The sequence below is a fragment of the Meriones unguiculatus genome, assembly GCF_030254825.1.
Source record: "Meriones unguiculatus strain TT.TT164.6M chromosome X unlocalized genomic scaffold, Bangor_MerUng_6.1 ChrX_unordered_Scaffold_30, whole genome shotgun sequence".
NCBI classification, from domain to species: Eukaryota; Metazoa; Chordata; class Mammalia; order Rodentia; family Muridae; genus Meriones; species Meriones unguiculatus.
This window is the reverse complement of record NW_026843706.1, coordinates 12,166,569-12,232,991: the sequence shown is the minus strand read 5'-3', so window position 1 is coordinate 12,232,991 and position 66,423 is coordinate 12,166,569. Positions and strand designations below refer to the sequence as shown.

The 66,423-nt window shown below is 42.7% G+C and overlaps 1 protein-coding gene and 2 pseudogenes across 1 annotated transcript; all 3 read right to left on the bottom strand.

Annotated features, from left to right (window-relative positions):
- Positions 1-13,167: 13,167 nt before the first annotated feature.
- Positions 13,168-32,651, bottom strand: LOC132651518 (paraneoplastic antigen Ma6E-like; annotated as a pseudogene).
- Positions 32,652-32,990: 339 nt separating this feature from the next.
- Positions 32,991-39,204, bottom strand: LOC132651516 (syntenin-1-like; annotated as a pseudogene).
- Positions 39,205-46,661: 7,457 nt separating this feature from the next.
- On the bottom strand, positions 46,662-60,674 carry LOC110541823 (X-linked lymphocyte-regulated protein 3A-like). Its single transcript, XM_021628518.2, has 8 exons — positions 60,530-60,674; positions 59,138-59,207; positions 58,432-58,466; positions 52,105-52,222; positions 51,620-51,719; positions 49,094-49,192; positions 46,806-46,901; positions 46,662-46,718 (listed from the first exon to the last, which is right to left on the bottom strand). Exons 1-8 carry the CDS (start codon positions 60,633-60,635, stop codon positions 46,662-46,664), a joined length of 681 nt encoding a protein of 226 aa, XP_021484193.2. The 5' UTR covers positions 60,636-60,674.
- Between the last annotated feature and the right edge of the window lie 5,749 nt (positions 60,675-66,423).

Here is a 66,423-nt window from a genome sequence, read left to right as displayed (position 1 = left end):
CATCTACAGCACCCTAACCCTGCTTGTTGCAACATCTTGCTCACCCCACAGGCTGCAGCAGTCCCACCCTATTGGGCAGAAGGGTATGCCTGAGCCAGCCACTTCTTCCTGGGATCTGGTAACTTCTCCTAAGGCAAGATGCTTCCTCATTTAATCCTGCACTGAAGTTCTCAGATTTCTCAGAGAGGAAGCTGGGTCAGACACCACTCCTTTCCAGGATCTCTTACCAGCTCCCTTGATCTCTCTAACCCTCTGGTTCATGCATCTTTCATGTCTTTCTATATGCTGGCTCTCAGCTCTGCTTGCCACCTCTCTCTGCAGTGCAGACTTGGGGTAGGGGTGCTGTGGCCCTGGGTCATGGACTCTCTGGGTCATAGCCTGGGAGACTACTGGGCCATTGGGGCATGATGATCACATGACAAGTCTATTGCCTAGGCCTTGGGCAACATGGGACCTCAGATGCCATCACCTGCTGCTGCCCATCCCCAATATACTCCAAGTCCTCCAGCACAGAGGACCTCACCCCAGTCCTCTGAGTCTGGGGTTTGTGGGTCAGTATCCAATGTCCCCCTCTCTTTGTCTGTCTGTAGGCGACATTTTCCTAAGCCCAGGCCAGTCCCTTTCTCCCTTGAGAATAGACTTCAGATCTCCTGAGTGCTCAGGGTCCCCACAGAAGGGCACTAGAAAACTGTGGTATCTCTCCAGCTCTTTCTCCTGATCAAGGCCAGGGAACAGGGGCTCTGAGGCTTCTTCCCACGGTGAATGTCCATCTAGACCTAGTCCAGCAACAGAGCTGGGCAAGCAACACCTGGACTAGGTAGATTCTGTGAAGTAGATAGATACCATGTGAGCTCATGTGAGCTCACACACCCCACCCTACCATGGAACATGCACCATCTTGGTGATGCCAGTCTCAGTGGAAGGGGCTGCAGGCAGGCTCACCACCATGGGACCTGCATTCTTTGCTGTCCTTGGTGCCAGTGGGCATCTCATAGGAGGGTGGTCTGGCATCAGGCATGCCTTTCCAGCTCTGCCTGCTGTATATCCAGGGTATTGAAAAGCTTCTCTTGATATTTGAAGCACAAATTATTGGATCTGCTTTTTATTCTGATATCTGTGCTTTTGTATTGGGTGGGGAGGGAATTCCAGGGAAGCAGTTGAATTCAAGGACGTTTAGCTACTTTTCAAGCAGAGTACCATACTGCCTTGGTGTCCTGTCAGCTCTATCTTAACCTCATGTTTCTCCTTAGCCACACAAAAGATGGGTTGATGCTTAGCTGGAGTTTACCCATCCAGCCTGGTATTAGAAACTACTCTGTATATGGGTATGGCACAGAATTCATTGGCCATCTTCTGCTTGTTAGTCTGCCTTTTGCCAGGGACCATACAGCAAAGATCACTATGGACTTTTCCTTGTTCCAACTAGATTCTTACTATTTCTTTATGGAACTCTTTTCATGTACCATCACCATCCCTGGGTGGTAAGCATTACTATCTTTACTTGATTCATTAGCCTCAAAGAAATTGCCATTGTACACAGTCACAAGCCCCGTTGGAGGTATTACAAGGTCCAGAGTCATCATTCCACCAGTCTTTAGGTAGAACTGGAACAAATTCTTTCATAGTGATTTTATCCTTCTCAGAATTTGTTTCCTATATTCTTTTTGTTGTTTGGTTGGTTGGTTTTTTGTTTTGTTTTGTTTTGTTTTGTTTGAGACTGGGTAGCCTTGGCTGTGCTGGAACTCGATCCATAGACCAGGCTATATTACTATCCACTTCTGGTACCTGGGAAGAACATTCCTCTTTACAGTTACCACTGAGACAGCTAGTTTATCTTTAGAAACATGCAGAAATGTGGCAAACCTGCTATCCTCTAGAACAGTGGTTCTCAACCTTCCTAATTCTGTGACCCTTTAATACAGTCCCTCATGTTGTGGTGATCCCCAACCATAAAATTATTTTCACTGCTACTTCATAACTGTAATTTTGAAATTGTTATGAATCTTAATATAAGTATCTGATATGCAGGATACCAGATATGTGACCCATGTGAAAGGGTCTTTTGAAAATCCCCCCCACAATCACTGATCTAGAAATAGTGAATCTCATTTCATGATTTATGGAATGGACCCTTGTCATGCATGCTTTGGAAATCAAGTATGTATTTATTATTCCTTAAATAACATGGAACAGGTTGTTCATAATCTCTCTCACAAAACAATTGCATATTTCTAAATTGAAGTAGAAAGGTTGCCTTCAGGCTACATACTGATCTCATCATTGCTGCTCTGAAGGTTCAACTTGCTCCAAACCACATCTTTACCTGCTCAACTTACTGTGCATAAATGCTAGCTTAGAGGCTGGAGAGCTGGCTAAGCAATCATAAGCATTGGCTAACTCTTGCAGAGGACTCAGGTTCCATTCCCAGCACCAACATGCTGGCTGACATGCATCTGTAACTCCAGTTTCAGGGGATCTAATGTCATTTCCTGGCCTCCATGAATACCAAGCATGTACAGACATACATACAGGCAAAACAATTACACACATAAAACAGTCTTGTTAAAGAGGAAAGGCATGTCAGAATTTTGTTTAGAAAGGAGTCCATTACCACAGATATTCTAAACGTTAGACATAGAGGACTGGGTAACAGAAACATCGAGTCAATAGGTTTGAATTTGTTCAAATTGAAAGTTTTTAAAAACACATTTGTAAAGTTAATCATTGGCCTTGAAGCCAGTAGAAATATTTTATTTGCTTTTGTGTCCCCATGATCTTATTTGATAACTACCACAAAGGCACTACAAATGGAAAAGTGGTGGGTAAATATTACTTATATGGTAGAAGCATTGTTGACTGTGTAGGAGGGAACTGCAGTTCATTTGAACTTGCCCTAGCCTAGAACATCAGTGAAGAACAGGGCCTCTCAGAGGCCTAATTCATAGACCTCCAACTATGCAACTCTAATATTCCGAATTTAAGACAGATAAGAAAAAAATTCACAAGAGATTTTGATAATTAAAATGTAACCCATTGTATTTGACATATTAAAAAGGCAAAAAGAAATGAAAAACACTACCTGAAAACCTAAAACACTGCCAGTCAGGCTTAACTCCCTTGTAGATTCCCTCCCCAATTATTTTACAGCCCTTTCCTAATACTGAAAAGCACTATTTTGCATCTGCATTTCCTGTGCTGCAGTCACTACAAATGAATGTGTCAATTCATTTTATTAGCTCATCAATGTACTTGTGAAAAAAAAAATCATCATTTTGCCACGTGTAAATTTGGTTAATGCAAGTATGTGTCTGTGCATTACATTCATGGTTAGTGCCTTCAGAAACCAGAAAAAGGACATAAGATCCCCTGGAACTAGACAGTTGTTATCTGGAATTCATACCCCAGTCCTCTGGAAAAAGCAGCCAGTGCTCTTATCTTCTGGGCCCAAACTCCTGATCTGATTAATCTATGTTTCAATTCAATTCAGTTCAGTTCAATTCAATTCAATTCAATGCAGTTCAATTCAATTCAATTCAATTCTGTGCAGTACTCTATGGTAGGTTTGTATATTTTAGCTATTTCTCCATTGACAGGCATTTACATACTTTCTGCCAAATTGGTTTCTGAGTTGATATACCAGTTTACACCTCTATCAGCATCCATATTGGCACCTATGTTTCATATTATGTAATTTAATGCTGCTAACTCTGAGGGATGGCAATTGTTATTTCTTGGTGCTTTTACTTAGGGTTCCCTTGATTATCAATGTAATGTGGTACAATAGCTTGGATAGGGGGAATTTCCAATTTCTCCTGTTTAAAATTTCTAGAAGTTCTCTTCCAATTCTCAATTGGGTTCTTTGCTGCTTTCTGTTATTTCACAGGATTGCATTACTTTTCTCCTATTTCTTCTCAATAAATTACTATTGTTGCATGACTAAATACCCAAAATGTGTTGGCATGAAACAACCATTTTATTTTGATTACAATTATGTCATGAGAAATCAGGTGGAAAGATGGCTGAGCACATCTCTCTTGGGATCTTTCAAGAGATTTTGCTAAGTATGGCACAAGCCTGTGAGTCTAACTACCAGAGAGACAACTAGAGGAAACTCTCAGAAGCTACATAGATGCAAATGCAAGAGGTTTATTTGGGTCAATGCGTGATGGGATCACTCTGCAACTCATCAAAGAGTGGTGGCCAGAGACAAAAGTCTTGGGTTTTCAAGGGAGGAGGCGCGAGGAAGCTCAGGGGTCGCAGTCCTGGCTACACATAATTGGATGAGGGGCTAAGGTAGTTGACTTTTAAAATAATTGGTTGTTTTTCAGGTCTGGTAAGTCCTGACCCAGACACCTGGGGAATGTGGCTGCAGTTAAAGGTGTGGGGGGCGGTGATTAGCTCATCCTGTGTCTTCTCTGAGGAGCAAGCCTGTGGATCTTTGGTCAAAGATCAGGGGCTGTTCAAGAGAAGAATTGAGGCCACCTGGGTTAATTGTTAGACAATACTATATCTCAAGCGTAGATCTGGTCATTCTTTGCTGAGTGGAGGTCTTTGCTTGCTTACTTCCTTATCTCTGCCTGTGCAGATGACCAGAGTCTGGGGTGGTTACATTCCTCTGTTCTCTGGAAAGGTACTGTGAGGCTTTAATTAACACAGGCCTGAAACTCGAAAATATAGGTTACAAAGTTAGTCTTTGAGCTGTCAGTCCAATGACCCAAAGGCTTTACTGAGCTGCACATCCAAGATGTTTTCTCACTTGGCTAGCATTGAGTCACAGTTTTTAGTACTCACAGACATGAGATTTTGTTTTTGTTTTTTGTTTTTGTTTTTGCAGTAGGATCTCATTGTATAGCCTTGGCTGGGACTTTCTTTATAAAGCAGATTGGCTTCCAACTCACAGAGATCTACCTGCCTCTACCTCCCAAGTGCTGGGATTTAAAGGCAGGCACCACCTTGCATGGGCCAAGAGCTCTTCTTGATTTTTTATATAATGTTTGATTTATTACAATTTATTCACTTTGTATTCCAGCTGTGGCCCCATCCTCATCCCTTCCCAATCCCACCCTCCCTCCCTCCCTCCTTCCCTCCCTCCCTCCTTCCCTCATCTCCTCCTATGTTCTTTCCCTGGTCCACTGATAGTAGAGGACCTCCTCCCCTTTCATCTCATAAGGACTGTCTTTCATAGTCTTCCTCTGTGGCCTGATAAGGCTGCTCCCCACTCAAGGTAAGGTGATCAAAGAGCCAGTCACTGAGTTCATTTCAGAGACAGGCCCAGTTCCCCTTACTAGGGAACCCACTTGGAGACTGAGCTGACATGGGCTATCTCTGTGCAGGGGTTCTAGGTTATCTCCATCAATGGACCTTGGTTAGAGTATCAGTCTCAGAAAAGATCCTTAGGCACACATTTTTTGGTTCTGTTGTTCTTGTGGAACTCCAGACCCTTTCAGGTCTTTCTATTTCCTTCTTCTTTCATAAGATTTCCTGCACTTTGCTCAAAGTTTCGCTATGAGTGTCAGCATCTGCTTTAATACACTGCTGGGTAGAGGCTTTCAGAGGCCCTCTGTGGTAGGCTCCTGTCTTGTTCCTTGTTTTCACTTTCTTCTGTTGTCTATTCTGTTTGCCTTTCTGAATGAAGATTGAGCATCTTACCCAGGGTCCTCCCTCTTGCTTAACTTCTTTAGGTGTACAGATTTTAGTATGATTATCCTATATTATATGTCTAGTATCCACTTATGAGTATATACCATATGTGTCTTTCTGCTTCTGGGATCTTCTTGATTTGTATAGATGTTAAATCTTACCAACTCACCATTGTTAAATCTGTGAAATTTTTAAATTAGACTTAATATTTTTTTCTTTTGCTGGGCATTGTGACATATATCTATAATTCTAGAACTCAGGACCCTGAGGCAGGAGCATCAAGAGTTTGAGGCCAACCTGGGGACATAGTGAGCTTGAAAGCAACCTGGACTACATAGCAAGATCTCAAAAGAAAAGAAAACATTTGTGGGAGTTAATACATAGATGAACATAAATTATTCCTAGTGTTTATTATTGTTATCAGTTGAATTGCATCCCCCAAAATTTATCTGATCAAAATTTATCACCCCTAGTACTTTAGAATGGGTCCTTTTTGCAAATGTTAAATATGTAGTGAGATATGTTAACAAGAATACTGTATTTGAGTGGCTTGCATTTTACATGAAGATGAAGGTGAAGATAGGTCTATAAGCCAAAGAATACCAAAGATTACCAGAAAAGGACCACGCAGTAAGAAAGAGATTTGGAACAGTTTTGGTTTTTGTTTTGTTTTGTTTTTTGTTTTTTGTTTTTGTTTGTTTGTTTGTTTTTTTAGCACCCTCAGAAGAAATCAACTCTTCCAGTATGTTGAGTTGAACTTTTGGCTTCCAGAACTGACAGACAATGTTTCCTTTGCTTTGGCAACTGTTTTAGTTACTGTTCTATTGCTGTGAGGAGACCAAGGCAACTTTTAAAGGAAGCATTATTTTAATGGGGGCTTTTTTTTTTTTTTTGGCAGTTTCGGGTGTCCATGAAAATCATGGCCAGGAGCTTGGTGGCCAGCAGGTCAGCATGGCTCTGGAGCAGTAGGCGGGAGCTAACATTTGATCCACATGTTGCACACAAAGAGGAGGGGAGACTACTATGGGCCTTTGAATCCTCAAATGCAACCTCAGTGTCATAGCACTCCAACAAGACTATGCCTTCTAATTCTTCCAAAATCGTTCCAGTAACTGGAGACCAAGCATTAAAACATATAAGAATACAGATACCATTCTCATTCAAACCACCACAGACACTTACTGTGGATCTAAATCAGCTCTTAAAATTTATGCAAAGGTTAAAAAACAAGTCTCCTAAGGGCACAGTGGTCAGAAATTTCAGAAATGGAGTAGGAAATAAATGGAAGTCTCTAACAGGATGCATGAGAACTAGAACAAAGGTAAAGAATGGTAGCAAAAATAGCTAATGTAAACGTGCTACTATTTTCTATTGAATATTCAGTGCCTCTTTAATTGTTGATGCTTTCTGCTTGTCATTAACAAAACCATTCTTGCATGTGTCCCAATGCCTCCATTTCAGAAATGTTTGTCTCCAATTATACAGTCTTTTTCTTTAGACGTATCGTCAGGGTCAGGACACTGGCCACTGCTCAGGAATCTGTATATTTTTATCTTGGGATACTTTTCTTTCCACACAAAATGAACAATTGGAGCTCTGCCCATTGTGACTCTCTTTCCTCCTACTGTTTTTCAGTGAGGTGGCTATCTGAAAGGTCGATGTCAATCAGGTACAGCTGCTATCAATTTGTAGTCCATGCCAAAACAAGTAAGTTTAAGCCATACTCAGGCCTAGTAAGTGTTTGTTTGTTTGTTTTTTTTGTTTGTTTGTTTGTTGTTTTTTTTTTTTTATTTCCTTAGTGGAGGGAATGAGATGAGAGTCGTGCCCAAGCTTTATGACTACACAGCTGGGCTTAGGCCAGAGCATTTCTATCTAACTATCCCTAGGCCTAGGCCTGGAAGCTTCTAGCCTCCATAAAATCTAATCTTCTGTAAGCCCAGACCATGAAGGCTTCAGATTCCAGCTTCCATCTGCTAACCTAGGCCTAGAATGTTTTCAGCCTCCGAGACTCACTGCTGAATAAGTTCACCCCAGACTCTGGCTGGCTGGTTCAATTCAGCTGTTCCAGCTCACACTCCTCTCCAAGCTGGCTGATTCTAACTGGTTTCTCTTGTATACTGACTGAATTGCTCTGCTTGGAAAAACTGCCTAAGAACTCCATGAACTGAACTGCTCGAACTCAACTGTACTCAGCTAAACTGCACTGCACTGTACTATACTCCTGAACTGTACTGTACTAGCTCCAAAAACTTTCTTCTCTCTGTTTCTTTCTGTCTTTGTTTCTCTCACTGTGCTGCACTTAAGTAGTTTCTCTTTCCTGTCCTTGTGAGAATTGGGCATATCCTATCTCTGACTCATTCTATCAAATCTTTGATTCCTAGCTTGGTATCTTTCAATTAGATGGCATTGTTTGGGATTAAAGGTATGTACTAAATTCCAGCCAGAGGGGTTAAAGCTGTGTATTCCAGCCAGAAGGAGTAAAGGTGTATACTAAGGGTGTGTCTGCATTCCAGGTAGACTACACAGATATAGGTCTTTGGATGTGATCCCTAGTAAAGCAGTCATGTTGCTGGATTAAAATTCCTCTATAAGACCTTTTCCTCTTTCTTCATCTAGGTATATGTGAGAACATATCCCAGGTTGTGAGCTGAGAGAAAGAAACTGATATTACAATGATAGATAACATCAGTGTCTGTTTACAGCCTATAGAACTTGTTCACGCTCTGTTTCTGCCAAGTTTGTATTTCAGATGCAACCATTTAATCCTACAATGAACTGCTTGTGGGCATCTGACTTTGACTTGGTGTGTTAGGTGTCAACCAACCTCCAGACACATATGTGCTTATCATCACATGAGTTTGTCATCACATGAGCTGTCATTATCTCTAACCAGATCTAAAAATGAACCAGAAGCTGCCTCTAGAAAGGCATATAATTGTCTAATAGATATTCCATGACTCATCTCCAAAAGCCCAGGATGCTGTACGGCAATCCTCTCATGAGGGGTAACCTTAAGTCATACACAAAGGCAACTCTGACATTACAGGGTCCATAACACTAGATGATCCAAGAACTGCTTGCATCATCATTTGACACTGCTGCAAATCTCTCTCCTACTCCAAGACCATTGATCTTTAGTATTGCATGATGTTTGGCCCAGAAAACTCATCCTGAGGTGACTATTTGAAGAAACCCAAAGAGTCCTACCAGGCCTCAAATTCCTTCTTGTGGTGGGGACCTAGAGATTCAGCCATTTGTCTCATACTTTCAGTAAGCCATCTTGGTATGACTTTGACCCCCAAACCTCTAAAAACCCATTGAGACAAGCAGTACATCTCCAGATCTTTTTAGGAGTTATCTCTCACCTTTCTTTAGTGACTGTTATATGTCTTGCCAAAGTTTCCACTCTGGAAACTGCCTTTTACAACTCATTTTTAATCAGTATGATGGTAACTGTAAACAGACTGAGGTGATGTTTTGTGGACTGACCAAGCAATCCATAATCCCTAAAACCACATGATGAGACAGGGTGGAGAATTAACCTTGTCCTGGGGAAAGGGGTAAATAAAGAGTTGTACCTGCCCATGTGATTGTGAAACACTTCTTTCCTAGATTGAAATGGAAAGGAATGAAGCCACATCAATGGACAATGCTATGTACCTCAGTCCTGCTTGAACAATGATATCATACCTGACATTCAAGACCTGCAAATAGTATTACCATTTGGTGAACTATGAGCTACTATATAGCAATTCTTCAGAAGTGGTCTGTTTTTATTGGTTACAAAAGAGCCAATTAAATAGGTATGTTAGTGACCACTATAGCTATATTTGTAGATCATTGGGAGTAGTCCTGATCTCTGAAATCCACCTGTATCATTGTTTTTATCTTAATCTCCTGCCAATGTGAGATAGAAAGCATTTCTACAGGTTTCTATTTGGTTTTACTCAGTGTGAAGGTCATCTGCAAAGAGAAGTAGGGCACTCAAAACGTTAAAAAGTACTGCTGATGGTGACACTGATGAGAACATACACACAAACACACATATATAACTAAGGTTGGGGTTGTGAAAGACGCCCTCAAATAGTTTCACAATAGCTTGGGGCACAAGAAAAGTAAAGTAATCGGGTTCTCTGTGGTTGATAGTGAAGCAAAGGTAGGACTTCCCATGTGACAACAACAATTTTGTTGGTTTGAATGTGCCTAGGATAACAAAGGGATCACTGAGGCTTTCTTATCACCTTGATGTGGCACGTGAATCAAGATGGAAGATAAAAAGCTAACTTCTAAAGGCTGAAACAAAGGCTTCTGTGATGTTTTTGCCCTGAGAAAGGAAGCCTCTTAGTACTTAAAAGATGAAGAAGCCTGCACTTTGCCTAACCTTAAACCATGAAGGATGTGGTAGTTTTAATGAGAATGTTCCCCATAGACTCATATGTTTGAATATTTGGTCCCCCTCTTTGGGAAGAACTGTTTGCAGAACTTCTTGGGAAGAATTAGAAAGTGTGGCCTTAGCCAGACATGGTGGCACATACCTTTAATCCCAGCACTTAGGGAGGCAGAGGTAGACAGATATCTGTGAGTTCAAGGCCAGCCTGGTCTACAAAGTGAGTTCAGGACAGCCGAGGATACACAAAGAAACCCTGTGTCTCAAAAAGCCAAGAAGACAAAAGAAAAAAGGAGAAAGAGGACTTGTTGGAGGAGGTTTACCACTGGGGGTGGGCTGTGACCTTTCAAACATTTCTGCCATTCCTAGTGCCCTCTCTGCCTCCTATGTGCTGATCAAAGTGTGAGCTCTCAACTGTTTCTGCTGTCATGCCTTTGCTTTACCATTACGGATTCTGACTCTCTGAAACCATAGGCCCCAAATTAAATGCTTTCATTTGTAAGATTACTTGGTCATGGTGTTTTAACACAGCAATAGAAAAGTAACTAAGACAGAGGGGTTTCACTGAAAGAAATTAAAATATTTACAAAAGGTAAACCTTCTGTAACAAGGAAGTTATGGCTCTCTCAACTGCTTGCTACTGAGAGAACCAGGCCTGACAACCCTAAAAGTCACCAGGAACTAGTGACCCCACCCAAATGTCACCAGAATCTAGGCCATAGGTCACCAATTCCAGAAACAAGGTCATAAAATTCCCTACCCAAGGAACAGCCTGATGATAACCACAAGAATGGGAAGGTATCTTATCTCAAGGTGAGGCATCTGTATGGGGCAGCCCACTGACCTTGTAGTAGAACATTTCATGACACAGAAAATACTTAACATCCCTGAGATCTATAGATAGCTCACTCAATGTTAGGTTAGTTAGCCAATCACTTTGTAACAAGCATGCCCTTGCTGAATGTCATCCAGGTTCTTGCTCAAACCCTAATAAAATCCCTGCTGTGCAGATGCTTGGTGCTCTCCTCTCTGATCCACTGAATTGGTGATGATGGAGAGACCAAGCTTAAGCCTGAATAAAGCTCTTTGCTCTTGTATACATGGTCTGGCTCCTGGTGGTCTTTGGGGACCTTAAGATCTGGGCATAACACTACCAGTAGCATCATAGAAACTGCTTAACTTATAGAAAGTAAACTAGTAAGGTACCAGAAGAGGGAGATAATGAAAGAGTGACAGCTGTGATCTCACTCCCAATGTGATAGTTAAGTTTAAAAGATACAGAGGTAGCCAAGCATGGTGTTTGAATGAGAATGCTTTTGAATGAGAATGCTTCTTATAAGTTCATATATTTGTACGCTTAGTCCTCAGCTGATGAACTGTTTGGAAAGGACTAAAACGCACTGTTGTTTGAGAAGGTATTTCATCGGAAGTGTGCTTTGAGGTTAAAAAGCCTATGCCAGAGGCAGAGACAGGCACATTTTCTATGAGTTTAAGGTTAGCCTGCAGTCTTCATAGCAGTTCCTAGGACAGCCAGTGCTACATAGACCCTGTCCCAAAAAATGAAAACAAAACAAAACAAACAAACAAACAAACAAACAAAACCAGAGTTCTGATCTAATATAAACTCATAATGTCAGATTTCCACATATGCTAAAAAGTGTTGGAATGCCATCTCAAATATCTGGAAGATGGGAAGTGGAACAAGAAATGAGACAATTTAGAGGGCATTTCCCAGATCAGAGTGCCAGCCTATCCAAACTTAACCTTTGGACAGACTGTTAGAGAAACACTCACAAGAGTAGCCAAAGCATTGGTTACAAAGAGCCAACCAGAAACTGGAAGACTCTGGGTAACAAAGAAACATGAAAATTTTCTTAGCAGCTTATTGTTACATGTTAATTAGGATGTAAGCTAGTGACCTAATTTCTACAGGGAATGAGGCTGAGAGAGGCTTTCTGAACTGCTTGTGGTCAGGGAAAGTATAAGTCATAGGACTTAAAAGATGAAGTAGTCCACATGCTGCCTAGCCCTTGAAGTCAAGGCCTCTGGACTATTCGTAGACATGCTCACTAAACGGCAGGTACACAGAGCTCAGGGTCGCTGCTCCGTTCTCATGGGCACAGGGGCATTCATTCTGTATCCATTACTCCTGTCTGAGGCAGTCTGACTAGACCTGTGGTCCACTCTTTCTCTCTCACATCTTGTAAGTGTGTTCCCAAAGAGATCATGACTGTAATGAAAGGAGCACATCTCAGAGATTTTAAAATCCTAGCTCTGTCCCAGGCTGAGAACCACACTAGTCTATCGACATAAGCAGGAATATCTGGAATCCAGTTTGGCATGTTCACTTAGGGTAACAGTGGCAATATGTTCCTCCTTTGGGCTCATGTCCTCCCCAGCTATGAGGTATTTTTTTTTTTCTAGAAGCATAATTGCCCTTTAATCAGAACAACTGAAGTGCACAGTTTCTCTAAGAGAGTGGAAACTGTGCATGTGGCACAGAGATGATGTGGTTTGTATAGACAAGAAAAGGAAACCTATTACATCTGCAGGTCAGTTTCCCTGAGGTCACAACATTGTAAACACCAGAGGAAGTTGGAACACTCTTACCAGAAGTTTCTCAGACCCAATAGTCCACAGGTATTGTCAGTCAAGTCAACATTCCTGTCTGGACTTTCTCAGCCCACCTGAGGATTTCAGGTCATTAACCCTTCATTCCAGACCCCAAGGGCAGATTAAAATAAATGGGTGACATTCTCTCCTTGTCTGCTTCCTGTGGAAGGGAGACAATGGAGGACAAGGCTAGGGTCTAGGAGAGCATGTTTACTTGACAGAGCAAAAGGAGAGTTTTAACTTGATCCACTGCAGTGGATCTTGCAATTGCCATCATGCTCTCCTGGAAGGTATAGGCTTTTGATCAGGTGTATAGGTGTGTGTCTCCAACACACAATACACTCATGGAATGGGCCTGAATTCCAATCATAGAGTGGTTGGTTATGCCCAAATAACTATTTCACTGTTGCATCGTTGGTCACATCTTGCCTGACTTGTCAGTGTTACAGCAGATGGTCTACAGCTGCATAAGATCCTTGGTGACTTTTCTCTACCAACAGCCTATCTAACACCATCCAGTAATATGATCAGTAGCGAGCAGTTGAGTGAGTTTCCAGCTCCCTTTTGAAGGACATGAAGGCTAAAACAAAGACACAAAGCCAGTCAAAGTGCTGAGAATAAGTGACAGATGCCAGCACAGTCTTAAAATTGTTAAACAGTTCAGACATCTGTATCAACTTCTCCCCTGTTCTCCAGGCCCAAGGAAAATAACAGAAAAGAGGCAAGAAGTTAAAAGCCAGAGGATGGGGGAGACTGTCATGAAATGGCTGCCATCCAGATATGACACTGCAGTCACAAGCAGACACACATAGCAGCTATGGATACCTGCATATGTTTGGGCCTTCCCACTTTTCACCATGGACAGGGGAGGCGCCCCTGTGGCCTCATTCTTTCCTCAGGAGCTATTGACTGTTAATGGTTGTTAGAAGAGGAAGTGTTTTTTTCTCCAATGGGGCAGGCACTGTTGGGACTAGAAGGGAAGAAAGAGTTCACAGGGAAGGGAACGGGAAAAGCAGAGTGTAATAGAGTGTTGACTAACAATGCAGTGTGTGTGTGTGTGTGTGTGTGTGTGTGTGTGTGTGTAAAATTGTCAAAAAATGAGTGGGCATCTCTGCAAGGACCAGGTGAGAAGGAGTTCACAGAGAGAATGGGGATAACAGAAGGGAGTGAATATAATCACAGTTAACAATACACTGCCTGTGTGTATATAACTGTAAAAAATAATAAAAAACAAACAATCAAACAAACAAAAACAGGTAAAAAAAAAATCTCTGGCTCTGCAATAGCAGAACACAGCAATCCTCTCCACTCATTCGCTTATTAAATGCGCAGGGATCTGAACTTCCACAGCAGAGTCCTGGCACTGCTGAGGTAGGCTCAGTTGTTAGGGTTGGGGATAACCAGTGTGTCTTAGAGATCACAACAGGAAATTGTCTCCTCAGCAGACTGCAGAGAGCAAGTCCCCAACCACAGCCAACAACGCCCTGAGACAGAGGAAATAATTGTGGGGAATGGGCAGCCTTCTGTGACAGCGGGGACTATCTGTGGTCATTTAGCGCCATCTCGTGGCCATCGCGGGCACTGCCTTAGAAAGCCAGGCAGATGCCAAAGTTGCATTATCAGCCATTTGCATTGTCCCATTCCCTAGGGCTCAAGGCTGCAGGAAAGGGCTGCTTGCGCAAGCGTGCTTTTCCCAGGCCCTGGCTTTGCTGGTGATGCCCCTTGGTGTATCCATATGCATGATCCCAAGTGCAGGCATGTGGCTCACTAAATTTTAGGCGTTCAAGGTTTGGTTATGCTGCTATTGAGTCAATACACAGCATACATTACAGGTGTGTGTGTGTGTGTGTGTGTGTGTGTGTGTGTGTGTGTATTGTTTCTCCTGTTCATGTCTATTTGAATGAAACATTGATCTTTCTCTCTCGCATCTTAAGTGCATGTGATTATGAACATTAATATTATAAAGTGCAAAAAAAAAACAAACAAACAAACTAGGAAGCTATGAAACCTATATGTATGGTGGAAGCTTATATGGGTGTTTTCTGCTTTTTTTCAATATCATTATTTTTTTTTCTGAAACCGGTGGTGTATGAAAAAAAGGATGCAAACAGACACTGCCATTGCCCACCAGTGCCTGGAAGTTGGCATCTGATGTTGGCAACAGCCTTTTCTATAACAACTTCTGGCTGAAACTGAGATGTTGTGGGGGGTGGGTAGGAAGGCTGGAATGATAGTAACTGGTGATCCAGACAGTTATTTTTTGATGCTCACTGCCCAGGTTCTGCAGAACCACCTGGGGCTAGTGAAGTGCAGGCCACTTTGGAGCAGTCTGTGTCGCACAGGCTCACGCTGGTCAGAAATTATGTCAGAGACACCTAGCGATGGCGTGTGTGGAACAGTTTGTAGTATTCAGTTGACTGGAAAACTGATGGGACAGATATAGATTAGGGACAGAAGGTAAACTTAAGGGAATTGGGGGAAGTTTCTTTATCTTGGGTATGCACTTTAACCTTACACTCCATGGTCCTGGTAGCTGGGGGAAGGTTGGAGTCCCAAGACAAAGGGAGTGAGAGAGACAGTTTCCACCCTCAGTAATAGATAGGTTGGGAAACTTGGCCTTTTGATTAACAGGAGTACTTATCGAGAGACAGTTTGACCTGTGAGAAGTGGATCCAAGTAGACTCCCTGAAGATTACATGGATCTTTTAAAGTCTACACTTAAAAAATAACCAAAGAAAATGTAAAATCTTGAGCGTGTGACTATGATGTCATCAGTGCCCTATCAGGGCTAGCTTATTAGAACTCCTTTGCTTAATGTTAAAACTCTGAACTTTTTGAAGTCTTAGTATAACAACAGTAAAGCTAAGGAAAGAATATTTTTTTTTATTCCTACATATCTTTTGTTGTTGTTGTTGTTTTTAGGGTTTTTTTTGGGGGGGGGTGAGGTCTTTTTTTTTTTTTTTTTCAAGACCGGTTTTTTTTTGTTTTTTTTGTTTTTTTTTCTTTTCTTCAAGACAGGGTTTCTCTGTGTAGCCTTGGCTGTCCTGGACTTGCTTTGTAGACCAGGCTGGCCTCAAACTCACAGAGATTCACCTTCCTCTGCCTCCCTGAGTGCTGGGACTACAGGTGTGCGCCAACACATTTCTATATACCAGCTATTTCTATATACCTTAAGTCACTTCCTTATAGCTTTATAATTTTCACATACACATCTTAAACCTTTTTTGACCATTACAGCTTAAGTTTTCACATCCTCAGATCTTTAAAGCTTGTATTTATATACCTTACAAAACCTTTTGAGACCCTCAGAACTTACATTAACTTTGTTTCTTTCTAGTCATCTCCCACTAGACATATGTGGTTGTTATCTATCAACATGAAGTCTGCCAATGAGATAAACTGTGTCTGTGTCTTTCTCAGCTGGAGAGTTAGTAGCTCTAGAAACATGTGAGGTTTTGTTTGTCCATATGAAGTGAACTGTGAAGGCAGCTAGAAGTCTATAGGGGCCAAGGAGTAGAATGTGATGTTCTGAATGAAAATGGTCCCCACAGACTTATTGGAATTGTGAACTTATTGGAGGAAGTGTGTCACTGAGAGTGGGCTTTGGGGTTTTAATTGCTCAAGCCAGGCCTAGTGTGTCACTTTCTTCCTGCTGTCTATGAATTCACATGTAGAACTCTTAACTGCCTCTCCAGCACCATGTCTGCCTTCATGATGCCATACTTCCTGTCATGTTGGTCATCTTAAGAGAATGAGCCATAAACTCAACATAGATTGATAATCACACAGTCCAAACATTATGGCTACCTGAATTATTCCAATAGCAACTTGAACTTTAAATAACTAAACAGAGCAGAAGGCTACATATATACACTTGAAAACATAGACTGTTGTGTTCTATTAGCATAGAGCTAAATAGTTTGACTGCAATAGAAACACTAGTAGTGGAATATTCTCTTAGTTACGAAAACCACACATTTCAAGATGGTCTTCAGCCTGCTCCGAAGACTAGAAACTGCCATCCTTTGGATCAATTTAGTCTTTAATGATTTATTGTCCTAAGGTACCCATCACTTTGGTGTTATTCTCTAACCACAGAACTCACACACTGCTTCTGCAGTTTAAGTAATAATGGAATAAACCTCTGAGCTGTAAGACAACCCCAATTAAATGTTTTCCTTTATAAGAGTTACCATGGTCATCTCTTCACAGAAATAAACCTTAACTAAGCCAGACAGTGGTGGTGCACACCTGTAATCTCAGCACTCAGGAGGCAAAGGCAGTCAGATCTCTGAGTTCAAGGCCAGCCTGGTCTACACATCAAGTTCAAGACAGCCAAGGCTACACACAGAAACCATGTCTCAAAAAGCAAGCAAACAAACAAAAAACAAAAACCCATAGCTAACATAACCTCCTAAGGCCAAACCCACCTATTCATCAAAACAACCTGAACAGATGAAGGACTCAGTCAGCTAGAACACATAAAATTTATTGAAACCATTGAAAGGGGAATGACAACACACATGAGTAAACCCCACAACCAATGAGGCAAAAGTTCTGAAAAGCCTCTCTTCTTCTACAGAGAGTACCTTATTCACACCCCCACCCCTATACTGGGGATCATCACTTACGTTTTATTTTTCCTAGGGCCCCAGAGAGACCTTCCACGACAATGGTCTCTGCAATGTCCTTGCTGTTTAGGAAACCATCTCAGGGAATAACACAGTGTGGGGTGGTGGCCCTGCCTTATTCTGGTACAAAATAGTCATAGGGCACTGGAAAGCATAGCAAGGAACACCCTACCCTAGCAACCAAGGAAACTGAGTCACAAGTGACAAGAGGAGAATATCACACAACAGGATCCTCAGGGCCCATCCATTACTGGTTCTGGTCTTCCTGCCCTTCTCAGGTCAAAGTCAGTAAAGATATGAGCATCAGTCCCACTCTCTTCATCTTCTGTCCTTCTCACTGGTTCCTAGTACTGTGTTTGAACTCTATGGTGAAGACCTACACAGGTCTTCACATACACATACAACAAGCACCTGGCCTAGGTTTATATCAAGAAAGTATACCTAGAGAAGATGCTACAGGACAGGAGGGGAGTAAGTAGAGCCTTGGCTGAGTGAGGCTCCCATTAGTTTCAGTAGGCCCTGCCTGGCCGGAGCCCAGTACATTCTCATCTCTCGGGATGGCAGGAAAGACCTGGGCCTCATCAGAGTCAGGGCCTGCCTTTGGGGCATCATCATCAGGAGCAGCCCCAGCAACTTGTTCAAGAGCAGCAGCAACATCCTGCCCAGGATCTTCACTGGCTGAGAAGGTCTCTCTAACAGCAGGAGCCTGCTCAGCAACCCCAACACTGACAGGGCAGCCTCGCCCACATCCAGCTCCCTGCCAAGCACTTTCCTTCCTCGCCCCTCTTGTACCATCATATTTTCAGGCAGAGTTGCCTCTCATGTCCGAGTCTCCCTAATGAGCCTGAGCAGCACCACAAAGACATCCTCCTCAGGTTGTTCTGCAGCATCTGGTCGGGCCAAGCTCTCATCAGCACCTGCGGGGCCCTGGTCTGATCCACCATTGCAGGCTGGATGGCCATCTGTAGCAGACCTTCCAGGAGCATCACATAGGCAAAGAGGGTCTCCTCTGGCTGCTGGGAGCATGTCAGGAACTTCAGCGGTGCTGTCATCAGAGTGTCCTTGTTACCAAACACCTGCACCAGTGCAGCCAGGCAGTCCTGCACAGGGGTGTCTGGATGATCTTCCAGAAGTTCACACAGAAGATCCAGGGCAGGCTTCCCAAGCTCTCTACCAGCCTCCTCCTCCTCTCCTTCTCAGATATGTGGCACCACAGGTACAGCATGTTGTTGGTATGGTCCAGCCAGCACTCAAAAGACTGATAACCACAACCAGGCTCTTCCCTCCCAGAGAAGTGTCTCAGCTCCTGGTAGTCCATGTTTTCCAGGATGGGCTGCAGGGTTTGGCTACACTGCTGGGACCAGGCTCCAGCCCCGTGTGCCCTTCCTGCCATGTCAAAGGCCCCTTCCTCAACCTCACCTGCAGCTCCTGCCAATCCCACAGCTCCTATAAAGCCTGGAACTCCCATGTCACCTGCAGCTCCCTCCTTGTCTGGCATTCTTGCTTCACCTACAGCTCCTGCCTCATCCTTCTCACCCATAGCTCCTGCTCCACCCACGGCTCCTCCATCATCCACAGATCCTTCATACCCTGAAGAACCATCATCACTCCCAGACTTCTCATCACCTGAAGACCCCTCTTCACCTGCCCCCTCCTCTACAACTCCTCCTTCATCTGCAGCTCTCACCTCACCTGCAACTCCTGCCCAACCACAGCTTCCAGGCAGAGGAAGGCCTTTTTAGCTCCCTGGTGATGAGAACAAGTGGACAGATTCCGCTGCAGCTGGCCTGATTGTTAGTTTAGAATCTTATTAATTAACCTAAGGACTGAGGCCTTGATGTAGGGCACTGTGTGATGCCTAAGACTGGGCCCTGTGAAATAATCTACTTAAGACAGATGTGGACTGTTGCAGTGTAGAGACTCAGCATGATCAAAGTCCGAATTGAGAATCTGTACTAAGCCAGGTGGGGACAGCCTGGAGAGAAAACAGTTTTCACAGAGTTTTGTTGAATATTAATATTTATTTTTGATTTATCTTTTACTTAAACAGTGGTTATTCCTAAACCAGGTGTATACCCAAATCACCACACAGAGACTAGGATTTATTTAATTAACCCAGATCACATTACTGGGCAACAATTACTCCTTCCTAAACCTCCAAGCCTGTATAGCTTCCTCCCATTCAGATTTGCTTTTTAGTCATATCTTAGGTCCGGTTCATTTCTCCTGATGTTTCCAGGTCCTCTCCTCTCTGAGCTCTCCTTCCATTCCTTCTTTCTCCTCTCCTCCAGACCAGGATGTCCCACCCTATTCTTTCCATTGCTCAGCATTGTGGCTGGTTGTTTTTATTGACAATACAGAGAACAAATGGTGGCATGTTTACACAAACTTGAGACAGGTAATGCTTAGAATAAACATCACAATGCAATATCAGGAATGAAACCAGATAGTGGGGTAGAGAAATCAGCATTTGAATGAACAATTGTAAACTGTATACATTTCAGAAGAACTTGACACCAACAGGCATCTATTAAAGTTATTTTTATAAAATTGTGTTTGTTTTTCAGTTTCTGTCTTAACCCAGTTATCACCCAACTATTTGAGACTCTATTACATTATTTTTTTATCAAGCATTACAACACACCACTGAGTAGTTATTACTCCATTCTTAACCCTCTAAACTAATCTGGTTTCTTCCCAGTTTAAATCCCAGAAATACTTGTACTTTGTGGTTTTTCTAATCCAGCTCCTCTTTCTGCTCTCTCCTGGACCTCTGCCCATGGCTCAGTCTCCTACTTCCTCTTCTAATTCCCCCTCCCCTGGCTGGCAGGAAGTCAGGCCCTGTTCTCTCCCCTGCTCAGCAACTGATTGTAAGGTGCTTTATTGGCATATCAGGGGACAACTGGAGAGCAGTGTATACACAACATTGAGACAGGAGATTCTCAGAACGAGAATTGCCACCAGATATGGGAGGTATAAAAATCAGCATTTGAATTACACAATAACTTTATGCCTACAGGCATCATTGCAGAAGTGAATTTAGGTCCAAAAGGGATATAAAAAGTAATCTTTTGCAGTCAAGAAGTGGCTTTGTAAGCCCTAGCTTGGGCTCAGCAGCAAAAAGTACTAGCCATTTCAGACAAGAACAGTCAAGAATTGCTTGGTTATAGAAAACAAACAAACAAAAACTACTGATCCAAAAAACAACTGGTTCATTGATAATGCCTCTAATAAGCAGGCAGGAAAACTACAACTAAATATTGCTGACAAAATAAACACTGGCATTTATGGCCCTTTGGCTTCAGAGACAATAGGGATATAAAGAAAAAAAAGATAGATTATTGTGTCTCCTTAAAAAAAGGTGGGAGGGGGATATAGGATGAATTACTGAATCTCCTTCTAAGAAAGCAACAAGTCTCACATAATTTTACATTGGTACAGATTATTGTATATTGACAGAAATGTAAGGTTATTTTGTTTTTCAACTTTTGCTTAATGTATTATAATTATGCAACTCATTTAAAAATGTAATGTAAAGTTCTTATCTTTTGAAAGCTACTATTTCAAACTGTTCAGGATAATTAGAAATGCAAGTTAGTGCTTAGTCACCCATAAATAAACTTACTTGTAGTCTTGTTAGGTACTAGTTTAGTTGATTACAGAAATAAGCTTTATTTATTCTTGTATATGTTTTCAAAGTTAAGCAGATAATAGCTAGAGACAAGCAACAGTTGGCTATTCAGATATACTATAGATAAATGGTCTTCAAATACTTCAGAGATCTACAGATTATGGCATTTAAGATGGTTTAATAATAAAAAGGCTGCAATGTCCTCTTCTGTGGCCTAGCAAGGCTGCTCTTCCCTCGGTGGGGGGGAGGAGGTGTCTAAGAGCTCGCCATTGAGTTCATGTCAGAAATAGTCTCTGTTCCCCTTATTAGAGAACCCATTTGGACACTGAGCTACCATGGGCTATATCTGAGCAGGGGTTCTAGGTTATATCCATACATGGTCCTTGGTGGAGTATCAGTCTCATAAAAGACCCCTGCACCCTGATATATTTGGTCTTTGTGGCGCTCCTGTCCTCTCCAGGTCATACTAACTCCCTCTTCTTTCATATGATTCCCTGCACTCTGCCAAAGGTTTGGTTATGAGTCTTAATATCTGCTTTGATACACTGCTAAGTAGAGTCTTTCAGAGGCCCTGTGCTGTAGGCTCCTGTCCTTTACTTGTTTTCTCCTACATCCAATGTCCATCCCATTTGTCTTTCTAAGGGAGGATTGGTCATCTTACCCCAAGTCCTCTTTCTTGTTTATTCTCTTTAGGATAAACTGGACTTGAAAAGGGGTAGGGAGAAGATGAGGAAGGGAGGAAGGGTGGGATTGGGAGGGAATGAGAGAGGGGGCTAAGGCTGGGATACAAAGTAAATAACCTGTGATTAATATAAAAAATAAATAAATTTAAAAAAGAAGTAAAATGACAAAAATAAAAGAAAATCATTTTATATCCTTGAATTGTTCCCAATTCTGGTTTTATTTCAATTGTTAACATTTTGAATACATTTGCCATTTCCCCTCTAACTGAATATCCAGGCAATACATTTTTAGTTTCCCAATTTCATAAGCTTAATATTTAGAATGATTTTAATGATTTAATGATTTTAATGTCCTACCTACAGTAACAGAACATTTTACATAAATTTAGCTCAACAGCATATATACTTCCAACTACATCTCCATATGCAAGACAACTAGGAATAGTGCTTCCTCAAGATCCAGCTATACCACTCCTAGGCATATATCCAAAAGAGGCTCAAGTACACAATAAGGACATTTGCTCAACCATGTTTGTAGCAGCCTTATTTGTAATAGCCAGAAGCTGGAAACAACCCAGATGCCCCTCAGTGAGGAATGGATACAGAAATTGTGGTACATCTACACAATGGAATATTACTCAGCAATGAAAAACAAGGAAATCATGAAATTTGGAGGCAAATGGTGGGATCTGGAAAAGATCATCCTGAGTGAGCTGTCCCAGAAGCAGAAAGACACACACGGTATATACTCACTCATGTAGACATATAATATAAGATAAACCTACTAAAATCTGTACCTCTAAAGAAACTAATCAAGATAGAGGACCCTGACTAAAACATTCAATCCCCATCCAGAAAGGCAAAGAGGATAGACATCAGAAGAAGGTGAAATTAGAAATATATAAATGGAGAATGTTAGACCCAAGCTTTAAATTTCTTTTTGCATTAGTTTTATTATTCTATATACAATCATTCAAGCCTCAACCCCTTAAATAGTTTTCATACTATTACTTTTTTAATGCTATTTTCCCCAACTTTAGCCATTTTAGTTGGTGTTGTCAATTGCCTATATACTACACCATTCAGCAAAAAAAAAAAAAAAAAAAAAAAAAATGCAGAGAAAGTTCTTCACTGAAGTATTTTCTTAACCCATGAATATTTGAGAATTTCTTCTGTCTGGTACACCATAATGAAGCTAATTTACAAAATAAAGAACTTATTTGGCTAAATAAATAAATAAATAGGCATTTCTAACAGAGAGACATATCTGTTTCTGCAGGTATGAAACTTCTATGGCTATTTGTGTGTATTTGGGTTTTTCCTATCTTTTCCTCATTTTTTTAAAACAACCACATACTTTACTCTTTTTCCTTAAGAGAAACATATTTGGCACCACACATTTTTTCTTTTTCATTATTGCTTCTAGCAGTTTCATTTATACATATCAATTATAGTTTAAACCTTTTAATATGGGGGGATAGGGTCATAAGCACAGAAGAGATGGTCCTGACTCTCACAACTGTACCACTCAAGAGAGCAAGCCCTTCACCTCGCCTGGGCAGCACAGTGGAGCTGACCCTGGTGTGGGGGTGCTGGTAAGCCAACCCCAATGGCATGAGCATGAAAGAGCTGGCCGGACAACATGTCTGCCATACTGTGGAGTGAGTGAAGGAGAGATGCCTTCCTCCCCCATCCTCCTCATCACCTGCAGCAGGATAGCTGGTCCTGGGTAGTGAGAGTAGGAAAACTGACCCTGTCTCTCACTGGCTGCAACAGCAGGGAGAGCAGACCCTGTACCTCACCTGGGCAGCACAGTAGAGCTGGCCCTGGTTACATGGATTATGAGTAAGCCAGCTTGTTGCCAGATAATTGATTAGTGTACATAGAAAACATAGTCATTAGCAAAATATAAAAGCTTAAATGAATGTCAGATGCAGTTAGGTGTGTCCTGAAGAGATGCAGTTTGGGTGTTCCTCTAAAAGCCTTCATGGATAAGAATGCTGAAGTCCCTACCTGTTTTAAGGCATGGTGCTTAGGAAACGTCTTGTGGCCTTTGCTCTATGACCTGAGACAAAGTCAGCTAGGTGGCTTTGAGCTTCCCCCACCCCCTCCGTAAAGGTAAAATCGTTTGGCCCCTACTGACTTGGCTTGGAGCCACTCCCTCCAACCGTGACAGTGACATGGTTCAGTCTGCCAAGGGTGTAGGGGAGGAGCTAGAGGCTTTTTTTTTTTTTTTATAACAATTGGACCTTTGAGAGTTCTCTCTCTTTTTGGCTTGGAAGAGCCCTCATGGAAGGAGCTCTGGGTAAGAGAAAAGGATTTTCTTTCTGGGCTTGAGGGAACAACAGAGAAGCAGCTGGCCACAAGTAAAACAAGGACACAAGTAAAACAGTGTTCTGGGAAAGAGCTAAGGGCTGTCTTGGGTTTGGAGGAGCTCCAGAGAAAGGTAGATTAGCTGGGTAGTATGACACAAACAGAAAGAGAATCCTAAAGAGCTAGTAGTTTAGTGTTGAATCAGGCTTATAAATATGCACTTAGTCTATAGTTAAGAAAGTAAAGTTGAGACCTCCTTCCTCCTCGGCACAGCGGCACAGCTGACTCATCTTTCTCAGCGCAGACCTAACTGCCTGGGGTATACAGCCGCTGAGACGGAGCCCCAAGCACTTTAGCGGCAGACAAAAGCCAGCAGTACGTGCCCCGGACTCCCAGATTCGCGCAGCGGCTGCGCCATCCTCCCAGGGCACGAATCTGCTAGACACCATACTAGCTCCGCAGGATCGCCATCACTGACGGTGCGGCCCGCCCAATCCCACAGTGACAGAGAATACGCTATATACTCACCAAAACCAGGCAGAAACGTCATACAACCTGGACACACCAGGCGCTGGGCCTCCCAAGCTTGGAGAGCACACCGAAGAGATCCCAGGACTTCCCAGAAAGCTTTGGGACTAGCAACCCAGTCTCCAGTTACAGGGGGACGTGGAGGCGGAGCAGCACTGAACTGGCGGGGCACCACAGCCCTCCAGATTAAGACTAACCAGGGCCAAACCAGAGAACAGAGAGCCTGGTTACCCCATCCCTGCTGAAGTGACCACCCTGAAATCTCCAGCTGCAGCAAGACCTCAGAACCTGGCAGTGACAGCAGCACAGAACTGGCGGAACACATCAAAGAAGCAGGGCCAAACCAGAGAGCAGAGAGCCCCGGATACCACGATCTCGGCCAAGAGACCTGCCTGTAAGTGAGTGCATCCTTGAGAATCTGCAGTTCCCCAGATCCTGGGTCCTTCTAAATCAGAAGCCAGGCATCGAACCCCCCTCCCACCCACATACCCACTTTGGGAAACAGAGGGGCACTAGGGGCATTGAAGTTCCTGCCCTGTGGGCCTGATTGCGGAGCTAAGACAGTTAATGCCAGAAATTGCGCTGCGATCATCATTAGCGCCTGCGACATATACAGTGCAGAGCCCCTCCCACACACTCAAGGGTTCAACATTAGCCATCACTCTGTCCCTCGAGAAACTCATCCACGCACACTTACACACACAGACACACACGCGCGCGCGCACACACACACACACACACACGCTTGCATTTGCCCCGTTTGCGCCTGCGTACTTTCCTCCCACAGGTACAGCTAGTCCTCAGCACACGCTAAGAGTGCTCAGCTTCCTGAAGAACTCTCCAGACACCAGAGAGAGACAGCACCAGTCTGATCTGCAGAATCCAAAAACAAACAGGGAAGGTTTCAGATAAGCCAATGGCCAGAGGTAGGCGAAAGAACACTTCCAACATAAATCAGGACATCATGACTTCACCAGCAAACGCCAAAATCGGTGGATACACCAATTCAGCAGAAGCACAGGAAAATGATTTTAAAGCCATGCTTGCCCAATTATTTGAGGCTCATAAGGAGGAAATGAACAAGTCTTTCAAAGAGATGGCCAGTCAATTGGAGGCAAAGAAAGAAGAAATAGACAATATCCTTAAAGAAACACAGGCAAACATAGCCAAACAAATAGATACACAAGTAGAGGAAAAATTAGTGGCATATAAGAAGGAAATGAAAAAAGAAATAGAGGCCATCGTAGAGAGACAGGAATCCAAATTCAAACACATGAAAGAAATGGTGCAAGGCATGAAAACAGAATTAGAATCAATAAAGAAAACACAAAATGAGAAAACCCTTGAGCTGGAGAACTTGGAGAAAAGATCAGGAACAACAAAAGTAAGCATCACCAACAGAATACAAGAGATGGAAGAGAGAATCTCTGGAGCTGAAGACACACTTGCAGAAATGGATACTTCTCTCAAAGAAAAAGTAAAATCAGAAAAGTTCCAATCACAAAATATCCAAGAAATCAAGGATGCTATGAAAAGACAAAATCTAAGAATAATAGGAATTCATGAAAAAGAAGACTCCAGACTCCAAGGTCCAGAAAATATTTTCAAGAAAATCATAGAAGAAAATTTTCCCAACTTAAAGAAAGAGATGTCCATAAATATACAAGAGGCCTACAGAACTCCAAATAGACTAGACCAGAAAAGAAACACATCACGTCACATCATAGTCAAAACACTAAATCTACAGAACAAAGAAAAGATATTAAAAGCAGCAAGGGAAAAAGGCCAAGTAACATATGAAGGTAGACCTATCAGAATCACGCCGGACTTCTCATCAGAAACTATGAAAGCCAGAAGGGCCTGGGCAAGTATCATGGAGACTCTAAGAGATCACAAATGTCAACCCAGACTACTATACCCTGCAAAGCTTTCAATCAACATAGATGGAGAAAACAAAATATTCCATGACAAAACTAAATTTATACAATATCTACACAGCAAACCATCCTTACAGAAGATACTAGAAGGAAAACTCCAATCCAATGAAAACAAATTCACCCAAGAAAACAGGGCATACAGATAATGTCCCAACAAAAATGAAAAGAAAACAAGCAATGAAACAGGGTTAGATCATCGACTCCATTACAAAAGGAACTAACATGCATTGGTCACTATTATCTATCAATATCAATGGACTCAACTCACCAATAAAAAGACACAGGCTAACAGAATGGTTAAGGAAACAGGATCCAACATTCTGTTGCATCCAAGAAACACACCTATGCAACAAAGACAAACACTACCTCAGAGTAAAGGGCTGGAAAACTATTTTTCAAGCAAACGGTTCCAGAAAACAAGCTGGAGTAGCCATCCTAATATCTAATAAAATAGACTTTCAACCCAAGTTAATAAAAAAAGATAAGGAGGGCCACTATATTCTCATCAAAGGAAAAATCCACCAAGAGGACATCACAATCTTGAATATCTATGCCCCAAATACAAGAGCACCGACATTCGTAAATGAAACATTATTAAAGCTTAATCATACATTGATCCTAATACTTTAATAGTCGGAGACTTCAACACTCCGCTCTCACCAAGGGACAGATCAACTAGACAGACACCAAATAGGGAAATAAAAGCACTCACAGAATCCCTAAATCAAATGGACCTAATAGACGTCTACAGATCATTTCACCCAAACTCAAAAGAGTACACCTTCTTTTCAGCACCGCATGGAACCTTTTCCAAAATAGACCATATAGTGGGCCACAAAGCAAGCCTCAACAGATACAAAAGGATTGAAATAATCCCTTGTATACTATCTGACCACCATGGACTAAAGCTCGACCTCAACAACAACAGAAACAACAAAAAGCCGACACGCACATGGAAACTGAACAACTTACTACTCAATGACAGCTGGGTTAAGGAAGAAATAAAGAAAGAAATTAAAGACTTCCTAGAATTCAATGAAAAGGAAGGCAGAACATACCCAAATTTATGGGACACATTGAAAGCAGTGCTCAGAGGAAAATTTATAGCACTAAGTGCCTGCAAGAAGAAATTCGTAACATCACATACAAACAACTTAATGGCCCAACTGAAAACCCTAGAAAAAAAAGAAGCAGATACACCCAAGAGGAGCAGACGGCTGGAAATAATCAAACTAAGGGCTGAAATCAATCAACTAGAAACAAATAAAACTATCCAAAGAATCAATGAAACAAAAAGCTGGTTCTTTGAGAAAATCAACAAGATAGACAAACCCTTAGCCAAACTAACTAAAAAGCAGAGAGAAACTATCCAGATCAGCAAAATCAGAAATGAAAATGGGGACATAACCACAGACATTGAGGAAATCCAAACAATTATTAGGTCATACTACAAAAGCCTATATGCCACAAAATTTGAGAATCTGAATGAAATGGATAATTTTCTTGAAAGATTCCATCTACCAAAACTAAGTCAAGATCAGGTAGAAAGACTGAATAGCCCTATATCTCCCAAGGAAATCGAAGCAGTTATTAACAGTCTCCCCTCCAAAAAAAGCCCTGGACCAGATGGCTTCAGCACAGAATTCTACAAGACCTTCAAAGAAGTGCTAACTCCAATTCTCCTCAAGCTAGTCCACAAAATAGAAACAGAAGGAACACTACCAAACTCATTCTATGAAGCCACAGTCACCTTAATACCTAAACCACACAAAGACCCAACAAAAAAAGAGAACTTTAGGCCTATCTCTCTTATGAACATTGACGCAAAAATACTTAATAAAATACTTGCAAACCGAATCCAAGAACACATCAAAGATATCATCCACCATGACCAAGTAGGCTTCATCCCAGGCATGCAAGGGTGGTTCAACATACGGAAATCCATCAATGTAATCCACCACATAAACAAACTGAAGGAGAAAAACCACATGATCATCTCCTTAGACGCCGAAAAAGCATTTGACAAAGTCCAACACCCATTCATGTTTAAAGTCTTGGAGAGATCAGGGATACAAGGCACATACCTAAACATAGTAAAGGCAATATATAGCAAGCCTATAGCTAACATCAAACTCAATGGAGAGAAACTTAAATCAATCCCACTGAAATCAGGGACAAGACAAGGCTGTCCATTGTCCCCATATCTCTTCAACATAGTACTTGAAGTCCTAGCCAGAGCAATAAGACAACTAAAGGAGATCAAGGGGATACAAATCGGAAAGGAAGAGGTCAAAGTGTCACTATTTGCAGATGATATGATAGTATACATGAGCGACCCCAAAAATTCAACCAGAGAACTCCTTCAGCTGATAAACACTTTCAGCAAAGTGGCAGGATACAAAATCAACTCAAAAAAATCAGAAGCCCTCCTATATACCAAAGACAAAAAGGCTGAGAAAGAAATTAGGGAAACAACACCCTTCACAATAGCCACTAATAACATAAAGTACCTTGGTGTGACTCTAACCAAGCAAGTGAAAGACCTGTTTGAGAAAAACTTCAAGTCTCTGAAGAAAGAAATCGAAGAAGATATCAGAAGATGGAAAGATCTCCCGTGCTCATGGATTGGTAGGATTAACATTGTGAAAATGGCCATACTGCCAAAAGCAATCTACAGATTCAATGCAATTCCCATCAAAATACCAACTCAATTCTTTACAGACCTTGAAAAAAAGATTCTCAGCTTCATATGGAGAAACAAAAAACCCAGAATCTCCAAAACGATCCTGTACAACAACAGATCATCTGGAGGTATCTCCATTCCTGATCTCAAGCTGTACTACAGGGCAACAGTAATAAAAACTGCATGGTATTGGCATAGAAACAGAAAGGAGGATCAATGGAACCGCATAGAAGACCCAGAACTAAATCCACACACCTATGAATACTCGATATTCGACAAAGAAGCCAATTCCATTCAATGGAAAAAAGACAGCATCTTCAACAAATGGTGCTGGACCAACTGGATGTCTACATGCAGAAAAATGAAAATAGATCCATATTTATCACCCTGCACAAAACTAAAGTCAAAGTGGATCAAGGACCTCAACATAAAACCAGATACCCTAAATCAATTGGAAAAAAAAGTGGGGAACAGCCTAGAACTCATTGGCACAGGAGACAACTTCCTGAACAGAACACCAACAGCACAGGCTCTAAGAGCAACAATCAATAAATGGGACCTCATGAAACTGAAAAGTTTCTGTAAAGCAAAGGATACCATCATCAAAACAAAACGACTGCCTACAAATTGGGAAAGAATCTTCACTAACCCTTTATCTGACAGAGGACTAATATCCAGTATATACAAAGAACTAAAGAAGCTGAAAAGCAGCAAACCAAGTAATCCAATTAAAAAATGGGGAACAGAGCTAAACAGAGAATTCTCGACAGAGGAATATCGAATGGCAGAAAAACACTTAAAGAAATGCTCATCCTCATTAGCCATCAGGGAAATGCAAATCAAAACGACCCTGAGATATCACCTTACACCCATCAGAATGGCCAAGATGAAAAACTCAAGCGATAACACATGCTGGAGAGGATGTGGAGAAAGGGGAACCCTCCTCCACTGCTGGTGGGAATGTAAACTGGTACAACCACTCTGGAAAGATATCTGGCGCTTTCTAAGACAAATAGGAATAGTGCTTCCTCCAGACCCAGCTATACCACTGCTAGGTATATACCCAAAGTTTGTTCAAGTACACAAAAAGGACACTTGCTCAATCATGTTTATAGCAGCTCTATTTGTAATAGCCAGAACCTGGAAACAACCCAGATGTCCATCAACGCTGGAATGGGTACAGAAATTGTGGTATTTTTATACAATGGAATACTACTCAGCAATCAAAAAGGAGGAAATCATGAAATTTGCAGGCAAATGGTGGGATCTAGAAAAGATCATTCTGAGTGAAATATCCCAGAAGGAGAAAGACAAACATGGGATATACTCACTTATATAGATCTATAAGATATGATAAACATAATGAAATCTATACACCTAAAAAAGATAATCAATTGAGTGGACATGGGGTAAGATGATCAATCCTCATTTAGAAAGACAGATGGGATGTGCATTGAACGTATGACAGGAGTCTACTGAGCGCATCTGAAAGACTCTAACTAGCAGTGTTTTCAAAGCAAAGACTCATGACCAAACCTTTGGCAGAGTACAGGGAATCATAAGAAAGAAGGGGAGTTAGTCTGATGGGGAAAGGATAGGAGCTCCACAAGGACCAAATATATCTGGGCACAGGGTCTTTTCTGAGACTGACATTCAACCAAGGACCATGTATGGCTATAACCTAGAACCTCCACTCAGATGTAGCCTGTGGTAGCTCAGTAACCAATTGGTTTCCCAAAGTGAGGGGAACAGGGACTATTTCTAACAGGAACTCAATGACTGGCTCTTTGGTCTCCCCACCCCCGAAGGGAGGAGTAGTCCTGTTAGGCCACAGAGGAGGGCTTTGCAGCCAGTCCTGAAGATACCTGATAAAACAGGATCAGATGAATGGGGAGGAGGTCCCCCCTATCAGTGGACTTGGAAAGGGGCACGATGGAGATGAGGGAGGGAGGGAGGGACTGGGAGGGAATGAGGGATCGGGACATGGCTGGGATACAGAGTTAATAAAATGTAACTGATAAAAATAAATAAAAAAAATATATATATATAAAAAAAAAAGAAATACAGAAAAGCTCAAATCAATTGACTAAAATCAGAAATAAAACAAGGCTGTGCACTCTCAAAAAAAAAAAAAAAAAAAAAAAGAAAGTAAAGTTACCTCACTGAGCAATCAGGTTTTTACCTTAGTTTATACCTTCCAGGTATTTACTGTTACAAAAATTATGCTAATTTAAAATAAAGATAAATATTACACCAGTCCCAAGGGCATAAGATCAGGAGAGCTGTCCCAGCCTCTCGAATGCTCAAGCAGTCGGGAGAGTGGGCCCTGCACATCACCTGGGCAGCCCAGTGGAGCTGGCCCTGCAGGCTTGGGTGCAGAATGTCTGGCCCTGAGGGCATGAGACTGGGAGAGCTGACTCTGCCCCTTCCCAGTTGCAGCATTGGATGAACTAGCTAGGACAGTGCTGGAGAGCTCACCCTGGTGGTGGTGATGTGGGTGCAGGAGAGCTGGCGGATGAGCAGCTCAGCTACCACTCAGGCCTAGATCTAGGCTTTGAATTGGCTCACCGCAACATCTACCCCATCAATAAACTGATGGAATACGTGAAGGGGCCCAGTCCTACAGATCCAAAGCTGTAGGATTTCCAAGGCACAGGGAAGCAACAGTATATCTGAGAGGAGTCCCTGTGAGGATTAAATACTGATGGTGAAGCCAGAGACCTCAAACTAGACCAATGACACATTGCAATGAAGATCTGCAAGTGAAGAAGTGTGAACAAATGGATATACTGTGGGACACACTGTGCTACACTACAGCTTCCATGATGAGAGTTTTCATTTTCTTTTTCTTTTAACATGTTTATACATTTAATAGGATAATATCAGATAAAATAATAGGATAGGCATAAACAAAAAAGAAAAGATCAGGATAAAGTGTCATTGCCATTTTTTGTTTACAGAACAGAGTCAGAAAATGGAACAAATTAAAATGACATTAGGGAAATATCCTAAAACCAACCCAACATAGCTAAGTTACATAATGTTAGGTTTCAAATGACAAATTAACTAATACCCACTTAGTCTACAAGTGAAAAGGAGACTCCAAAGTTTGTTCTATTTAGTATAACAACTTTTACATGAAATATATAGCAATGTGTTTTTAGAAAGCACCATGGCAACTTTTAGACATTCTGTTTATTCAGTGACTAGAAAATCTTGATACAACTAGGCAGCTCTGCTTTCCTAGTAAGCTTCTCAGGGCTCACACGGGCCAGCTTAATAGAGAGTTAACATCTCAGTTTTCAGAAGGCAGCAATAATTCTATTTTGGCTTGTATTCTATCTAAATGCTTACTGTAGTTAAGGAGACAGTTGAAGCATGTTAAGTGAAGGTAGTTAAAATTTAGTAGTGACAATCATGAGTCTCTCGCAACCTACACACACTGTATAATGATTTGTGGAATGAAACCAGTGTTGATTAATTGGAATTTCATATAACCACACACAAAAAAAGTTTAAGAATGACCATCAAAGACAATCATCCTAAAGGTACTATGCTGACATACTAAAATCCAGGTAGGCATAGAGCTGAAGCATATGACGCATGCTGTGTTTTGTCTAGGAGAAAGCCAAGCAGTTCTCAGACACAGCTAAGCCTCCATCAATATCCTAATCACAATGACTTATAAAATTATCAGGTTCTCAGTAAAGAACCGAGTCTAGGAAAGTCAGTAAATCTGCTAAAAGTAAACCAGGATTAGGCTACACCTGTCTTAAAATCTGAAGAAGACATCAGCTAGAGTGAGGTTCCCAGCCGTGGTGGAAGATAAAAAGTCTACATGTACCATATTCTTCCTGGATCTGGGAAAGCTTCATGTGGGAAACAGATAAGTTGTCAAAGAGGAAAACTGGAAACATTCAGTTATGATGCATTGTACAAGGTTGTTAGACCTCAGGAATGGTGTGATCCATCAGGCTTTTCATAATGCTTGGTGCCATCCATTTCATACTATGGTTGAAGATAAAAGCTGGCATGATTGTGATGGTAACTATAGCTGTTGGCATTATATCTGCACTCTGAGCCTCCTTCAAGCCAATAACATTCTGTCCGTAGATCTCACAGATGTGATGATCAGTGAGAAGGCTGTTTCTGGCAGTAGAACTATCTTTCCCTATGGATGTGTCTTTTCTATATTTAAACCAACATGGGCACTGCTGTCCTTATGCATAGTAACTGTCCATTCAAAGGGCCTGTCACAAATGATCATGGTAATCCTCTCTCCAAATGCCTGCTTGAACACCCTGTGTGCTTTATCAGAGCTCCAGTCTGCAGTTTTCACCACTGATCTGGAGTACCTGGTTCCCAAACCTCAGACCAACCAAGGAGGCTGGGGAATTAGCCTGGACTCGCTGAACAAATATACCATTGTTGATTGGCTTAAGTCTTAGCCCAATTTTTCCATGTTGGTCCTTACACAAACTGATTTCATGAACCCCTTGCTTAATTTCTGCTCTCCAAATTTCAGCATCACTACCTGTCACCAGTGCTACCATATAGTTTACACTGGACAGTCTTGCTACCAAGTGCCCTTGGGTTGGTGCTGAAGAGACCATGGGCATATATGCAAATATTTCTTCTTCATTTAAAGTCAGTTCCATATATTGAGAGAACTCCGATTACAGTTTTGGATAGAGATTTCCATCTGGAAGAAGAATAGCAGAAACATCCATCAAAATAGCTTTGTTGGCAGGGTTGGCAGAAAAGGTACTTTGAGCCTGAATTACTTTGTCTACCATTAAATCTTCAAGAGATGGATAAAGAGAAATTTTTTTTTGCAGGTGTTTTCTGCTCCAAGGACAGAGCTGTTCCAGCCGCCCACTCCCTTCTTTTTCTTTGGGGAAGAGGTTGCAAGGGTAGAGATGAGTGGGACATAATATGAAATTCACAAAGAATCAATAAAAAGTGGAATAAATAGATAGAGAAATAAATAAATAAATAAATAAATAAATAAGTATTCGTAAAGTGAGTGGAGTTGATAGTAACCAGGAGGTCCTGTTTAACTCAGGTAAGAAGGGTCCTATGAAGTTTCCTAAGCCAAGGGGAGGGTGGGAATGGACTGCTCTTGTTTGTCATCCAAACATTCTCTATTTCACTGAACTTCCAAAGCAGGAAAAACTGTCGTTTTCAAGTAAAAGCTTATTCTTTTGTCTGTATGCTCTTCTTAGCATTGCAGAACATATGCTCCTTTTGGAAGTCCCTACCATGGGTCTGCCCTACTTCTCCAGTAATCTCTACTTCCCAGGCACTTCTGTCTGAAAAACTGCTCTCTGAGAACAAAATAAATTTTCTTCTTCCTTACACTTAAACTTTATAACCAACAACAAAAACTGAATATTTAACTTTTGAGAATACTTTCAGCTGAGAGTCCTGACCTAAGCCTATTTTTTTTAGAAACCAAACTTGGAAAAGAAAGTTTTCCTTGGGAGGCCATGTGTTAAGTCCAGCTTAAATCATCAGGCAAAAATGAATTAAAAGTATATACAGACTTCCTTGCTCAACAGATGTTATTGTAATACATTGCTCATATTTTGTGCAGTTTGTGGCACACCAGCGATTATTCTGAATATATATCTCTAAAATGTTTATTAACAGGGCTGAAGAAACGGCTCAGTGATTAAGAGTACTCACTGCTGCTTTTGCAGAAGACCCATATTAGGGTCTGAGCACCCGCATAGCAGCTCACAACCATCTGTGACTCCAGTTCCAGGAGATCTGATGCCTCTTCTGGCCTCTGATGGCAGCAGGGAGGTATGTGGTATGCATATATGCACACAGGCAAAACAACCATACACAGAAAATAGTAAAATAAAATTTTAAAAGTTTATAAAGATGGTTTATAACCATGTTTCATTAAAATATTTCACTGTGCCACAAAAGAACATGTATATTGACAGACTCAAATCAATTTAGCTTCTCTGTGCCATAAAAAATAAGTTAAAGCATGCAAACATAACTCTATATTCTGCAATTAATGTACGGATTTTTATACTACTTACAAATATTCTCTATCATATAGGGTGGAGGAGATGGCTCACTGGTTTAGAGGATGCAGTGCTCTTGCAGAGGACAGCAGTTCCATTCCCAAAGACTAGGCAAAACAAGGGTGGAAGGGTGGGTGGGGTTTTTTGTTGTTGCTTTTGTTTTTAGTTTTACCCTGATGTTTTGTTGTTGCCATAGTAATAAGGCATTTAAAGGTAAGAACAAATAGGCTTAGAGAGAACTCATGATGAGCAGGTAGATGATGGCAAGTTTTACCTAGGGCTGTTTAAGGCTACCTGCTTGTTGAGAGTGAGGGAGGAGGGCAAAGTTCAAAGGTCTTGTAAAAAAGCTCCTTCCAGATCACAACAGGAGTGGCTGCATTGTCATCTTCTGTGGCCTGGTAAGGCTGCTCCCCCCTCAGGGGGAGGTGATCAAAGAGCAGGCCAATCAGATTATGTCAGAAGCAGTCCCTCTTCCCATTACTATGTAACCCACCTGGACACTGAACTCTCTTGTGCTACATCTGTGCAGGGGTTCTAGGTTATCTCCATGAATAGTCCTTGGTTGTATGAGTCTCTGGGAAGACCCCTGTGTTCAAATTTTCTGGTTCTGTTGTTCTCCTTGTGTGGTTCCTGTCCTCTCCAGATCTTACTATTTCCCACTTCTTACATAAGGTTCCATGCACTCTGCCCAACAGTTGGCCATAAGTCTCACTGTCTGCTTTGATAGTCTACAGGGCAGAGGCTTTCAGAGGCCCTCTGTGGCAGGTTCCTAGGTTGTTTCCTGTTTTCTTCTTCTTCTGATGTCCATCCTCTTTGCCTTTCAGGATGGGGATTGAGCATTTTAGTCAGGGTCTTCTATCTTGATTAGTTTCTTTAGATGTACAGATTTTAGTAGGTTTATCCTATATTATATGTCTATATGAGTGAGTATATACCGTGTGTGTCTTTCTGCTTCTGGGACAGCTCACTCAGGATGATCCTTTCTAGGTCCCATCATTTACCTGCAAATTTCATGATCAGAAGGAAGGAGAAGAGGACCTCCACTATCAGTGGACTTGGGGAGGGGCATGCGTGAAGAAGGGGGAGGGAGGGTGGGATCTGGAGAAGGGGCTTATAGGGGGATACAAAGTGAATAAAGTGTAATTAATAAAAATAAAAAATAAAAAAATTACATAAAAACCTCCTTCCAACTGTCAGGCAAACAATACATTCTTGCTGATCAGAGGGAAAGAACAGTTCAGCTAATCATTTATGAGATATAAAGAGCAGGAATTTTAAAGTCTTTGAGTCTGGCTTTCTTATACATAACCAAGGAAAGCATCTCTTGACTCTTATGTTGCACGGGGAAGGAAAGTTCTCTGTGAGAAGCCATTTTGTGAAACACACAAGGCTAGGTTTGTTAAACCTGCAGTTTTTCCAGGATCACACGGCTTAGGTAATATCCAGCATTGGTGCCATTCCTCTATACTGCTTTATTGTTGAGTAAAGAATTTGAGATGAAGCTATTTCCTACCAGTAAGAAGGAGCGGAATAAACATCTCACCAATGGAGCACTCAGTATCCCAGAGGTGAATGTGAGCTCTTTATGTGGCATTGGCTTCTGGGACACAGGTGCTGGTGCTGTGACAGCCCCTGGGTAAAACGGGATTTTGGAGTCTCTGGCAGCATGGTGTTCCCTATGCAACTATCTTTTCAAACCTGAGAACATAGCTTCATTTTCACTTGCTCTAACTTGAGTTCTAGCCTCAGTCCTGTATGAGAGGTGGGGAGATAGGCATGTCTGCAAATATCTTGATTGGTGACCTTTTCATTGAAATATTCCAGAAATGCCTATGTTTTTCTTTGTATATTTTTGTCTTAGTGTTTTTGAGACAAGGTTTCACATTTTAACCCAGGCTAGCCTGGAAATACATAGCTTAGGGCAGCCTTGAACACAGTATATAGCCTAGGCTGACTTGAAATTTCTATCCTTCTGTTTCCATTTCCCAGGTGTTGGAACAACAAGCAAGAGCCTGCCTATTCTTCTTTTTAAAATCTCAAATAAAGCAAAACATCTATTCTGCCACCAAAGTCCTGAAATATATTTACACACCTTCCTGAATGTAGCCTGTGTTTTATATACATGGCCTTCTCAGGCAGCATTTTTGGCACTCCTGGGGAAACATTTGAGTCTTCCCACTGTGGGAGAAGTCTTACTCAGGAGAGGGTGGAAAGTATTTAAAGTACTAGGTGGACAATTTGTGACCTAGAAATCTAGAGACTGAAGTGAATAGAAACAAGGAAGGAAGGGAGGGAGGGAGGGAGGGAGGAAGGGAGGAAGAGAGACAGGGAGAAGAGAGAGCAAGAGAGTGTGAGTGCAAAAGAGAGAGAGAAAGAATGAGAGTGAGAATGAGTAAGAGCAAGAGTGAGAAATTGAGAGAGAGTGAGCAAGAGCAAAGGAGTGATAATGAGTAACAGTGAAAAAGAAAGGGTTAAAAGGTTGTAAAACTGATAAGCTAGTGTCAAATAGAAGGGGAGGAGGTCCTCTCCTATCAGGGGATTAGGGAAAGGGCATAAAGAGAGAAGTGGGAGGGTGGTGGGATTGGGAGGAGACAAGGGAGGGGGCTGCATGAGGATACAAAATGAATAAATTTGTAATAAATAAATATATAAATAAAATTAAATTTAATAAAAAAAAGGTTGTAAAACTGATCCAGGAGCAAGTCTGTAATCCCAGTACAGAGAAAGAGGCAGGTGGATCTCTGTGAATCCAGGAGAGCAAAGGCTACACAGAGAAACCCTGACTTGAAAAACAAACAAAGAAACAACAACAACAACAAAAACAGGTCTGAAACTGTTTCTCCTGCTTCTGCCTCCTAGTGAGTGAATGCTGGATTATAGGCACTAAGCCTAGGGAATGAAATCTTTTCATACTTTATATGTTTTAGTCAACCAGGAAAAGTTTTCTTTGCGGGACAAATGAAAGATGCTTTTGTAATATTGGTCTTACAACTCAGTATCAGAGGCTGATAAAAAAATAAACAAAGAATAAATAACTTTCAGTTATTAAGTCCCTGCTGGGTTTGTATTTTGTGCTGAGCTATAAATACAATGGTAAGGCTAGGAGCTCTGATCTAAGAACAACCACTGGCAATGAAGTAGAATGGGGTTGGAGTAACCTGCCAGAAGCTTGTCTTGGACAGAGGGAAATGGTGCCTGGGAGCAATTGCCATGGAGAGGACACCACAGGAACCAGACTGTCTCCAGGATCATCTACACTGCCCCACGAGGGCAGCATCCTTGAATTCTTTCGTGAGAGACCCCTAACTCCACTGAGCCCCACCATCCTTGGAACCAAAGGATCTGGCATGCCAGTGCCTGCCCAAGTTAGTTTCCTTCTTGGCACCATCATAGGACTGTGAGAGGTAAAGACTACAGTGCTGGAGAAGAGCCCTAGGCTGGAGCACCCAGCACCATAGGATTACTGCCCACAATTGGCCCGAGAGCCTTGATTGTGCAGGGCAGATTTTGTGGGAACAGAAGGTGGAAGAGCAGCAGGAGGAGGACTTGGTGAGGAGTGGTAGTTTGATTTGCCCTCTTTTGTCTAGAGCTGCTGGAGAAATCCAGAGAGCAAGCAGGGAGAGCCTAGTGAAAACAACTGCACAGGCAGCTGCCAAGGTTGGCCCCAAATTCTGCAGATCTCGGGGGGTGACCTGGGCATTATTACCACCCTCCATCTGCCACCCATACCAAACAAGTGGGCTTTACAAAAGAGGCCATCCCAAGGGTTCTGCCAACTGCATGGTTCTCCCAAAATGGATGCCCTTCCCTCACCTTCCCTCTTGCCATTGGTATGTTGAAGCAGGCTACTGCCAGCTGTGGGACCCTCACCCAACCTGTTAACCTCATAGTGACTCAGCTGTCCAGGGAGTCCTTTTTCCCCCTGGTATGCTTGGCCCCACCCTTCGCTCCTGTGCAAAGCTGTGAGTGGGGTGTGTATTAACTTAGGCATCCAGAGGCCCTGACTACCTGGTCAGCCACTTCTACAGGGAATGTGAGCTTCTGTGCCATCCAAGGTGATGCTACCTCATCTCCCACCTGGTGTGGTGAACTCCTGGTCTGCTTTCCTGGTGTACATCTAGACCAGCTGCCTGCTGCTTGTTATCCTGTAGGTGTGTGTGTGAGTGTTCTAACCTGATCAGGTGTTCCCCAATGTTGCTAAGCCCAGTCCTGGCAGCCAGCGGGACCATGAATGTTGACAAGAGACTGGCTAATGCTCACCTTTGACTTACTTCAATCTGGAGCAGAAAGGAAGACCTGACCTGGGGATGGGTGGGGCCTGGGGAATATGTTGTGAAGTTCCACACTTACTGTTCCTTGTGATTATGTTTGCTAGGGCTGGTGGAGTATTCCTTGTTGTGCTTTGCAATGTGCTGTGACCATCTTGTGCCAGAATAGGGCAGGCCCACCCTACAGTGAATAATCCCTGTGAGAGTTCCCCCAATGTGTGAGGGAATTGCCAGAAGCAACTCTTGGGCCCTTGAGGAGAGAGAAAATAGCAGAGAGATCCCAGTGTGGTGGGCAGACAAGGCCATTTTGAGAGGCCCCAGGAGGGTGGCCCAGATCCTGCTGCTTCTAGTCGCTGTGGAGAGTTCCTCTGTTGTCATCCCCTTCTCTTCAATAGATTCAGTAAATGTTTCTGTTCAATAAACTTCATAAATGTTCCTCCTGTTTCTGGCTTCTTCTGATGCTTGGATAAGGCTGGGCAGAAAGTGCAACAATAACACATGATGAAGGCTGACCCCATGTAGTCCCCTGGGTGGGCAGAAGTCAGGTGACCAGGTGCTGTATGGGTGGAAAGAGAGTGCTTGCCTCATTTCCCAGGGCACTCAAGGAGGCCCCAGGAATATGTATGTTAGGCTTAGAAAGGAAGGCATTGGACTTCAGAACCTGAGGCCCCATAATGCCTGGAAATGCACCAGGAGCTTCGTGCATCTTACCCAAAATATCAAACTTGTCAGTGTGCATATGACATCATATATGAATATGTGTGAGTATGTTAGTAATTGTGTAAGAGTGATGTACAGTTTATCAGCTTTCTGTATATTTGAACAAAGTAACAAGTGATTGTATATTAGTGTGTAAAAGTATTGACTTTGTGTTTGTGTTGCGTGTCTCATTGTTACTGAATCTGATAGCACATGATCAAATGGAGATGGGTGTGACTGTATCTATAGTAATGAATGCGTGTATTTGAGTTTTAGTACACATTTTCAAGTGTTAGTGAAAATGTGTTTTTGTGTGAATGTATGAATTGTTAATGTACATGTTAATGAATGCATGTCACTGAGTTAATATGTGACTGTATGTATGCATGCTAGTGAATCTGTATGTTTTGAGTCTATTCTTTTATGAATGTGAATGCGTGAGAGTGAATAGTTGAATACATGAGTTTGTTGTATGTGTGAGGAAGAATAACAACATAATTGTGTATTTGAGCAAATGTGTGTGAATGCTTCATGATTATGGGATTTTTATTTCCCTGAGGAATTAAATAACAGTGTTGAAAAGAAAGCAGAGCAAGAGACAATTGACTTTCAAAACCATACCTAAACAGAACAGCCATGAGGCTGAGACTTACCAAATTATGTGAATTAATGATGGTAGCTCCCAGACTAGGAAGCCTAATAGCTAGCCTTCATCACTCATATCCTAGTCCTGGAACATTCCTATTTTCAGATTGTCTACCATTGTTTACTGTTGTTATTGCCTTACTTAAATTCAATGTGAGTATCCTTGCTCGGATCTCTCTGTGGTTATTTGTGCTCTTTTCTTCTAGCAGGACTAGAATGGCTAGGGCACATAGTTAGGCATATATTTTACTATATATAAGAAACTCCACACAGATTTCCAATGTTAATGTGGCAATTTACACTCTGCTCAGATAGGTTCTCATTTCCTGGGTGCTTTAAAGGTGTTTATATTGTCAGCTTTCCACTTTTAGACAGTATGTTCCATAATTCATTATGGCATCTTACTGTAGCCTTTAATTTTTTAAATTTTTGTGAATGTGGCATTTGTGTGGATGATGTTCATGAATGCAGATATACATGCATGTGAAAGCTGAAGACTCGCATCCGGTGTCTTCCTCTTTGCTCTCTTTTTTTTTTTAATTTTTTTTATCTTTTAAAAGATTTTGTTTATGTGTTCATGTGTTTCATCTGCATGTATGCATGTGTGCCATATGCATGCCTGTGGAGGTCAGAAAAATGTGTCTTATCTCCTTGGTCTGGAGTTACAGATGTGAGTCACCCTGTGTAGCTGCTGCAAACTGAACATGGGTCCTCCAGAAAGGAGGAAATGTTCTTAACCATTGTCCAGTCCCATCAGTATATGTTTTCACACAAGGTTTCTTACTGAAACCAGGAACTCACTGATTTGGCTAGGGTGGATAACCAGTGAGTTCCAAGGATTTGTCTTCATCTCTCTTGTTCTGTGATTTTAGGCCTATGCAGGAACAGCAGCTATTTACATGAATGCCAGGCATCCAAATTCAGGTCTTAATTACCCTATCACACCACTTCTGTTACACAAGAACACACACACGAACTCACACAGTCACATACACAGGCACATGCTTGGGCACACCAACACTTAATGCCACACACACTAATTCCCTGCCTTCATATTTATACTCTCAGACTACTCAGAACTCTCCGTGCCAAGCTGGTAAGAGCCATGCTCCGCAGGAGACAAATAGGTGTGGATAAACTATAGCCCAACTAAAATCCCACTCTTGGGATTAAAACAAAAGCATATTTACATAACATACAAAGAAACCAAAACTTTCATTACAGTTTTAGTATCTAAATTTATTTTTCTTTTTTGTATGTGCAGTTGCCTGTTTCTCTGTATGAATATCACTTGCACAGAGTGCACATGGAGGTCAAAAGAGGACATCTATATCCTAGAGCTGGAGACACAAGTGATTGTGAGCCACCTCCTGTGGGTGCTGGGAAGCGAAGATGGGTGCTCTAAAAGATCAGCATGTACTCTTAATCTCTGAGACAACACTTCAGTCCCTTGTTTTCTAAGAGACAGTATTACTTACTCAAGAATTTCATAGGTTGTATTTTGAACATTTTTGCATCCCTACCCATCACGTCTCAAATCCACCCCAATTTCTAAACACACTCAAATCTGTGTGAAGTTTTTAACCCGAGATACATTAGTGCTGTGTACGTTGACAGAGAAGGCTAAACTGATTGCTCTCACAAAGGCCTTGGCACTGGGAGCCAATAAAAAGATCAATATCTACAGGGATCAGGTACACCTTCGCCACGGCTTATGTTCATGTGGTGATCTATCAACAGAGAGGCCTCCTAACCACTAACAGGAAGGAAATTAAAAATAAGTCCAAAATTCTAGGTCTCATATCGGCCCTCCATTTACCCAAGAAAGTTGGTATCATTCACTGTGCGGGGCCAGGCCACCAAAAGTCAGATAATCTAGTCGCCATAGGAAAAAACATGGCAGATTGGGTGGCCAAAGAGACAGCCTTAAAGGAAACTGTTCTGGTCCAAACCAAGGTTGCCTCGCCCCCTGCTTGGGACTGGACTAAGGGCTGGCCACTCCTCTGCTGTATGGCTGAAGATGAAGCCCAAATTAAGGACTATCCCATTAAGTATTACCTGCAAACTGAGGGACATTGGAAGACTCAAAAAGGAGAAACTATTCTTCCCAGGAGGCAAGCTATGGACTTAATCCAGCAAATGCATCAATGGACTCATCTGGGACAAAAAAAAAATTAATAGAAGCAGTTAAAGGGTTTCAGGTGTATGTCTTGGATTTAAGAAGGCTGGTAGATAGTGTTGGTATAATGTTCTTTTGAAATGTATATACCTTACCCTTGTTCATTCAAATGCTTATTCCCTCCCCCCCCCCCACACACTGGTTTCAATTCAGACATTGCATTTTGATACTTATTCTAAGCATACTGTCTCAATTTTGTGTAAACAGGCCAAAATGAAGCAACTAGCCACAATGTTGACCAATGGGAGGAGCCAGAAGACAGGAAAAAGGGGAGGAGGCAGAGGGTAGAAAATGAGTGGGAGGAGAAAGGGCTAGGAGAGAGAAGAAAGCCCAGGTGGGGAGAGATCTTGCAACAGCGTGGAGAGAATGAACAAGACCTAAGATTTCAGAAAAAGCAAGTATAATGGGTAAAATCTAAATGTTAGGAAACTGAGGACTTGGAGGTTTAGGAGGGAGTAACTATTGCCCAGCATTGTGTTCTAGGTTAACTAAATAAACCCAGTCTCTGTGTGGAGATTTGGTTATACAGCTGTTTGGGATTAACAACAAGCTTTACTAAAAGATATATCAATAGTAAATATTAATCGACACAATAGTACAGTTATAGGACGATAAGGTATGTCAACAGGTCAATGCATGTAACACTAAAAATAAAGTAAAAAGAAGGCTCAGGGGAACACGGCCAGGAGTCTTCTGGGAAGTAGATTTTACTGAAATAAAGCCAGGAAAATATGGTTATATGTATTTGCTAGTCTATATAGATACTTTCTCTGGATGGGTCAAAGCCTTTCCCACTAAACTGAAGACTGCTGCAATTGTAGCTAAGATTTTAGAAGAAATATTTCCTAGATTTGGAGTCCCTAATTGGGTCAGACAATGGCCCGGCCCTGCTTTTGTCTCTCAGGTAAGTCAGGGCTTGGCTAGGGTACTGGGGACCAACTGGAAACTTCATTGTGCTTATCTTCCCCAGAGTTCAGGACAGGCAGAAAGAATGAAGAGAACCCTAAAAGAGACCTTAACTAAATTGACCTTGGAGACTAGTATGGACTGGGTGGTGCTCCTTCCGTTAGCCCTATTTAGGGTTAGAAATTCGCCCTATAAGCTTGGTTTGACCCCCTTTGAAATTCTATTCTCTTCCCCCCATGCCCTTGGTGGCCTCTGGCCCTGATATGGAACTATCCCAGTTCTATGACAAGGACGTGATAGCTCAACTTGTGGCCTTGCAAACTGTACAATGGGATATCTGGTGTCAGTTATCTTCTCTCTATGCCCCAGGAACCCCTGACACTCCACATCAGTTATAAATTGGCGATGCTGTGTACATCTGCCGACATCGGACTCAATCATTAGAGCCCCACTGGAAAGGACCATACATTGTGTTGCTGACCATGCCTACAGCCATTAAAGTGGACAGCATAGCCTCCTGTATCCACACCTCGCATGCCAAGCCAGCCCAACTATCCCCGGACTCTCCCTCCTGGAAGACTGAATTGACCAGCAAACCACTGAAGATAAAGTTGTTTTGATAGGGACCGCCAGACATGCACAAAAATAACTCATAATGAAACATTTCTTTAAACCCTTGCTGACATTCCTTTTAACCTTATATCCCTTTTCCAAAAATGCAATTCATGGACCCCACGTGCCCTTTAGTAGCTCTTGAGTCATCATTAATCCTGAAACAGGATATCGAGCTAGGCTTGCTAAGAAGGAGGGACCTCAAGGTATACATACAATGCTTTCCCCCTTTGTCTTTTGACCTATGCCAATTACACTCAGGCACCTGGCCTAATACAGTCCCAATGAAAGGAGAAACCTGTACTCGGGGCAGACTTTGCAGATATGGTACCTTTTATGTCTGCCCAGGAGGTAAGAGAATCTATCCTACCCTCTCCCTCATCTCTTCCCATGCCCCTTGCTAAGTCCACTGATAGGGGAGGCCCTCCTCCCCTTCAATCTGAACCTAGCCTATCAGGTCTCATCAAGACTGGCTGCAGTGTCGTCCTCTGTGGCCTGGCAAGGCTGTTCCTTCTTCAGGGAGGTGGTAGTCAAAGAGGCAGCCATGGAGTTCATGTCAGAGACAGTCACTGTTCCCGTTACTGTGGAACCCACTTGGATACTGAGCTGCCATGGGCTACATCTGAGCAGAGGGTCTAGGTTATATCCATGAATAGTTCTTGGTTGGAATATCAGTCTCAGAAAAGACCCCTGTGCCCAGATTATTTTGGTTCTGTTGTTCTAGTTGTGGAGCTCTTATCCTCTCCAGGTCTTACTAACTCCCCTTTCTTTCATTTGATACCCTACACTGTGCCCAAAGTTTCACTATGACTCTCAGCATCTGCTTTGATACACTGCTGGGTAGAGTCTTTCAGAGGCCCTCTGTGGTAAGCTCCTATCCTGTTTCTTGTTTTTTCCTTCTTCCAATGTCCATCCCATTTGTCTTTCTAAGCAAGGATTGATCATCTTACCCAGAGTCTTCCTTCTTGTTTAGCATTTTTAGGTGTACAGATTTTAGTATGTTTATCCTATCTTATAGGTCCAGTATCCACTTACAAGTGAGTATATACTGTGTGTGTATTTCTGCTTCTGGGATACCTCAAAACGAGAGTGTACTGAATGGGAAAGGATCTTCACCAGCCCTATATCTGACAGAGAGCTAATATCCAGAACATATAAAGAACTGAAGAAGTTGAAGGTCCAAAATTCATGTAATCCAGTTAAAAATGGGTTATGGAGCTAAAAAGAAAATTCTCCGTAGAGTAATATAGAAAGACAGAGAACGAATTAAAGAAATGCTCAATGTCCTTATCCATCAAGGAGAGCAAATCAAAACAACCCTGAGATGTCACTTTACACCCATCAGAATGGCTAAGACTAAAACCTCAACTGACAACACATGCTGGAGAGGATTTGGAGAAAGGGGAACATTCCTCCATTGCTGGTAGGAATGTCAACTTGTACAATCACTTTGGAAATCAATCTGGTGCTTTCTCAGATGATCAGGAATAGTGCGTCCTCCAGATCCAGCTATACCACTCCTAGGCATATATCCAAAATATCCTCAAGTACACAACAAGGACCATGTTCTTAGCAGCTTTATTCATAATAGGCAGAACCAGGAAATAACCCAGATGTCCCTCACTGGAGTAATGGATACAGAAATTGTGGTACATTTACACAGTGGAATACTACTCAGCATTTAAAAACAGGAAATTATCAAATCTGCAGGCAAATGGTGGGATCTAGAAAAGATCAATCCCTTATTTTCTAAGAGACAATATTAAATATTTAAGAATTTCACACTTTGTATATTGAACATTTTTGAATACTTCCCCAACTCCCCATCACCTCTCAAATCCATCCAAATTTCCATACCTATACAAGTTTGTGTGAAGTTTTTAACCTGAGATACATTAGTGCTGCCTATGAATATTTACATGTGTGATTGGCTTCTCTATGGAGCATTGGAGCATACCAGAACTATCATGGGCCACACACTTGAAGAAAGCTAACTCTCCTTCTCCCAAAGTCTATAACTTGCCAATAACTTCATTCCCACCAATGCCATCCATGCTGTGATTTTGTCTGGCTTGATGTCTGGTACATGCTGTCATAATTGCTGTGAGTTTTTGTGTGCAACTGACCTCTTGGGTTTTAACAGATAGGGGTTTCTTTGGGAACAGGATAACACAAGATATAGTTGCTGAAGCAGCAAATGGCTCCACAAGTAGTTCCACACAGATGATCTCCTCTCCCCCTGAATAGACTTTTTTCTTCAAAGTATTATGAGAGTAACACATCGAGGAGAGACAGTCGAGCAGCAATATTCTCTTGTTGGCGCTGTCAAGTGCAAAGGCATATTAGATGGGTTTAAAACAAACAGTGCTTGGCCATCCTCACTTTCTGTGTGAAAGACTGGGTACTTACATTCACCATCAGAAGTTTCATCTCCAAGGTGTCTATGAGACGCCTCAGCTCGTCAGCCACAAATTTACCCCCAGAGTATCTCAGCATCTCAAGTTTCTAAAATGAAAAAAACATGTGCAGAAATCAGTCCTGCTCACCTTGGCTTACAAATGCCATCCACAAAATCTACAAAGGAGGAAATGCATACACCATTTACAACAGGAAGTTTTAAACACCCACCAAAGTGACACAGACATTGCTAGTCCTCAACCCACTGCTTAATGTTCAGATGATGAGGTATTTCCTGTGGGCATGGCTCAGGGGAAGGGTGCTTGCCCAGCATGTGTGAGACCCTGGAACCCCTCACCCCACACAGCAAAAAGAAAAGCAAAGGAAGCCAAATGGAAACTGTGAGCACAAGGCATGAGCCCATTTATTGTCACTCACCCACTTCATTATGAGATGGAATAGCTTGTCCTGTAGTATGACCACAGCATACCATAAAATTAAAACTCAGGGTTTCTTCAACCCCCACCTCCACACACACATTGCCTTTAGCAGAAACAGGACACGTCATAAATGAACATTTTTTTAGGTAGAAAGTACTTTGTCAAAATTTATTTTTATTTTATGTGCATTGGTGTTTAGCTTGCCTGTATGTCTATGTGAGGGTGTCAGCACTGGGACTTCCAGATAGTTGTGAGCTACAGTGGGTTCTGCGAATAGAACCTGGGACCTCTAGAAGTCTATGCTCTTAACCTCTGAGCCATCTCTCCAGTTCCCCAAATGGTTTTGTTAAACCTGGTGGAGAGATTCTAAAACTTTGCAGGACCTCTTCCACAGTCAGGTGATGCAGTGAACATAGAAACAGGAACAACAAAGAGATCCTAAGGTTGGAATGGGCAAGCAAGTTTCTGGGCCACTGAGTTGTCAAAAGAATATTTCAGAAGGAACAGATACTGGAAGGGGGGGGAGAGAGAGGGAGAGGGAGAGAGAGAGAGAGAGAGAGAGAGAGAGAGAGAGAGAGAGAGAGAGAGCGAGAGAGAGAGAGATAGGGGTTGGTGTTGAAGGGGACAAATACAACAAACACAAGAAAGTAAGGGATAAATTCTTTCAACTCAGTTGTTCAGTTGTTTTGGGTCATATTAATTACTTTTGATGAACAAAATTTTAACAGCAAATTGAACAAACCTATTCAATTAAAGTCTGAACAAAACCAGAGAATACCATATTAAATTCCTTGTAAATAGTTATGAACCTGTAGATAGTATAGTTCAGTGTGCCTAGGAAGAATTAACAAAGACAGGCCCATTACAGAGGTTAATTCCCAATTTCCAATCCCACATTCAGCTTTTTCAATGTATGCTACATCTGGGAGATGTGAGACATATCCCAGGTGTCTCAAATTGTAATTGGCCATATGAAGCCATGTTTCAGCCATGCAATGATGCAAACTGAAAATGGACTGAGCAGGTAAAGAAAGTTCAGGTACTATATATTTCTGTCACAACTCTACTTAGAAATGGATTGCTGGGTCTAGGATGATAGCTTCAGTGGACAAAAAGCTTACTCCACAAGCATAAAAAGCCAAATTCAACACTCCAGCACACATGTTAAAAGCCACGCATGGTGACACATCAACCTGGGGTGGGACAGTCAGAGCCTAGGGTCCTGGTGAACAGCCAGCCTAGCCATAGTGGCAAATTCCATGTCTACCAGCCATCTTGTTTCAGAAATGTAGGATGGAGCCAGGCATGCATTTTAATCCCAGCATTTGGGAGGCAGAGGCAGGCAGGTGGATCTCTGTGAGTGTGAGTCCAGCCTGGTCTATACAGTGAGTTCCCGGACAGCCAGGGCTACACAGTGAGAAAAAGGCAAAAAGATAAAGGGAAAAAAAGATATGTGGTGAACAGTGACTGAAGGTACCCAGAGTTGCCTTCTGGCCTCTACACATACATGCACAGACAGGTACACATGTGTGTGCATGTTTGCACATACTTACCAGAAGGAAAAAGCATTGTGAGACAAGATAGGACTCTCTGAAAAGCATCAAAGCCCTCTACAATTTGAACAACTCTGGACGAAATTACAAGGCAGCAATTCCTGCTTCAATGACTCTCCTAACCATGAGTGAATCCTAAAATTAAACACTTATTTTGTACTTAGGTTTACAAGGATCATGGGGCATGTGGATAATACTGGAAGGTGTTTACAGCTAACTTTCCAAAGGTGTTAACCAAATCACAGAAGGAATGCCAGAATGTTAGTGTTCCTGTCTACAAGTTGCTTGGTCAGGATATACAACACACCTCCAAGTACTGTTCACACAGAGATTTAAATTCTTCCATTCTCTCCTTCTGAAGAACCAGAGACTGAAGAACAAAGTTGCATTGCTCCTTAAATATTCTCTATGGGCAAAGACAGTAAAAGATATATGAACAATTTAAGGGAAGCCACAAAGCTCACAGAAACACAATTCTGTATTATATTTGTGCAAAGCAGATGGGAAGAATAACTGTAATATTTTTTCCAGTTAACACAACGACCACCTTTACATGAGTTACATGATAATTCCAAATAACAGTAATGTGAAGACCACTCATTTTATCAGAAATGTTCTTTCTTAACAATATTGAAAACATTCTTATTAGTTTCTGAAGACTTGAAAACCTTCCCAGTAGAGGCTTCCAACTCTGTTGAACTCTCTGCATTAAAACAAGTTACCTTGAGTTGTCCCCATCATTTGTCATTCCCCACATAAAAGCCCACTCCATTTTCTCCTTTCCTTTAAGAGGAGAGTCAGTAGTACCATGCTTAACAGGGATGCTTAACTTCAGATGCTCTCCTAGACCATTGTAAGAATACACATCGAAAAGAAACTTTTGAAATAATTCTGTGAGATGGGTCCTTTAGGAATCTGTACTGCTACTGCTGGGAAACCAAGGCACAGTGGTAAACTGTTTCCTGAGTTAGCATATCTGTCAAATAACTGGACTATGACTGCCTTCCACATGGTGGCATGCCAGAGGACATGCTTAGAACTACTGGACAGACCAGGACCTCCATCTTCTCCAGAACTCCAGCCTCTGTTTCCTCACTTTTGGAAATCAGAATCTTCAGGAGGGCAGCTCCATCTACTACCAGGAAGAGAGAGGCCACAAAGGCCACACTGTTCAGAGTCCAGTACCTCTCCCCCAAACCTCATTCTCCTCTTCAGGTTAAAGGCGAATCAGTCACCATAACGTGTCCATCATGGCATGAGGCCTTTCCCTCTTTGCTTCTGGGACTGGGCTGGTCTGAACTCCAACCACTGAAAGATCAGTCTCTACCTGCTCTGCCACAGCCACACTGTCCACCCCATGCTGCATTCCTGATCACTGTGTCAGAAGGCTAGGTTGGGCCTCCTGCTCCTTGGTGTCCTCACATCATGGATCATGAAGGACTCCCTCTCATGATGCAATCCTATACCTTCTCCTGCACTTTCCGGGCCATGCTTGCTCAGCCCCCGACTCCACCCCCATGCTGGCTCCTAACCCATCACTGGCCTTGTCTTCTCTTTGTTGTGGATATTTTTGTTTAAGATATGTAAACATGTTTTTCTTATAATCCCAAGGGAGATTTTACTTCGTTCATACACGTTAATTTTCTCATGCACAGCATGGTCTTTGCCAGCTGGAATAAGTTGAATTCTGAGGACTCTGAACTTTATAAATATGGTAGCCAAGAGGAAGAAGGCATGATGGCTTGGAGGAGATGGAGGAAGACTGCTTGCTGCCCTTGCTGGTTGCTGGTTACCTGGACATCTGGATTTCTTGAGGACTGATACTGGTGTTGCCCCCAAAATAATCCTATGACCCTACCCAGCAGTAATTAGTAAAAAGGGCTATAAACCCTTTTCCTAACATACTACTTTTTAAAAAATTCTTTATTAATTACACTTTATTCACTTTGTATTCCCCCTGTGGTTCCCTCCCTCCTCCTGTTCCAATTCCTCCCTTTCTCCACCCTCTGCATACATGCCCCTCTCCAAGTCCACTGATAGGGGAGGTCTTTTTTCCTTCCTTCTGATGCTAGTCAATTAGGTCTCATCAGGAGAGGCTGCATTGTCTTCTTCTGTGGCCTGGTAAGGCTGCTTCCCCCTCAGGGGGAGGTAATTAAAGAGCAGCCCAATAAGTTCAAGTCAGAGACAGTCCCTGTTCCACTCAAGAGACAACACATGCTGGAGAGGTTGTGGAGAAAGGGGAACCCTCCTCCACTGCTAGTGGGAAATTTGTACAACGATTCGGGAAAGCAATCTGGCGCTTTCTCAGAGAACTAGGAATAGCGCTTCCTCCACATCCAGCTATACCACTCCTAGCTTTATACCGAAAAGATGCTCAACTACACAATAAGGACATTTGTTCAACCATGTTTATAGCAGCCTTATTTGTAATAGCAAGAACCTGAAAACTATCCAGATGCCCGTCAGTGGAGGAATGGATGCAAAAATTGTGGCAAATCTACACAATGGAATATTACTCAGCAATAAAAAACAAGGAAATCATGAAATTTGCAGGTAAATGGTGGGCTCTGGAAAAGATCATCGTAACATACTTCTTTAGGCCCTACATGGAGATGGGGTTTGGATGGGAGGTATAAGCTTAGAGGAATCCCCAAATAAAGAAGTGTTTGAAAAACTAGCACCACAGAAAGGAAGCAAGCCAGGGAGAGACACAATATGGCCAGTCTCTCCTAACCACATCCAACACCATCCCTAAGTTTATGTCCTATTCCTCTCCCTCCTGACTTGCTGATGCTGACACATGGACTCTTTCAAATCTAAGCCTGATACTCACAGAGAGCTTTTCTGCCTGTTTCTTGACTTGATCTGCATCCAGGTTTAACTTCCTATTCAAATTCTTAATCTGAAGAAAATACTCTTTATAAAGTTTCTGCCTGTAAAAGACAACAGTGTTTACTGTGTGTGAGATTCCTTCACAACATGAAGAAAGTACATTCAAAGCATGACTGATTTGTCTTCACTAACTCTCTCAATGGAGGAATGGGGAAGGGCATCTAAAATATTCTGACAGGGAAAGGGAATGTGATGTGGATTATGTGGTCTTACACTAACAGTATCTCTTCCTCCTTGGCTGAGAGAGAAGTCACTTCATTGCTCTTAGAGATAAAAAACTTGGGAAGAACATCTATTCTTTTTACTAACATTCCATACAGAGCGTCTAGCCAGTGGGGGTCACAGATATACCTCAACCCCTTGCCATCCTGGCTTACAATCAATTGTCACCGGGTCTAGCATCAAAGCACCAAGAAGCAACCTTACCTTAGTTCACCCTGGACTTTGAAAACATCCTCAACTTTCTTCTGCATATTTTGGAAAGACTCATTGATGATCGATCTAATTCTTTCTCTGTTTTCCTTAAGAAAGATCTTAAGGGGTCCTGTATTAAAAAACAATCACATAAGCATGACCATAATGTTCCCTCAACAGTGCTGGGAAGCCACTTGTTATCAAAACATGGAAATAATCTGCCAATGGAAAGATTACCTGCCTCCTTTCTTTCAGTCAAGAATTTCAGGGATTATGATCTTCATGTGAAATTAGATAGTTGGACTTTAGTGTCTATATATTACATACCAAACAAATTGGAGGGGACTTAACAAAAAAGGTGCCAAGTCACTGTGTAATTTCTTTATGAGATGTCACTTATAAAGTATAAATTTAATCAATGCACTAGGTATGCTTCAGTTCCAGGACAAGTTCAGAGGGACTGCTGGGATGCTTTATGCAAAACACAAACGTGGTCCATTTACAAATCTCCAAAGGGACAGAGATTACTGCACAGTGAGATGAAAATACTGCAATTATTATAGCCATTGAGGCTTTTAGAGAATTTAATAAGGTAGAGATCCTGAATAATTTAAAGTAAAAAAAGACATTGATTCATGGAAAAGTCTGTTGTATTGGGGACGGAACCCAGAGCCCTGAGCATACTAGGCAAGTGCTCTCCCACCAGGGTACATCCCTATCCTGAGTTCAGGTTACTTTCTGGATTTGACTCTTCAAGAGAAAATTCTGCAGAGCTCCTAGCCGGTTCTTAGTTTGTAATGTTTTTAAACACTTTATGTGACTGACATCTGACAGTAATTTAAAGCAGGGCTTAGTCTGCAATGTTCACAGGCAATAACAGTGCAGACTTCAGCTTTCTACTTCGTGTGCTATTTTTTTGCCCATTAAACAGTGGGCAGCTACTTAAGAGGGGATGGCATTCACCAATCACCCACTTCCCATCCCCCCCCATACACTAACAGTGACTGGACTCGATTACAAATTAGTGAAGTGAAAATTTGATGTTAAAAACAGATGTATCCTTGGGAACCAAGATGGTGGCACCAAGAGGCCTCTGTGTCTGATGAACAAGAGAGCAGTGACTGCACAGCTACAAACAGACAGAACTCTAGGACCTAAAACACCAGCCATTGTGTTTCCCAGGTGAGAGGAAACCCCACTGTGTAGGAAGCAATCGGGTCCATTCTCAGATTACCCTGCTAAACCCCAGAAGAGTTCCTGGTCCCCAATAGGGGCTTGGTGGCCAGCCCAGAGCCATAAGCCTGCATGCTCTGATTACCATCCTCGACTGAACTATGGGCCCCACAACAACAGAGACTGTGGTTTCCAATCGAGAGAAATTCCCATGGTGAAGAAAGTAAGTGGACCCACCTCAGATCACACATTCAATCCCTGGGAAAGGTCCCAGGCTAATGCAGGCACTCAACTACCAGACCAGAGACCTGCCCGGGAATGCAACTCATCCTCCCAGACCAAACTCTGGGCACCAGGGCAACAGAGACTGGAATTCCCCGTTGGGAGTAAACCCCACAGTGAGGGAAACATCAGGTCTGATCTGTAGGCACTCAGCCTAATATGCCTCCCTTGAAAAGTTCTCAGGAAAAGTTCCAGTGTTCCTGTATGTGCCCAGTTGCCAGCCTGATCACGAATGCTCGACTCACAATCCCAGACTGAACTGTGGACCCCAAAACAACATATACTGGGTCTACCTGTCAGGTGGAAACCCCACGGTAGGGGAAACATCAGGTCTGACTTCAGGATACCCAGCTCAGGAAAACTTTCTGTGTTCCCACATGCTCAGGGCCCTAGCCTCCAGCCTCAGGTCTAGGGCTACCCTTACCTGCCACTGATTACCATTTGGTTACAGGGGCACAGAACTCCAGCCTCAGACCTACATAAGCCTGGGATTCACCCGTTCAGGCCCAGACACTGCACCAAAATTCAACCTGTCTCTCGAGCTAAACTGACAAATCTGCTAGGCTCCCTGCTTCTTCAAGAGGGCGGTGTCTAGCGATCACAGTGTAAGAGCAGCAGCAGCAGCACACTAAATTCAGAACAAGAAACCCAGGGGCAGGGTAGTTGTTTCTAGGACTTCTCCTAGTGAGAGAGCTTCCCTGTCTACCAATGACCATAGTTACCACACAGGTCCATATGCCTGAGGTTGCATATGGCGAATCTTGAGAAGCACTGGCCATTTGGGGACCATACCCAAAAAGCTGGTGTGGCCTCCATCAGGAACAACCACCTTTCTGCCAACGGGAATCTCCCCACCCCAGGATTCCAGGAAGTCCCAGAAACTAATAGCCAACACCTGAGACAGTCAGATGGATAGAGGCCAGTGTAAAAGCACAACCAACAGAAGCCAAAGCAATATGGCATCTCCAGAATCCAGTTATCCAGGGGTAAGCAGCCCTGGACACCCTATCATAAGTGAAATCCAAGAAGATGACCTTACATCTGTGTTTATGAAGAAGAGAATGGAGGAAACAAATAAATGTGTAAAGAAATAGAGGAAGATAAAGTCAAACAGATTATGTAAAGAAGTGGAAGAAGATATAATCAGTGTATGGCCATCTGTAAAGAAGTGGAAGAAGATATAATCAGTGTATGGCCATCTGTAAAGAAATACAGGAAGATGGAGCCAGATTGTGCATTAGGTCATTGAAAGAAATAAAAGAAACAGGAATGTTCAAACAAACAGGTGAAGGAATTGAAGGAAAAACAGGAAAATACAGTCAGACAGGTGAAGGAAATCAACAAAACAGGTCAAGATCTGAAGAAAGAATTGGAAAAATTAAAGAAAACACAAACAGAGGAAATCATGGAGAGGAAGAATTTAGGGAAGAAAACAGGAACTACAGAGATAAGCATCACCAACAGACTATGGAAGAATCTCAGGTGTGGGAGATACAATGGAAGAAAAGGATGTATTCATCAAAGAAATGTTAAGTCTAAAAAATTCCTGAAACAGACCATCCAAGAAATCCAAGACAACATGAAAAGATAAAACATAATAACAAAAATAGAGGAAAAAGAAGATTTGCATCTCCAAGACCCAGAACCCCGATATTTTCAACAAAAGCATAGAAGAAAATTTTCCCAATTTATGAGAGGCCTATAAGCATACAAGAGGGCTACAGAACACCTAAAAATTATACCAGAAAAGAAAATCCTCCTGCCAAATAATAATCAAAACAGTGAGTATACACAACAACAAAAATACTATGTGCAAGGGAAAAGGGCCAAGTAATATATAATGGCAAAGCCATCAGAATCACACCTGACTTCTCAACAGAAACAATGAAAGCTAGAAGGGCCTGGACACATATCATGCAGAGCCTAAGAGAACATAGATGTCAGCCCAGGGTACTATACCCAGCAAAACTCTCAGTCATCATAGATGGAGAAAACAAGATATTCAATGACAAAAACAAATTTTAAAAATACCTACCCACAAATCCAGTGTTACAGAAAACACTAGAAGAAGAATACAACCCAGAAAAGCTAACTACAGTCAGAAAAACACAGGAAATAAATAACCTCACTACAGCAAAACTAAAAGTAGCCAAGCACACAAACACACTACCACAACCAACAAAATCAAAGGATCTAACAGCCACTGGTCATTATGAGAGGAACAAGATAACTTTACAGGTCTCTTTATATGAATTTTATACCCCATGTTAAACTAAGTTCTCTCAGAACTTTTCCAGAAAGCAGAAGGACACAGACAGAAGAAGCAGATGAATTGGGACAAGACCCACCCTGCTGTAAAAAAATTAAACTAGGCCAAGCTGTGCCCAAGGTCTTCTCCCTGTTACAAAAGATTGCTCTCAACGTCTCCCTATTGCAATGAACCGTCCAAACCAGCAGTACGAGATAGGGTTTCCTGGCTACCGGTCCAGAAGGTCACAACTCCCTCACCCAGATAGATCTTCACTCTGTTTTTCAGAGAAGTCACAAGATGTGATGGTCACCCCTCCCCAACTAAAACTAAATCTGCATGTCATAAGACATCCCTCGTGTAACTTAAAGATCAGATATCCTTTAGACATCTGGTGACTTGGGTGCCTAAATGAACCAATTCTGTACTGACAGTCTTGCAACCCCATACCTCCCCATACATTTTCTTTTAAAAACCCAAGGCTTTTCCCCCACCCCCCTGCTGTTCCTTGCTGAATTGCAAGGAGGGCCCATCGTACAATGGTCTGAATAAACCTCTTGCTTTTGCATCGATCCATTTCTGAGTTACTCTCAGTTGCTCTCTGGCAGTTAGGCTTTTCCTGGGCCTAACAATTAATCTCTCTCAACATCAATGGACTCAACTCTCCAATAAAAAGACACAGTCTAACAGAGATAGATGCATAAAAAAGACGAAATAATCTGTTGCATACAAGAAACACACCTAAGTCACAAAGATAGATATTACCTGAGGATAAAGGACAGGGAGATGGTTTTCCAAGCAAATGGACCCAAGAAGCAAGCAGGAGTAGCCATTCAAATATGTAATAAAATAGATTTTCAACCAAAATTAACCAAAAGAGATGGGGAAGGTCACTTCATACTCATCATAGGAAATTTCCACCAAGAAGACATCACAATTCTGAATATCTATGCCCCAAATACAAGGGCACCCACATTTGTAAAAGAAATATTAATAAAACCTAAACCACACATAGATTCCCCACACATTAATAGTTGGAGACTTCAACACCCCACTCTCAACAAAGGACAGGTCAACACAACATAAATTAAACAAAGAAACAGTGAGGTCATGAATCGAATGGACCTGACAGACATCTATGGAACCTTTCACCCAAACACAAAAGAATTTACCTTCTCCTCAGCACCTCCTGGAGCCTTCTCCAAAGTAGATCATATACGCTGTCACAAAGCAAGCCTCAACAAATACAAGAAGATTGAAATAACCTCTTGTATTCTATCTGACCACCATGGAATAAAGATGGACTTCAACAACAACAGAAATAGCAAAAAGCCTATACTCACATGGAAATGGAACAACTCTCTACTCAATGACAGTTGGGTCAGGGAAGAAATAAAGAAAAAAAAAAGACTTCCTAGAATTCAATGAAAATGAAGGGACAACATACTCAAATTTATGGGACAAAATGAAAGCAGTGCTAAGAAGAAAGTTCATGCACTAAGTGCTTTCAAAAAGAAATTTAAAACATCTCATTCAAGCAAATTAACAGCTCACCTGAAAGCCCGAGTGGGGGGAGGGGGAGAAGCAACACATCCAAGAGGAGTAGACAGCTGGAAATAATCAAATTCAGGGCTGAATCAATAAATTAGAAACAAATAAAACTATTGAAAGAAACAATGAAACCAAGAGCTGGTTCTTTGAGAAAATCCAAAAGATAGACAAGCCCTTAGTCAAACTAACTAAAAGGGAGAGAGACACTATCCAAATCAGCAAAATCAGAAATGAAAAGGGGGACATAACAACAGACACTGAGGAAATACAAACAATCCTTAGGTCTTACTTCAAAAGCCTATATGCCATAAAATTAGAAAATCTAAGTGAAATGGACAATTTTCTTAACAAAGCTGAATCAAGATCAGGTAAATAAATTAAATAGTCCTATATCCCCTAAGGAAATAGAAGCAGGTATCAAAAGTCTCCCATTCAAGAAAAGCTCAGGGCCAGATGGTTTCAGTGCAGAATTCTAATACACCTTCAAAGAAGGGCTAACACCAACACCAATGCTCTTCAAAATATTCCACAAAATATAAACAGAAGGAACATTTTCAACCTCATTTTATGATGCCCAAGTCACCTTAATACCTTAACCTCACCAAGACCCAACAAAGAAAGAGAATTTCAGGCCAGTCTCCCACATGAACACTGATGCGAGAATTCTCAAGAAAATACTCGAAAACCAAATTCAAGAACACATCAAAGATATTATCCACTATGACCAAGTAGGCTTCAAGCAAGGCCTCCAAGAAAAAAAAAAAAAAAAAAAAAAAAAAAAAAAAAACAGAATAAAACAGATGTATCAGTTGTGTGAATAAAAGCCTGGAAGACAGATACTTTCATGCAAGTTTTAATTATCTCACAGTGAGTAAGAGTCTTCACACTGCAGGTGCTATGTTCTTTGTATCTACAATTAACATGAAATGGACAGTTGACAATCTAATAAATACTATTTTGACACTGAGTGTTTGAGAACCAGGCAGTGAACACACTTCTTTTGCCTGCCAGGTAACAACTCCCTTGCCTTGCACTACTTTGGGTAAAAAAAGTTTCTCAAATTCCTAATGTCTCCTAGAACATACCTTCAAATTCTTCATATAAGTCCTGTCTTTCCTTCCTGCAAATAAATCACATTAACATTTTACTTCCATGTATGCAAAAGGCCACTTTTGTTGTGTGAGCAGAGGAAGTGGAATGTGCCAAACAGCCTGCATTCAATTCATGGTTCAAGAGTGGACACTGATTTTTCTGGATTTCTTGGTGTGCAAGTGAAAGGCATGTGTGAATGTGTGACACCGTTAGAGATAGAAGTGGGATGTCCTCCTCTATGGATCTCCACCTTATTGCTGTCATACAAATTCTGTGATAGGACTTGTAGTTTGCTGGGGGCATGAGAATTTCATTTTGTATTAGGCTGAACATCTGATCGACTGCAGGGTGAATGCTTTGGGTCCTTTAAGGTCAATGCACCCAGCACATTCATGGGATAAACACACCTCAATTACTGCTGCATCTGTTTGTTTATTTATTTACATATTAGTTCATTTTGTCAGGCTGTCAGTCAGGAAGTATGTGCAACCCCCTCCTGCCTCTGGAACACCTCATCCCTCAGTTCTGGACCTAAAAGGCATGCATGGCTACACATGGCTTTTTCTGTGGGTGCTGTAGATATGACCTCAGGCTCTTGTGTTTGGACATTCAACACTCTTACAATGAGCCATCTCTCCAGCCTACCTTTTCTAAACTTATTTCATACATGGGAAAAAGAAAAGAAAAGAAAGGTATCACCTGGCCTGTTGCTCATCTGCTCCCGAGGAAGTAATGTCCTCAGTACTAACATCAAGGAATTCTTCATTGGCTATATTAATGAGAAAGACAAAAAAGTGTTTTCAGACCAAATGTGCTGTTATCATCATTGTCCAATGAATAACAGTTTCACTATGGAGTTTATAGAGACCATAGCCACCAATGGTTCTTTGCAGTTTTTAAAGAAGTCATGCACATGTCCAAATACACACACACACACACACACACACAGATACCACACTCACATACACACAGATGCTCATACACACAGACGCAAGCACACGCACACAGTCATTAGAGTCTGGGAACAGCTAGTGCAGGCACCTGTACATGATGCCATCCAGACAGTCACTGTGACCCATGTGCTCCCAGAGAGGCATGTTGACTAGAAAGAGCGGCCTTATGAGCCTTGCAGATTTCCTGGGGAATAGGAATTTCAGGGAGAGGAAACTAAAGCCACCAACAAGCTTGAGCCACAAATATTAGCATCTGAAACCTCCTGCTATTCCAAAAAATGTCCAAGAACCACATCCACTCAGTGGTCTGTAGTGGAAATTTTGGTTTCTTTAAAAACTCAAAGTTATGTTATGTAAACATGATTTTTTTTTTTTTTTGATCCCATGTGTGGGACTTTAGTTTGTCCACAGCTGGTAGTTACCTCCTGAAGGGCATGGTCTTTGCCAGCTGGTTAAGGCCTGACTCATGCAGCACAGACAGGGGTGTAGTCTAGGGATCAGAGGCCTATGAACATTGGAACCCAGAAAGAGAAAGCTTGGAAGCTTGGAGAGACCAGAGATGGACTGTGTGGTTACTTAGAGCGCCATGGGAGAGATGCTTCATGGCACAGCAGCTAGGAGGAGACAGATGGAGGAGACTGCTTGCTGCATTTGCAGTTGACCAAGAATTAGGATGGTCCCAAAAGAACCCATTGACTCTAAACAGCGAGCAGAAGTAAAGAGGTCTGCAGGCCCTCTCACCACTAGCCTTCTCTCTCATACCTAGGGTAAAAGGGATGCTGGAAGAGAGGGAGGTAGAGGCCTCAACATCCCAAGACAAATAGAGTTAAAAAAGAACACGAAGTGTTCCACCTGCCAAGAGATTTTAGGATGCCCCCCAGGGTGGAAACTGCCCTACAGGAACACATGTGGTTTTTGCTGTTGTTACTACTGTTTGCTTGTTTTTGTTTTTGTTTTTTTTTTTTTGTTGTTGTTGTTTTGTTTTGTTTCCCCCAAACAAGGAAGAGTTTAAAAACGAACATAATAGGGTTCTACCTCCAAGAGATTTTAGGAAGTCCTCCGGGGTGGACACTGCCCTACAGGAACACATCTGGTTTTGGCTGTTGTAGTTGTTTGCTTGTTTTGTTTAGTTTTTTACCTGGAGTGATTGCATCTGCATTCGGAGTTTCATCTGATTTGACAGTTGGATCCTGCCTTGGGTGCATGCCAGCACTGTCGGTGGCCTCCATTTCTCTGCTTGACATGGTCAAAATCTTGGGATAGATAGGACTCCTGGAACTAGAGATACTGGAAGGAAGTACAAGACAGCACTGGGAACAGGGAAAAGGACTCCTCAGCGAGTGGTAAGAAGTCCTGACCCTTGTGCTGGAGCAAAGAGAGGCCAAGAGGATGTCACCAGTACCCTGATGTGTCCCATTCCTCTATCTACACCTGAGCTCCATGACCAACTACCTCTCAAGATAAGTACCCTCTGCTGCTTTCCCATCCCCCAAACAGAAAAATCCTGGGCCCTGCCTCCTTTAAAACAAGGTACCTAAAGCTGGTGTCTGGTTGGGACCTGGGAAGTCACTGGTGCCTACATAGTCACTGAGGCCAAGGCTCCCAGCTCACATGCTGTCCCACTTAACCCTCCAAATCCCGCAACCCTCATGGCCTGTCCTTAGCCTCATCATCTGGAACCATGTCCAGTCCCATTTGGAAGTGAAGCTCCTGGTATCACGCCACAGGTTTGCCTTGGACATGCCTCTTTGTGGTGCCACTGGGCTACCACATGAGCTAAGGCTCCTCTTTGATCCCTGTCCCAACTGGTGACCATCATAAGAGAGTTCCCCAATAGCAAGTCATCCACCCAGGATACTCTCCTGACCCTGGAGCCTACTTCTTCTTAGAGAATGGCTGGTCACCCCTATCTAGGCCCCACCTCCCAGTACACACCTCTCTCACTGGCTGGAAAGGCATATGCACCCAAAAGGAAGTGGCTTTAAACTGGCTCCTGTGGGATATGGATGCAGAAGCTGCTGGTTGGTGAAGGGGCCCATGCCTCCCCTGTCCCCTCCAGACAGGCATTTCAGATGTGGCCAGGCCCATGTCTGCACATAAACAGGAGCCAGATGTCCACTGAGGACTCCAATTGGAAACAAGGAACCTGCCGGGGAGGTCTTTAAGATCTTTTCTACACTTCACTCTCAAAACCAGCTCTTCAAACCTGCAACCATCCAGACCCCTTTCCTCCACTGCCCTCTCACTACCAGGTAGAAATTAGTCTTCTAAATTTCCCAACACAGATAAATCTGAACCCTTTCCTCTCAAGATCCCACTGTTATCCCCGAAGGCCTGTGAATCCAGGCTGACCTTGCTTTCTCACAATCACAGGTAGAAGACTGAGTCTGCTAATATCCTGTCAGCCACCAAGCAGACCACACTTCAACACATTCCTGAGAGGCTGCTTCCCTGTCCCTCAGACAGAGGACCAACCTCCAGGAATGTGTCTCTTATTAGCAGGAAGATACCTGAGGCTGCCTACTTAGAGGCACTCCCAAAGGTGTGAGGCATGCCCATTCTGTCACCCACTCGGGCCTTGGGCCCTGCTGTTTTGCTTGTAATTTTGCAAATCACGCAGTGTTCCCCTTCCCCTTCAGACTAGCCATCTTGTTTAGTCCTCCTGTGATGCAGCTTATGGATCCATCACAGGAGGACTCAGGTGTCTACTCGGGGCAGTAATGCGACAAAACGCTTGCTGACACAGTGACACACACAGACACTGCAACAGACAAAAATACCAACTCCCTCCCCTAGCCCACGACTTGCTCCACCCACTGCTCTAGGGCCCTGGTGCTCTCATCCTCACTTTTAATTCTTGGCTCTGGTGCCTGTGCCAGCCCCAAGTGAAGTAAAGCTCCGAAGTCACCTCACAGGCTATCCCGGAACTTCTGGCTCAGAGACACCAACAGTCTTACAACAAGGGCCTTAGACTTTCCTGATTCCTCTAAACCATCCCCGGAGATCACCACTCGAAGTCCCCACAAGGCCTGTCACCTACCTAGGCCCCTCTATACCACGACACAGCCTCCTTCCCCTCAGAGGTCGATCACGCTTAGTTTAGCCCACACACCAGTACAAGGCCCTCTGATTGGCTGGCATAGCACTTGCGCATGCGCAGTCAGAACCCGCGCAATGCGCATGCTTCAAGGGGACAGCACTCCTCATCCAATCACTGTTGCCTTCTGGTGAAGGAAGGCCCGTGGCTTCATTTCCTTGAGCTACAGCTGCAGCCTGTTACGCCCATCTCTTTATCGGCATGCTTCTGATTTGCTCGAACACAAAGAAGCACCAAGGCATAACAGAGGCTCAGGGTGAGCTTCCTGTGGGTCACAACAGGCAATGATAAGTGCATGCGCAAGGAGATCTGAGGCTGTACTCGAGGAATGCTCCTGTGGCAGTGTGGCCTGCGGCTGTATCTTAAGAGGATCCAGGTGTTTAGTCTGGCCCTTAAGAGTACACCGGGGACCAGGTGTCGAAAACCATGAATCCCTAACTCTGTCACGACACAGTCAGGCTTGGACACCCCAGACTCTCTCTTTCTCCAGTCCACCTTCTCGTGTATACACTTATGTCTGCTAAAATCACCCCCTGTCTTGGGGCAGAGCCTTCAATTCAGGTCTTGCACCCGGCTGTCTCAGTTAAGGTTTATGTCGCTGCGACACAACACCATAACCAAGGCAGCAATAGAAAAGAATTTATTTATTTGAAGTTCATGGTTCCAGAGGGCTAGGGTCCATAAAGGCACGGAAAGGAAGTGGTAGACATGGCGACTAGAGCTGGAAGCTGGGGCTGAGGTATTCCACCTCAAATGTCAAAAGGAAGTAATGAGAAAAAACTCCAAATGGAGTGAGTCTTTCAAAACCTCAAGACCTGTTTCCTCCCAAGAGGCCTCATCTCCTAAGCCTCTTCATACTATAGCCACAGTTTGATTTCAGAAGGGAAACCATAGAAAAAATGGGGCAGGGAAGATACCAAAATCTGACCTAACAGATAAACCTGACTGCATTTATTAGCACAGCAAAGGGGTACAACTTTCTGGGATGAAGCTTGTGCCAAGGGAAGGCAGTTTGTCAGGGCTCTTCTAGGAGTGGGTGCGGGGCTTGGGTAGGAGGAAGCTGATGCAGCTGTGTGTGTTTGGGGAAAGGATTACATGTAGATTAAGACATTCTTGAGAAATGTATGATCTCCTCTTTCAAGGATTGTTTTCCCAAGCAAGGCAGTCTAGGTTGGGAAATTGCCTTCCCCAGCCAGGAGATGTGGATGTGATAGACCCAGAGCACTGTGGCAATGACAGGTCATGGAAATCTTCTTGTTTTCTACAGCCAGGGCATTCTAGCATCCATGAACAGAAGGACCACATAATCAATTACCTGAGAGTATGGGGCACATCTCATACAAACAACAAACGGGTGTAGCTGTGGTAGAAATTCCCCAAGCTGCCCCTGTTAAAAACAATGGAATTCCCAAGGTGGAGGTTGTCCCTGTGAACTGAGCCCACTCCAAAGAAACCAGAGCCCCTGAGGAGGTGGGGTGAAGTGCATTTCAACCCAGCAACCAGCCTTTACTGACACATGTATTCTTCTGTACTTGTACTTTCTGCTTGCTTTCCTCTGCTCTCTCACCTGATAAAAAGCTACTAAACGTGAGGACAAGGGCCAATGGGCCGATGCCATACTGGAGTGATCTGGGTGTGGACCACTAGAGCAATCAATTTTCCTCTCCCCAACTGAAAAGTGGCTAGGTGACTCAGTTTTGCAGAAACTCCCACAACAAGCAGGCAAAAGTGTTTGGGATAGACTGGTGATTTTTGTTTATGGATGGAGGGAGGGCCCTGGAGGTACAGCGGCAAATATGTCTGGTCCACCAGGCCCGCACCAGCCATGGGAACGCTTTAGGCCTTTCTCCTCTAGCAAACAGTTTTAAGGGCTGTGTGTCTGTCTCCTCCTGTGCCCTCCTTTCCACGGAGTCCCCTTTGTTATTTCTTTGTGAGATAAGCATGCTTGCAGGTAAGCTTCCTGGAATTGAAATGCTTAAAAACCCAGTATTCTTCAACTGTGAATTCTCCCATTGTTCTCCATTGTTCTTTCACTTTCTCTGTTTGGGCCAGAATGGAACACTGAACATCAGCTAATGAGGAACAGGTGAGATTCTTACTGTGTGAGGAGGAAACAAAGCCATCTAAGCTGTGTGTTTTACTATTCTTCCCCAATCTTACCCCACCCGCAGCTGCTTTGAGATCTTGGTTTTCTGTTTTTATGTTGTCTTTTGTTTTGCTTTACAAAAAGGAACTGCTTGCCAACTTATTTTGCAGTCCCTGAGCAGTGCACTGAAAGAGCTGTCAAAGCAATGGCCTGTCCTTTCGGCTCCTGCCCATGCATCCATAAGGTGCTGCCATAGGAGCTATTAAAATGGTGGCATCTGTCAAAATGGAGGGACCTGTCAAGACAGCTACACCTCAGCCAGCTACAGTCTTTAGATGCCACCAAAGGAGCAGTCCACAGTGGTAGCATTCCCTCTCCACCATCCTCAAACAAGGACTCTCACCCCCCCACCCACTGCAGGGAAGGTCTTTCCATCCCATCCTATGGGTCTGAGGCAGGGGAAAGGGGGTGAAAAAGAAGCCAAAAATTACTGAACACTAAACCCATCAAATCCCTTAGCTGCTCAAGCTTAGGACGTGAAATCCCACCAATCCTCACTCTGAAAATATCTGCCATGAAAAGTTCTTTCCCCTAAGAAATCCCATAATACCCCTGCCTTTTGTTCCCTTCCCTTCTGTGCTCTCCCAGCAACAGAGGAAACCATTCCTGGATTCCTCCCTCCTATTCTTGGATATGTCTCTCCAATAAATCTCTAGTATGAGATTTGCTGCCTGGTGGGATCTCTCCTTTGAGGAAGAATCTAAGAAACCACTGAAAAAAGAAAGGGAAGAAGTGGATTGGGGCTAAGGCTGCTGAGCTCCTGACCTCAGCTGAGGATACCCTCTCCTGGGAAGGGAAATGATATGCTGAGGAGGATTCCTCTTAAAGCTTTGTGTTTCCTGGTCTACTGTGTTTCAGAATGCCATTCCATTGGGACACTGTCACAAGAGAGAGCTCTGTAGTTCCTGATGAGGCCTGTCTCATGGTGGCCTGCCATGGGCACCCTGTTAAAACTCAGAACTGTGGGTTTCTTGGATTGCCATGTTTCAGGATGCCCTTTCATGTGGACACTGTCCCACCTAGCATTGATAGTTTACTGGGATGCCCTGCCTCGGGATGCCCTTCTATTAGGACCCACTTTCACTTCAGATGTGGAGGTTTCCTGGTCAGCTTTGTCTTGAGATGCCCTTCAATTGGAACACTCTCCCACATGAGAGCTATGTGGTTCCTGTGCTGCTGTATTCCAGAATGACCTTCAATGGGGACACTATGACACTGCAGAGCTGGGTAATTCCTGAGCTGCTCTGTCTCAGGACGCCATTCTTTGGGATTCTCTCCCACCTCAGAGTTGTGTGTTTACTGGGCTCAGGTTTGTCAGGATTCCCTTCACTGGAACACCATCCCTACAAGGAGCTTTGCTGTTCCTGGGCTCCTATGTCTCAGGATAGCCTTCCAATTAGAAAACTGTTCAAACTCAGAGCTGTGCTGTTACTGCATATCTGTGTCACAGGATATACTTCAATTGGGACACTGTCTCAACCCAGTGCTGTGCTGTTCCCGCTCATCTGTGTCTAGGACACACATCTAATGGGACACTGTGTGGTTCCTGGGCTTCTGTGTCTCAGGATGCCTGTCAGTTGCTGCACTATCCCACCTAACAGCTTGGTTTTTCCTGCAATTACTTTGGCCCACTCTTCCACATCATGATCCATTTCCTTTGGTACACTCTTCCACGTCAGAGCTCTGTTGCTCCAGTACCCCTGGTTCTCAGGATTCCCTTCCACTGGGAGACTGTCAAACCTCAGAGCTGTGTGGTTCCTAGGCTCCTGTGTCTCAGGATACCATTCCA

Coding starts and splice junctions, on each gene's coding strand:
- LOC110541823 (XM_021628518.2), bottom strand. CDS start 60,635: ATGTCAAGCAGAGAAATGGAGGCCACCGACAGTGCTGGCATGCACCCA. Junction 58,467..59,137: donor GCAGATGAGCAACAGGCCAG/GTGATACCTTTC, acceptor ATTTATTTGCAG/GAAGGAAAGACAGGACTTAT. Junction 46,719..46,805: donor TGAAACTTCTGATGGTGAAT/GTAAGTACCCAG, acceptor TGCACTTGACAG/CGCCAACAAGAGAATATTGC.